The 72,089-nt window shown below is 39.7% G+C and overlaps 1 protein-coding gene across 7 annotated transcripts; it reads left to right on the forward strand.

The window, feature by feature from the left end:
* The first annotated feature begins 1,995 nt into the window (after nt 1-1,995).
* Nucleotides 1,996-27,076, forward strand: LOC149911616 (contactin-associated protein-like 2). 7 transcript variants are annotated; one of them, XR_016463104.1, is made up of 6 exons: nt 1,996-3,539; nt 3,685-3,775; nt 4,456-4,512; nt 4,828-4,904; nt 7,436-7,583; nt 26,480-27,076. XR_016463104.1 is itself a non-coding variant. In XM_090133560.1 (5 exons), coding segments are annotated over exons 2-5 (285 nt in total). In that variant the 5' UTR covers nt 1,996-3,539; nt 3,685-3,697; the 3' UTR covers nt 26,482-27,076. The 7 variants fall into 7 exon arrangements, 4 of the variants coding, with proteins under 4 accessions (XP_089989686.1, XP_089989684.1, XP_089989685.1 ...); XR_016463102.1 differs by lacking the exon at nt 26,480-27,076 and adding an exon at nt 16,949-19,920; XR_016463103.1 differs by lacking the exon at nt 26,480-27,076 and adding an exon at nt 7,854-9,009.
* Nucleotides 27,077-72,089: the final 45,013 nt, after the last annotated feature.

A 72,089-nucleotide genomic window follows, 5' to 3' on the forward strand; every position in this document is an offset into this window, starting at 1 on the left:
TGTTCCTGTCCTGAAGAAAACTCCCTCTGTCCCGAGGCCCCACCCACGGCCCGCCCCCTGCCGCGCTCCTCCCACCAACAGCGCAGCGCAACGCCGCACCGCCCCCGGGCTCTCATTGGTCAGGTGCCGGACCGTCCCGCCCCCGGGCTCTCATTGGTCAGGTGCCGGACCGTCCCAGCCCCGGGTTCTCATTGGTCAGGTGCCGGTCCGTCCCGCCCCCTGGCTCTCGCTGGGCACGTGCCGATCCGTTCCGCCCCCGGGCTCTCGTTGGTCAGCGGCAGCGGCGCCGGCTCCGATTGGCTGAGGCGCGGCGCGCGGGAACGGCCGTTGGCAGCTGGCTCAGAGCTCTTCACCCCTCAGACGGCGGCGCTCCCGCAGCCCGGGCCGCCCCGCACCGCCGCTGCGCGCCGGAGCTGTCCGGGCAGCACCGAGACGGAACTTGAGCTTCCCCTGAGACGTTCCCCAGCATGTCTCAGCAGGGAGACGGACGCAGTTCCCATCGCTGCTTTGCACGTGGAAAGGTTTTCGCCCCGAAGCCTGCCCAGGGCTCAAGGGGAACAAAAGGCGTCGTGCTGTCAATCTTGCTGTAGCACGGGCCTCTTTGGCAAGACTGTCTGCCCAGCCCCCCCGCGTCGGGCTTCGTCGGGTAACGAACTCAGCAGCAAAGCGCCGTGACTTCCTCTGCCTGCCCTGGAGCCGCAGCCCGAGAGCTTTCCGGCCCCCGGCCTCCCTCTCCCTGGTCAGCGCCAGCGCCGCCAGCTTTCTTCTCGGACAGACGTGAATACAGAAAACGGCAGTCGAGTCCTCCGCCTGCGGGGCAGCGGCTCAGCACGGCGCTGCTGACCGTTCGAGCCGAGCCGAGCCGGAACCGAAGGCGGCCGCCCGACTCTGCCGGGCTCGAACGCGTCTCGATCGGCGGGGTCGGTCCCTCTCTTTCGGGGCTGCCCGGCTCGGCCAGGAGCCGCTCCCGGACACCGGGCGTCCCGCCGCTCGCAGTCAGCCGCCGGTTCTCAGCCGGCGGCGCCCCGCCGCGACGCCGACTCCGGAGGACGGCTCCGTTCTGACGCGGGACGGACGGGGCCCCGAGGCGCGGGGCGGGCGGCGGCGGGGACGCGGGGCGGCGGAGCGCCGCTTTCCCGGCACGGAATCCCGCGGCCGCCATTGGCGGAGAGCCCGCGCTCGGCCCCGCCTCTCCCGCTCTCCTATTGGTCGGCCCGCGGAACGGGGCGGGCGCTCCCGGCGGGGTCGTTTGCGCCCGCGGTCGCGCCGTCATTGCGTCATCACCGCGCGCGTCCCGCGTGGCCCCGGCCCGGCTGCCCGCGGCGCTGCCCCGCGCCGCGCGCCCGCTCCGCTTCCGGGGACCCGGGGCCCGCGCCCCCGGATCCTTTTCCTCCGCGCGGCCTTCCAGCCGCTCTGCCCCCGGCCTGCAGAGATGCCTCGGGTCGTCGTGACCGAAGTGCGGGACCGGCGCGTGGCGGTGTTGAACGTCGTTCCGTTGGCATCAGCCGTCGGTCAGCCCGTCCAGAGCCCTGTGCGGGGCCTTCGTTTCCTCAGGCGGATAACGGGAGGATGCCGGAGCCGAGGGGCGGTGGGAGGGAGGCGGGGACGGGAGCATCCTGCCGTGCCGCCAGCAGCCCGGGGGCCGCGTGCTGTGGGTGCCGGCACGAAGCTCCGCCGTCCGTCAGCACGGGAGCTGCGGTTCTGGTGCAGCAGCAGGAGCTCAGCGCAGCCCTGCAGAGAGCGGTCCGGCAGCACGGGAGGAAGATGACGGCCTGGAGCGCGAGTGCCTCAGCAGTGTCTGCAGCCTGCGAGGAGCCGAGCCGGGCTGGGGAGAGGAAGGTGTGGGAGTCCCGGGGAGGGACGCGCGATGGCAGCGTTATTGGCAGGATCAGCTGCTTCCTCCACCGCTCCCGACGCCGAGCACTGGTTTCCTTTGAGAAGCAGCCCACTGTCACATCTGTGGGGTTCCACAGGACACACAGGCATGGGGTAAGTTTAGGTTGGATATCAGGACAAACTTCTGTGCGGAACTTCTACAGCCGTGGGTGGGATCCCCCTGAGCTCCCCTTCTCCAGGCTGAGCAGCCCCCTCTCTCTCAGCCTCTTGTCATGGCAGAGGTGTTCCAGTCCCTTCACCATCTTGGTAGCCCTGCGTTGGACTCTTTCCAGCATGTCCAGCTGTCTCCTGTACTGGGAGCCCAGAGCTGGACGCTGTTCTCCAGCTGCAGCCTCCCCAGTGCCGAGCAGAGCAAAAGGAATGGTGCAGAATACTGGTCCTTACCTGCTACAAGAGAAGTCAGGACTAGGGCTATGATGGGAGCGCATTGCTTTATGATTGACGTGGAGAACTGCTAGGAAGAAGGCCTGGTGGGCCTGAACACAGATGCCGGGTGGTCCAGCTTTTGTTTCACTGGAAACCAGGTACTCCGTGGGCAGCAATATGGAGATATGTTCTCCATGCAGTTGTGCCCCCGTGGCTTCTTTCTGATATGCTTGGGAAGTCCCACTAGAACAGGCTGCCGTGTGAGACAGAAGTGAGAGAGAAGCATCAGTTGTGTGGGTGGAGTTTTACTATCTCTGTGTTCACATCTTTCATGTTTGTCTTCTTTTTTTTTTCCAGTTCAACTCTGCGTGCGTCGGTCTGCCTTTGCTAAATCCTTTTCTTGTGGCCTTAGGCAACAATCGAGGGGGTCTCAAGTTTCAGCGCTGAGCAAGAAGCGCAGGCTCTCAGGAAGGCCATGAAGGGCTTTGCTAAGTTGATCTCCCTCCATGGTCAACTTTTATTTTTTCCCCAGCACTGCGAATGGCTGCTCTGGTGGTTTGATAGAGGGAAGCATAGCTGCTTGCACTGCTCTGCTGCACAACTGCCCTAAAAATTGTTGGAAAGTGGAAACAGAACTGCCCTTCGTGTCCCGAAATGCAGCTGCTCTGGTGGCGTGGGTCCTGGCAGCTTTGTGTGCATCGATGTAGTCCTGGAGCTGTTGAGAGCTGGCTGTGTGAGGGACTGGAGGTGGCACAAGACCAGAGGGCACTTCTGATCCTTGTGCAAGCATCCTGACTAGCTTCCATTTGTTTCTTGCAGGCACGGATGAAGATGCCATCACTGACGTCTTGACCAAACTAAATGTTTCCCAGCGTCAGCAAGTTCTGATCACCTCTAAGAGCACTACTGGCAGGGTGGGTGGTCTGCAGAGATGCATGAACGTGGTTGTGTCACTTGGGCGCAAAGTGAAAAACGACCCAATCTCTACAAGAGAAAGGTCGGCAGAGACTTCACCTGACCAAGGTTGTTTTGTTCTTGTTCAGTTCAGAGCAGTTGTTGATGCAAGGAGGGTTGGAGCCTGAAGAGGAGTGCTGAACAGCTCAGTTCCTCTGTCCTCAAAGGCCGTCCCTTCTGCCAACTCCTTTCTCCTCTTTGCCTTCTAGGATTTGATTGATGACTTGAAGTCGGAGCTGAGTGGGAATTTTGAGAGGGTGATCATTGGGGTGATGACTCCCACCACCATGTATGACGTGCACGAACTAAGGAGGGCTGTGAAGGTTTGGAAATCTTCCTTTTGTATTGCTTAAGTTCTGGCCAAGGACTTACTGCTTTGTTATGCATGTCTTCTCTCTCTTAAAGAAACCTGGTTGCACGTCACAAGCAGGTGCTGGTATCTTAAGTCTTGCCTTGGTGATTCCCTAGGGAGCAGGAGCAGATGAAGGTTGCCCAATGGAAATTCTGGCTTTTCGCACCAATGGAGAGATTTGTGGCATTAATGAGAACTACAAGCTTCGTAAGGAGTGCAAAAGGCTCTCTTGTCAGTTTCTTCCTGTCTGCGCTTCTTAATTGGAGGCTGTAGCAGTAATGATGATGGCTGGAGTGCTGCAGTGCTGCTGGGAGCCCTGGGCACAGTTCTGTACTTAGCTAGGTTACAGCTGGCAAATGTTGTGGGCAGCACCCAGGTGGTGGCCCTGCTCCTAACGGGTGCTGTGTGTGTGTTCTTGCTGGAATATGGCTGCTCCCTTGAGGATGGCATCGTATCTGACACATCTCCCATGTTTCGAAGGGTCCTCGTGTCCCTCGCAATGGTGAGCCAAGCTGAGGGGAGAAGGGGGTGAATGTTCAGAGCTGTGGGCACAGCTCTGCACTCAGTGGTGAGGAGCTCCAGGCTGGCTTTTTCTCACCCTGTGTGTCCCATGACCTCAAACCCAGCCTCTCCGGGGAGGGAACTCTGACTCTGGGTGTGCATGAGTGCTGTGGGCTCTTCTTTAAATGTCCCAGTAAAGTGGGTTGCTGCTCGTTTCAGAAGGAAGCCCAAAGTACATCTGAGCTGCATTTCATTTGTAAGCTAGTGTTCCCTTTGAAGGACTCCATTATCCATCCCCAGCAGCTTTTCATGAGTGGGGAATTCTCAGGAGTTGCTTCCAGTAGATGCTCTGGTGAACTGAGTCTTCTATCCTTGTGTCTTTGCAGGGAAACAGAGATGAAGGAATGTATGTGGATGATGCCCATGCTCAGCAAGATGCTCAGGTGCGTAGTAATGTGCTTCCCAATCTATTCTTGTGCAGGTGATGCGTGGTGAAGAGAAGCCAGCCTGTGAAATGGAAATAATGTTTTTAGCCTTGTTTGCAAGTCTCTAATGAGAGGTCTCTCGACAGGCTGGCTACTTGGCAGGGGCAATGAGATTTTGGCTGTGGGTTGCCGTGCCTGGTAGGTGCTTGTTGGAAAATATCCGTGATCTAGACAAGTACGTGCCAGCAGTGCTCTAGCTGCAAGGGATTTAAGATCTCCTGTACGCCCAGTCTTCTCCATGAGCCTTACTTTGTCACCCCTAATGTCTTGAAGTGCCTGTACGAAGCGGGGGAGAAGAAGTGGGGAACAGATGAGGTGCAGTTCCGTGTACAGAGGATGGACATAAACAGGTATCACCTAGTGAGAGGTAGGACCCCTGCACAGTGTCCTGGGTTTTTCTTTCCTTCCTTGTTTGTGTGTGATGCTTTTGTAGGAGCTCTGTAGCTGTCCAGTAGATGTGAACTCTTCTGAGGCAGCAGGTGTCCTAGAGAGAGCCCCATTGCATCCATTCCATTCTGGCTGTTTTATTCCCTCCTGAGACTGAAAGGGACTTGAGAAACCTAAGTCCAACTGGCTGCAGCTCCAGCATGGAAAGCAGAGATCATGAAGTGTGACTGCCATTGGGGCAGGGGGGAGAGGAGCTAAGAAACTTGATTGGCAGCACAAAGCAGCAGGTCTTGAAAATGGTACTAGCTGTGGTCGGCCAATTTGCAAGACTGTTAGCAGTGAAAATGAATTATTTCTGTGGGGCGATCCTGATTTAGCTGAGAGTGCTGCAGGGATGAAAGAATGTTCATGCAGTATACGAGGAGCTTGTTGCAAAGCGGTCCTTTGAATCTCTGTGACTTTCTGCCATAGTTTTTGATGGTACAGAGGCATTGCTAACAAGGACATAACAGCATTAAATCTGAGATGGTAGGCAGTTATTCAATAGATTGTTTAGTTCTTGTTCAGCCTGTGCTTTTTGTTGTTGTCTGTCTGCTATTCAGCTCAGAATACAGAACTATTGTATTTCTCATAAATGCTTAGCACTCAAATATGGAAGTGCTTCACAGGCATTAATTTTTGTACCTAACAAGTTTTACTATGAAGCCGCGAGTGTCTTCATCATTATTTAGCACAATAATTGCAGCAGTACAACAACCAACCTTATAAAAAATATTACATGCATTATTTTTTTTTAGCTCATCAAGGAAAGGGTTCTGTGAATCTTTACCTACACCTAGATCTACTGTGCAGTATACAAGATGGATACTCATCTGAAATATCTAGTGCTGTATCTATATGCAAAGTGTCAACCTAAATTTTTGGCTTTACAAAATTTTGATGACTATATTTTGCAGTAGATACATTTACAGCCTAGTTGTTTCTTCATTTCTTTTTATTTCCAGTACTTGAATGTATTATAGGATTCTATATGGGTTTATTTGTGTGGCAAAGATCACCTTTCTTTGTTTACTGCTCCAAGGTACTCGTTTTATTGAAAATTACTCATGAAGACTTATGATGTTTCTCTGAAAATGCTGAAAATAACTAAATGGCAATCTTCAACATTTACCATTAGAAAACAAATGGTTTGTGCATGAGATGAAAAGACAATAAAATCTGTTATGTTAACAGATAGATATCATTTACTTTTAAGCAGAGTACTATGAAATCTTTTACCAAGAGGTACAAAATTACAAAAGAAGCACTGAATTTACTTCAGTCATTTTTAAATTTTACTTGAGAGTCTGTCACGGAGTTATCTAGATCAACGTGTGCCCTCGACAGGGGGCAGCAAGCCCATAGGCCCCCTGGCCCAAAAACAGGACGGAAAAGGGGGAAGGGAAGGGAGATGGGAGCTGGGCCCAGAAACCAGAACAGCAGCAACAATCTAAGGAGGAAAACTTAATTTTACTAAACATGATATCGGAATGCAAGATAACACAATATAATATAATATAATTGAAATTGAGGCTAATAAATCAAATAAGAGAGAGAGAGTGTCCGAAACTAAAAGGCCTACTTTGAACTGAAGGCACACGGTTGGGGAGCAGACCCACACACTGCTAGGCAGTGAGCAAGAGAGCCAGAGAGCAAGATCCCATGACTCCCTCCCATGGCTTATCTTCCTCTCTGAACATGAAGTCCCCTGGGATGTGTAGTTCTTCCTTTCTTCTGAGAACCAGGCATCCAGAAAGATGTCAGTCCACGGAACTGGAGTATTAACTCTTTAATTACCCGTGCTTTACATGATGTTTGGTGTGGAATACCGATAACAAAATTATAAAACCATGACAGAGTACTGTGTTTTGTACTTTTTTGACTTCCAAAGTCAAAAAAGAGCTGATTTTGCTGTGGGAGGTAACTATGGTTAGGAGAGAAACTGTGTGCTCATTTTCCAGAAGGTAGTACATAAAAAATAAAGAAAGATCTTTGTATTCCTGGAAATTTGAGAAATTGGAGGGTCTGCTGTAGGAAATAGGATATATCAGTGTTTCTGTTTACAAGACAGTGACTGCTGTTTGTAATCTGTTAGAGGATGGGTATCTTGTCACAGAACAACCCTTTTGGACATCTTTATAAATGTTTTAGTAACTGAGCAATGGATCAGTGATGCAAAATACTTTCTTATCTAGCAGCAGCTCTTATCTGAATTTACTGTATCTATTGTGGAGAAAGCACGAGGTTCCAGTGCTACAGTGTTTGTGTTGTGAGCACTACAAAACTTTTTAAAACCACTGTTCATTTGCTCAGTATCAAAGAAAACATTTTAACCAAACTTAAGTGCTAACTAGTCACTCGGAGGTCTTCACTACCTAAAATTTTCCTTCATAACAGAATCTTTACAGTGTATGAGATAGAAATAATAAAATAATTTTCTTATTCTTTCCCTTAGGCATTTCCTGGAAACACAAACTCTGATAGTGTGGTCCGACATGATTTGCAACACCCAGTCATTGCTCGCTATGTACGTATAGTTCCTTTAGATTGGAATGGAGAAGGCCAAATTGGGTTAAGAATTGAGGTCTACGGTTGCTCCTACTGTAAGTTTTTCCATTATATTCCTTTAAAAAAAAAAAATGTAAATAGAAACTGTCTTTGAATTTCAGATTAAATCTGAATCTCAAGTGCTTTTTGCTAAAATGCATGAAGATATTCCAGGATTACTAATTGTAATAACTGGAGCTTAATTTAATATTTACTGTATCCTTTATTCTGAGTTTCTAGTTAGCTCTTCTATAGGAAATACAGCATTAGAATTAGTAAGAGTGCTTTGAAATCACTACTTTTGATCTTCAAAATTGTTTTTGCAGAAGACTTGAATAGACCAGTTGAGGAAAAGATAGCATTCAGATACATTTCATGCTGGGTCTTGAGAGGGAAACAAGACATAATTCATTGCCTGATGACAAAGATAAAAATAAAACAAGTAAAAATTCAATTGAAGAAGCTCATCTTGTCTAAATATGACATGTTTTTCAGAGATTTTTCCTTTAATATTTGAGTATAACTTTAGAATCTCTTCTAAAAAAAAAAACGAGATGAGCAATGGTGCAAGTGGTTAAGAGCACAACAGATCAAGTTTTAAGAAAAGCAAGTGTAGTTTCTAAATACCATTCCTTGAATTTGATCCTGTGGGTGCTTACGTGAAGTCCACATGCCTGCAAACTGTAAATGTCTGATGTCCTATTTCTATGCAAATTTAGTACAGTATTCTTGTAGGTGTTTTAGGGGAAATAAATACTTGAGATTTATCTTAAAAAAAAAAAAAAAAAAAAAAAAGTTAGAACAAGTTAAGAAGCACCTATCTTGAAGACTCTTCCATTGACATCAAGTGATTTAAGGCCTATTGAAACACTTTGTCATGGTAACTAGCAATTATGTTAATTAACTAGCAAAAATATCTTGTGATTTCTGTTGTTTTGACTTGGCTATGTGCTTTCATTAAACACTATTGAGAATCACATTCTGGTATTATTTTTCCTATTTCCATGCAAAGAATTAAAGCCTCATTTTAAAATTTAGATTAAACTTAGATAATTTTTTAACAGCTGAAATAACTTAGCTGAAAAATCAAATCAAACTTGCTGCGGTGTTGGTAGGGCTGTGCTGGGGGAATTCATGGGTGTTGGATACGTTTGTAAGAAAACACATTGTATGTGTTATCTGAGGAACTGTAGGTTATCCTACAACAAGTTGGTTCTTGTTCAAAAAGGTAGTGATCATCTGAAGTATTAGGTAGCACTGTGTACAAGGCTCTTAATGAACCAAATTTGCCATCACTCTATTAAAATATTTTATATGCTGTTTTAAGTGTAGCCAACACTATAACATGGTTGATTTCACATCATGATTACATTTTTTTACATTTAAGTATATCTACTTTGAATACAAATACAAGTATATGGAGACAGAAACCAACTTTTTTTTTTTAATCCAACACTTTTTTAAACAACAACAAAAAAAAGAAAATATTTTTAAGTTGTAGGTTTTTTTTTTTGTTTTTTTTTTAGCCAAAAATATTTACAAGCAAAAGGTTTTAGGTTTTTGTTTTGTTTCCTTTTTTTTTTTTTTTTAATTAAATTGATATCTAATGCACTGTAAGCACGTTACAAGATGAATTTGGAGTCTGAAACTAAATGTGAGGAAAAGCATAGTTGGCTAACAAAATGAAAAGTTGTCTGCTTGAAAGACTGCATATTTCTGGAGAAAAATAAAACACATCTATCAAGGAAATAATGAATCAACTAAAAAAATACTGATAAAATTTGTCTTCACAGACAACTGAAGTAAGAAACCTAACCTTTTGTTTTCCTCGAAGAGAAGCATTGAACTGCTAGTATTATAAGTTATTTCAGTATTTTGTTAATGACATTAATAATAATGTTTTACATTTATATGTCTATAGGAACTTTTTTTTTCTTTCTCCTCCCAAACAAACAAAACAAACAAAACAAAGAAACAAAAAAACCCTCTCCTAAAATACTGTTAGATTTTAGAAGCAGGAATCAGGCTGTCCTTGAGTCAGTATGCTGAAACCAGTAGACAGCAGCAGCGCAGTTGAGAAGAAAAGTTCACTGTCTTATGACTTCTTGGAAAAACAGAATAATGTTTGAGAGTTCCAAACTTGTTTTCAAATGCATTATTTGGAGCAACTTATGTAAAGTTACATTGTTCCATAGATATGGAATTCAGCAGGAGCAAAGTTTTTAGCCCTATAATTAGTATTGTATATTGAAGCATTGTCATTAACCAGTGAGATTTGCAGATTAATCCTGCTGTCAGTGAAGAAACTGACTGTATAGATAAGTAGCAATTTTTTAAGCCTGATTAAAACATGGGCATCTAATCCAATTTGTGAAAATTTTTGAAACATTACCTAAAGCAAAAGGTTGCTTAATACCTTACAATCATATATTTTTCTTCAAGTTTGTAGGTTTATATTGAATGCAGTCTTTTATTTAGAGAATATTTGAGAACATATTTCAGATGTAGAACTTGCACATTTTCTCATAGTAAAGGTTTAATTGGAAAGTCATAAACTTAGTGCTTAAGAAAAATATTTCATTGCACAATACAGCAATCTGGTTATTAGTCTCAGAGTATTAAGAACTCTCATTAAACCACATATTGAAATACGTGGTCATTAATTGCCATATTGATTTGTTCTTATTTTTCTTGAGTATGCTGATAAAATACACATTATTTTTTGTGTGTCAGAAATGGAAACTACATTCTTCCTTACACAGCAATGTGAATTAAAAAAAAGGTTCAACTTTAAAAGAGAATTAGAGATGACATCTATTCCCTAGAGAAGTTTGTAAAATTACAAAATATTTCCTTTCAAGGTGCTCTTATTCATTTAATTATTTGCTTGCCTTCTTGCTTTGAGATTTTTCTATGTTTGAAACTGCAGATGAGATCTGCGACGTTACTTTCTAATAGATCTCTCGGAAGTCACAAAAATTAATTAATTAATTAATTAATTAATTAAAGGCTCCCTCTACAGTAAGATTGAAAATGTTCTTTACATTTCTCTCTGTGAATAAGTGCTGATGTCAAATTTAGAAAAGATTTTAACTGTGTGGGAAGAGAAGCAAACAAAATATTTAACATTAAAAAAAAATATACTGTAGTCAACGGGAGTTGTAGCTTTCATTTTAAAATCATAGAATGACTTATGTTGGAAGGGATTTTAAATATCATGTAGTTCCAATGCCCTCACATGAACATAGTTATCAACCACTAGATCAGGTTGCCCAGGGCCTGATCCAGACTGGCACTGAATGCCTCTAGGGAAAAAGCATCTGCATCTTCTCTGGGCAACCTTTTCCAGTCCTTTACCACAGTGAATAAAAAATTTCCTCCTATCATCTAACCTAAATCTCCTTTCTTTTAATTTAAAACCATTCTTGCCCGTTCTCACTAATAGACCATGAAAAAAGTTGGTTTTCTGCCAGTTCATAAACTCCTCTGAAGTATTGGAAGGTCGCAATGAGGTCTCCCCAGAAAAACAATCCTCCTCTCCAGTATAAACAAGCCCAACTTCCTGAACCTCACGGGAGAGGTGCTCCAGCCCTCTGATCATCTTTGTGGCTGCCCTCTGGACTGATTCCAACAGCTCCACATCTTCATTGTCTTCAGGGCCTAAGACCTGGGCACAGTATTTCAGGTGTGACTTCACAAAAACAGAACTGAGGGGGACAACTTCTTCCTGTTACCCAGTTGGCTGCCCTTCTTTTGAGGCAGTCCAGTATACTGTTGGCCTTCCAAATTGCAAGTGCACAATGCTGGCTCACATCCAGCTCTTTATCCACTAGGACCCCCAAGTTCTACTTGACAGAGCTGCTCTCATTGAGTACTTCTCCCAGTCTGTTCACATATCTGAGATTGCTCCAACCCAAGTGGCAACACCTTACATTTTGGTTTGATGAATCTCATTTGATTTTACATGAGCCCGCTTTTCAAGCTGTTCCAGGCGATTACAGATATGGAGTGAAGCTGTGCAGAGAGAAAATTAGAAAAACCAAAGCCCAGTTAGAACTGAGCTTGGTCATTAAGATAAAAGACAACAACAAATATTTCTATAAATATATCAACAGCAAGAGGAGGGCTAGAGAGAACCTCCATGACTTGTTGGACACCGAGGGCAGCATGGTGACCAAGGATCAGGATAAAGCTGAGGTATTAAGTGCTTTCTTTGCCTCAGTCTTTAATAGTAAGACTTGTTACTCCCTGGGAACACAGCCTCCTGCACTGGTAGATAGGGATGGGGAACAGAATAGGCCCTGCATAATCCACGATGAGATGGTTTTGGACTTGCTCCAGAAGCTGAATGCTCAAAAGTCCATGGAGTCAGATGGATTGCATCTAGAGTGCTGAAGGAGTTAGTGGATGTGGTTTCCAAGCCACTCTTCATCATCCTTCAGCAGTCCTGGCTAACCGGGGATGTCACAGTGGACTGGAGACTGGCAAATGTGACACCCATCTTCAAAAAGGACGGAAAGATGATCCTGGTAGCTCCAGGTCTATCAGTCTCGCCTCAGTACCAGGGAAGATTATGGAACAGATAATCTCAGGAGACATAATGGACCAATTAAAAGTCAACCAAGGGATCAGGCCTAGTAAGTATGGGTTTACAAATGGTAGATCATGTTTGGCAAACCTGATTTCATTCTATGACAAGGTGAGCCATTTAGTGGATGAAGGTAAGGCTGTCGATGTGATCTACCCGGACTTCAGTAAAGACTTTGACACTGTCCCTCACAACATTCTCATGGAGAAGGTGGCTGCCCATAGCTTGAATGGATGTATGCTCTGCTGGGTGAAACACTGGCTGGATGGCCAAGCCCAAAGAATTGTGATCAATGGAGTTGAATGTAGTTGGCGGCTGGTCATGAGCAGTGTCCCCCAGGGTTCAGTACAGGGGCCGCTTCTATTTAACATCTTTATTAACAATCTTGATGAGGGGATTGAGTGCACCCTCAGTAAGTTTGCAGTCTACACCAAATTGAGAGGGAGTGTTGATCTGCCAGAGGGGAGAAAGGTGCTACAGAAGGTCCTGGATAAACTGGATTGATGGGCCAAGGTGAACCGTGTGAGATTCAATAGTGTCAAGTGTCAGGTCCTGCATTTTGGTCACAACAACCCCAGGCAACCCTATAGGCTTGAGAAGGAGTGGCTGAAAAGTTGCCTGTCAGAAAGGGACCCTGGTATATTGATGGACAGTCAGCTGAATACGAGCCAGCAGTGTGCCCGGGTGGCCAAGAAGGCCAGTGGCATCCTGGCTTGGATCAGGAATGGTGTGGTGAGCAGGACTAGGGAAGTAATTTGGCCCCTGTACTCAGCACTGGTGAGGCCTCACCTCGAGTACTGTGTTCAGTTTTGGGCACCTCAATACAGAAAGGACATGGGGTGCGAGCAGGTCCAAAGAAGGGCTGCAAGGCTTGTGAAGGGCTTGGAAAATGTGCCGTATGAGGAGCGACTGAAGGAATTGGGCTGTTTAGTCTGGGGAAAAGGAGTCTGAAGAGAGACCTTATTACTCTCTTCCAGTACCTGACAGGTGCTTACAGCAAGTGCAGGGTTGGTTTCTTCTCACTGGTGACAGGATGACGGAAAATGGTCTCAAGTTGTGCCAGAGTAAGTTTAAGCTGGATATCAGGAAAAGCTTCTTTACAGAAAGGGTTGTTAAGCACTGGAATAGGCTCCCCAGAGGCAGGGTTGAGTCACCTTTCCTGAATGTGTTTAAAAACCATTTGTTTACTGTGCTCAGAGACATTATTTAGCAGAGGGTTGTTAGAATTAGGGTAAGTTTGGTTAGGTTGTGGTTGGACTTGATGGTCTCTGAGGTCTTTTCCAACCTGAGCACTTCTATGGTCAGGCATAGTCTATCCTTGATGAAGCTGTGTTGGCATTCTTGAATCACCCCCCTCCCCTTTCTTGCACATGCCTTAGAGTAGATTCATGGAGGTTCTGCTCTGTGATCTTCCCTGGCACAGGTAAGGCTCACTGGTCGATAGTCTCCCAGATTTTCCTTTCTCCCTTTATTAAAAATGGGAGTGATGATTCCTTTTTCCACTTGCCAGGACCTTCACCTGACAGCCATGAATATTCAGAAATGATTTAGAGTAGCTTGGCAACCACATCAGTCAGTTAGTTCAGGACTCTGAGATACATGTTGTCCAGCTCCAGAGACTTGTCCATATTTAGTGTCATAAGGCAGTGTCAGACTTGCTCTTTTCTGACAGTATAGGAGGCATTTTGCCCCCCATCCCCTTTGTAGAGTTTCAGGTACATATAATATATTTAATACACTCAAAAGAGGGGAAAGGATCTTTACATTTGCAGTGACATAATTTAGCAGAAAGCAAGCCATAGGAAAAATTTATCAAAAAGCAAGTCATAGGAAAGAAAGTAATGTTACAGAAGGCAAAGTATCCACTGAATTCATTAATGCAAAGCTGATGGAATATTTATATTCAAGCTCTTTTTGAGACAGAGAGTAAAGAGACATGATAGATAGATGTCTCTCGTCATGTTCCCATTTATGAATTTTTTAGACAATCAGCAAATTCAAGGCATCTGGAGGCTATGACAACTACAATATATATTGTATTTTATCACTGATTTTTGAAGTTCATAATAAGCTCCTGCAGAATCATTGCCATACGAATAGTTCCTTCAATCACAATACTGCAGCAGATTAATGCATACAAAACAAACAAACAAACAAACAAACAACAACAACAAAAACAGTAGCATTCCTATTGAACAGTCTTTGACAGCACTTTTTAAGATAAGAAGGAGAGAAAAGAAGAAAAATAAACAAGTCAGACCTTATCGTTTTATGAAGAAATGAACATTTTTTATGGAGATTATTTACTCCTTAGATAGTACAGTGAACAAAATCTTGGTCATGTGAATATTTACAAGAGAAAAAAAAATTAGACTTGGAGGTGCTGTTAAGGCTTAAGCCATAAGTATTTGAAAGGAATATTTACAATAACTGTTTTGAAAATATTGAAGTGCTAAAAATTAGAGCTTGAACAGATTTTGACAAGTTAATCCTATTTGCCTGTAGTGACTTTAAGTGAAACCATTGTTCCTCTTCACTATTAATTCCACATTCATCAGCTGTATTCATCATTAGAAAAATTTCTGTGATACTTGTAATTTCCTTTGCCATTGTCATGCTATTGCTACCAACTATTCATATCTCCATCACTCTCTCCTATGGTTGCCATATGTACTTCACAGAAACTCCATTCTCTCCAAAACTATATATTACATCAAAATATCACAGGGAATATTTAAAGTAGATAAGAAAGCCACTATTTAACTTGTGTGGAACCTAACCAATTTTCTTTTGTCCAGTGCCACTAGATAGATATAGTGGACATTTTGTTTCATCAGCCTATGCTCACAAACAAACGATCAAAAAACTGATGAAGTGTCTTGATGGCCACTGGAACTCCTTATGCTGAATGAACTATATGTCCATATGTATGTAAACATATGAATACATATTTATTCTTTTACACTTTTTTTTTCCACCTAAATTGTGAAGATACTTATGTGGTCTCATAATCCATGTAAATGGTTCTTTGCCATCCTCTCATAATATTTTATTACTCATAATAATAATGTTCACTAAACTGTCTTAATGAAAAGATGGACTTCTATGACCATAGAAGTGATGGAACTGCATAAAAATATTAAATGATAGATAGGAAGAAACATTTTGAAGCATATGTTTTGTCTAATCATGTTCTCATATTTGTAGCAACTGTATTAAATCATTGTAATTAAAATTGTTTTTCATTTTGGAGAAAAAAAGAATCACAGATTTGAGAAAATTATCAGCAGTCACTGTAAACTTAGTAGCTTTGTTTGTGACAGTGAATAGAACACTTAAGAGTTATCCGAAGCATCCAACCCTCTTTTTCTCTGTTTCTCTTTAGATATTTTTATTCTGGATATTTCTACAATTTCTATGTAATTGATTTTCAGCCAGCATAGTCACAGTTCAACATCTGCAAGCATAGCTTGGTATTTACTTTTTCTGATATTACAGGTGCATGTCTCAGTACTTGTATTAAAACAGTGGAGAGTGAGGGAAATGAACTGTGAAAACATTTGAAGATCTCTTTGAAAACATGCTCTGTTTGAAAGCTTAATTCTTTTCTAATGTACTCTCTAGCATGTTTTTTTTTTTTTCTTTTTTTTTTTCTTATTTGTTTTTACATAGAGGGGACTTCTTATCTTGAAGATCATAAAAATTGGTGATTTTCCTCATTTGCTCCATGGTACTCCTCAAACAGTAGAGTTTTGCAGATTTAGGATCAAAAATAACTTTTTTTTTTTTTTTTATAAGTATTTAAAGTGTGGGTTGTTTACCTACTCCCCAGGAAGAAATAGTTGTGATTGTTTCTTTGCAAGTGTTTGTTATTCTGGTATGAAAGTAAGTGAGAACAGACTTCAGCTAATTTCTTATCTCTAGTGGTTAACAGTAATAGGTATGGGTCTATTTTGGTTCTGGCTGTGTCCAGCACAGGGCACCCCAGACACACACAGCAGCCCAGCAGGCCCTGTCATCAACTCAGCACCTAAGAATGGTACAATTTTTAAATGAAATATTAAAATTTAACATATATTTTTCATTCTTTTAACATATATTTAGTCTGATACAAAAAATGTTTTATTTTTGTATCAACTTCTTGAAACCACAGCAAATTGAGCAGTCCATTATTTTTAAATGTCTAGCTGTAGTGAAGTTACTGGTGGATATTCTCAGGCACCACAGGTTTGTGATCTGCAACAGCAATGTGTATCCCATACAAGTACATTTGTTATGCATCAGTGGATGCATAATCAAAGTCAGATTTAAAAAAAATCTATTTTACATGCATACATATCCCACCAAAATGTTCAGTTGCATACTCAAACATTTTTCAATTACACTTGAACACTTTTTTAAATCATTCAGCATTTCCTTTAGAAGAGTATGTATTGCTAGTTCATTTTTAAAAGATTTTTTAAGGTTTTTTGATGGAATACTGTATAATCAATGAATGTACAGATGTTATAACAGAATCACTGAATGGCCAGGGTTGGAAGGGACCTCAAGGATTGTGGATCGCCAACCTCCCTGCACATGCAGGGCCACCAACCTCCCCATTTAATGCTAGACCAGGCTACCCAGGGCCTCATAAAATCTGGCCTTGAACACATTCAGAGATGGGGCATCCACAACCCCTCTAGGCAGCTGTTCCAACACCTCACCACTCTCTCTGTAAAGAACTTCCCCCTGACATCCAACTTAAATCTTCCCTCCCTCAACTTCAAACCATTTCCCCTCGTCCTGCCATTATCTACCCTTTCAAAGAGTTGACTCCCCTCCTCTTTGTAGACTCTCTTTAGGTACCGGAATGCTGCTAAGAGGTCACCCTGCAGCCTTCTTTTCTCCAGGCTGAACAAGCCCAACTCCCTCAGCCTGTCCTCACAGGGGACGTGTTCCATCCCTCTGATCATCTTTGTGGCCCTCCTTCAGAAAAATTGATTTAGAAATACTAAATTTTTTTTTATGGGACACTTGGACTTTGTTTATCTTTTAGAAAGTCACAATAAATTAAATAAGATTTAAATACATTCCCTTAAATATTTTCTTTGCTCTGAAAGTAATGCTTCCCATTTATCAAATTGTATCATCATAATCTTATATAATATAGTTTCCATTTAAATAGAATAAGTTCTAAGCTACAGAAGATTATTTTTCAATGTAGTCACCATGACTAGCTATGCATTTTTGGTGGTGATTGAAGAAGGGCTTGTATGCTGCGCGTATTGTTTAAAAAAAAAAAAAAAAAAAAAAAAAAGCCTGGAGCAGCAGATTTGATCCACTATTACTGTCACCACTGCTGAAACACACCACCTAACACACTATGCTAACACTGACTGTTAAATCTCTGTGAATATTCATCAAGTATTGAAGAATGTCAATGGATGCTGTTTTTTCCACATGGAGGAATTCAGTTATATCTTTGTTTCATGTGCACTTCTGTGTCAGATATAATTTTCACAGACTGCCACTATGCTGCCATCATGGCAACAAAATCTAGTGGGATATTGGTGGGAACGTTCAATCTCTACTGTTATACTACTGATGTCTACCTCTGATATCATGGGCCAACAAAATAAAATAGAAGGCATTGCTTTCAGAGCAGCCTTTGCATGAGAAATCTATAAATCTTTCCTTTTCACATAAGTGCTTATGTAACTTCTAGATTAGAAAATTATTTTAATAAAGGAACCTCAAACTTTTAGAAGAATGTATGTAATTAGCGAGTTCTGAAAATAAATATATTTTTTTACATTATTAATTGTTTTCAGCATTTATTTTTCCAAACAGAACTTCATATTTCTGTATTGGTTGCTGGAAAAAGAATTATTGCTTAATTCCTTGCATGGTAACATCTCTATTTTTCTTTTTCAGAAACTTGAAGAGTGGATTTTTAATTCTTTCAATATAAACATGTTCTTACTTCCTTTCTTCCTTCGTTTTCTCTCTCCTTATTTTTCGTTATTTCTCATGGTACATAGTTGCCCTTTTGGTTCTAAGTATATTGAACAACTTGAGAGAATAACTTTATAAAACTATAGCTATAAAAAAGTTCTTTGTTACCTAAAAGATCGCATCCCTGGATGTGTTTAAAAACCATTTGGATGTGCTGCTCAGATAGATGATTTAGCAGAGGCTATTTAGGGTAGTCAGGTTAGGTCGTTGGACTCAATGATCTTTAATGTCTTTTCCAACCTGAGTGATTCTGTGATTCTATTTGTTTAGCCGCAGCTGGCATTTATGTAGCATGCTTTTATTTACGGATGCTCTTGCTTAGTGATGCATGTATAAGTGTGTCTGTCCCCCCATCACTTTACCCCTGTGTACATTCTCTTCAGGTAGAGAGAAAAGCGGTGATTCTGTTTCCTATGAAGACTAAATTGCAAACAATCATACAGACTGTTACTGAACTAAAGAAAACTGAGTTAGTTGTGTTGTTTTTGGTGACATCAGTGTTGCCATGGTACCAGAGGATCTCAACGCACCCCTTTTGCTTGGGTACTTCTTATATTTTTTTCTATGCCTTGTATAGATGCAGAAAATTGTACCATTGAACTGTCCACTGGACTAATGGGGTAAGTGGGACAGCTGTCCCTTCACCGCTGCTTCATAGCTTCTCTTCTTTGACTCGTTTCCTGAGGAAAGCCTCTGAACGGAATACAACTTGCAAGCATTGGTTGTTGGTTCTTTAGGTTAGATTCAGTGAAGCTTACTTATATCTGGTTAATCTGGGGAGGATTGAGATCCTCTGTATCTCTGTCACCTGTTCCACGTTTGAGCACCCTCACAGTGAGAGCCTTTTCATTCTACTAAGTGTCACCCTGGGTAGGGACACATTTCACTAGATGAGGTTACTCTAAAGTGCCATTTAACTGGACCTGGAGCTCTTCCACTGATGCATCCACAGCTTCTCTGGGCAGCTTGTTACACTGCCTCAACAGCCTCATAGTGACAGATTTCTACCTTAATTCTAATCTAAATATATCTTTGAATTTAAATTGTCCCCATTCTCCTGTCACTAGAGATCATCAGAAAAAGTCTTTCTCCATCTTTCTTAAGCCCACTGTATGTATCAAAAGGCTACAATAAATCATCTCCAAAGCCTTGTCCAAGCTAAAATCTCACAGCTTTTCTTCAGAGGAGGGGAGTTACATTCAGCTAGATTGAGTCAAGGTTAGATATCATGGGGAAGACAGAGACCCCCATGCTTTCTGGGAACGCATCCTCATGGGGACAGTCTTTTTCTCCCAGCTGGAAGATGTCCATGCTGCAGCATGTGTCTGGTGCTGCTTGTGCTCCTGTCACTGAGCACCTGTGAGAAAAGCCAGGCTTCATCATCTTCCACAATCCCAGTAAGCATCTGTAGGTAACACTCACTTTTTTTAATACTGATTGTAGGCAGTTCCCTCAGCCTTTGCTGCGACTGCTGGGTGCCCTGGACTCTCACCAGCCCTGGCTGAGCTCTTGCTCCATGTGGCAATGTCTTTTTCATACCAGGGTCACCAGGTAGGGACTTAAGAATCCCCATGCAGATTCTCAAGGTCCAAAAGGGGGGAAAAATAGAGAGAGAAATATGTGTTGTTTTTGTTGTTTTTGTGAGTTCGTTTTCTTAAGTATTACTCATTTTTTATTTATTGAATCAATTGTTCAATATGCCTCATCTTGAAAAGATGACCTTCATGCTGAACTTCAGGCTGCTTCATGTCAGAACCAAAGTCATCTTCTCCACATGAGTAGCCACTTCTGTAACTTGTTTGACACATTCTCAGGGCCCCAGTCAGCTCAGGTCCTTCTGCTGGATTCCTTCTGTTGTCCTGGCACAGCAGCTCAGAGAATGCTGGTCTCTGCCTTCCCCTATTCCTGAGGACTTGGGGAAGAAGAAATGACAGATTTTGGCAAGGGAAAAGGATGGAGATGCGAAGGATGGTCTCACAGGAGCTTTTGTTGTCAAAAGAATTACCAGGAATGGCCATGTGAGCCTGCAAGGTGGTACTGGAGTTGGGACTCCGCCAGCTAGTGGTAAACTTATGGGATGGATAGTTTGGTGCCAAGACAGAGGTGGCCATCTGGGGAGAGGTGGACAGGACCCTGCCTGGCCACCAGAGCACACAGCTAGTTTGAGCTGAAGGGGAAATACTTTGTCCAGTAAAGATCCCAGTAAATCCTGGGAAAGCATCCTTCAGGAATAATATTGCAATATTTTTTGGAATTTTGAATACTTCTTTCTTTCCAGACTTTTTCTGATAATTTGAAAATTTTACACCAATCTATATAAGTCGATAATTATTAAACTTGCTTTTAGCTTTTACATTATACAGTTTTTAATTTTTTACTTGTAAATTTACTTTCCCTCTTAAAAGCTCAAAACATATCCTGACTGTGTTTTATCAAAAAATATATAAACAGGTAATTTCTCTAAAATTAGAAATCTGTTACTCAATTTTCAGGCACATAAGAAGCTGGCTTATCTACAATGTATCTTTCAATTTTAATGGATGTTTGTGAGTCAAAGAATCAGTGGGATCGTATCTAAAGTATGCTTCTGCATAATCTTCACACATTAGCATTAAAAATAATCCTTATACATACCTAGGTGCAATTTTCCTTGATTTTTTTTTTTTTTTTTAAGAGAACAACAGTAGTTCACAGCTTGAAGCAAGCACAATATTAAAAATCATAAAATAAAATTACAATAGTTTTTCTTAACATTGTTTCTAATAAGTTGCATAACTCATCAGAAGATATAAAAATCTTCACGTGGAAGATACATTTATTCAGTATATTCTATCATTGCTGTTTCAAAGTGTATTAGTTACTGTAAGCTTTCAGGTATTATTTATTTTTTCCCCTCAAGATTTAGCTTTTTGACCTCAAACATTAGTGAAAGATGCAGTCAGGATTAGCAGGTTCTAAACTGTATTGACTTTCAGGGAAAAAAAAAAGCACTGAAGTTTCTGTTCAGATTCTATCTGAAGAGACTGCTGATCAGTTCTTTATTAGAAAAATTTCCATTTTTAGTGAACTTTTGTCATAGGAAATACAGACAAAAATAATAGCTATTTAATAATATATTACAAACTACCAAAATAAAAACATCAGAAGAAAGCTAGAAATTACTTCATCAAAACTTACTATAGGAAGTAGTGAAATTGAAGTAATTGAAATTAAAGTAATTGAAAAATTCCTTCTTCAAGTCCATACCTCTCCAATTTTGAGATAGGGATGTGATGAGGGACCATGTCAAAGGCTTTGAAGAAGTCGAGGTAAATGACATCGTCCTTCCTCTGTCCAGTGATACCGTCACTCCATTATAGAAGGCCATCAGATTGGTCAGGCAAGATCTGCCCTTTGTGATGCTGTGCTGGCTGTCTCTGATCACCTCTTTATCTTGTAGGTGCCTTCGCATGGTTCCTACTCTATGATCTTCCCAGGTACAGAGGTGAGGATCACCAGCATGTAGTTCCCTGGGAATTTTTCAATGGATTAAGAACTGGTTGGCTGGACATGATCTGTGGTTCTGTGTCAGGGTGAAGGCCGGTCACAAGTGGTGTCCCACAAGGGTCAGTCTTGGGAACGGGGCTCTTCAACATCTTTGTCAATGGTCTGGCCAATGGCATCAAATGCATCCTCAGCAAGTTAGCAGGTGACACGAAGCTGAGCAGTGCAGTTGATACATTGGAGGGAAGGGAAACCATCCAGAGGGACCAGAACAGGCTGGAGAAGTCAGCCCCTGAGAATCTAATGAGGTTGCACTTAGGCTGGGACAACTCCAGGTATTTATAAGGGCAGGAGGAAGACCACCTTGAGAGCAGCCTGCAGAGAAGGACTTGGGGGTACTGGCAGATGAGAAGCTAGACATGAACCATCAGTGTACATTTGCAGCCCAGAGGGCCAACTATGTTCTGGGCTGCATTAAAAGAGGAGTGTCTAGCAGGGAGAGAGAGGTGATTGTTCCCGTCTACTCAGCTCTTGTGAGGCCCCATCTGGAGTACTGCATCCACACCTAGGGCCCTCAGCACAAGAAAGACACAGAGCTCTTGGAACAGGTCCTGATAGGGCTGCTAAGATCAGAGGACCAGAGCACCTCTTGTATAAAGAAAGAAAGGCTGAAGGAATTGGGCTTGTTTAACTTGGAGAAGAGAAAGCTCCAGAAAGACCTCATTGTGGCCTCCAAATACTTGAAGGGAGCTTATAAACAGGAAGGGAAAGACTGTTTACATGGGTGTATAGTGATAGAACAAAGGGGGATGGTCTTAAACTGAAACAGAGGAGATTTAGGTTAGAGGTTAGGAGGAAGCTTTTCACTCAGATGGCGGTAACACACTTGAACAGGTTGCCCAAGGAGGTTGTGGATGCCCCATCCCTGGAGGCATTCAAGGCCAGGCTGAATGTGGCTCTGGGCAACCTGGTCTGCTGGTTGGCAAACCTACCCGTGACAGCAGGGTTGAAACTAGATGATCATTATGGTCCTTTCCAACCCAGGCCAGTCCATGATTATATGTAAGCAATGCTCACCTTTAATCACCAGTGCAACACAATATGAACTTCTAGGAAAAAATAAATAAATTCTATTCCCCCATTATCAGAGAAGGGATCCTGTTGCCCCTTCACTACAGCCAATTTTAGTGAGGTTTGAACAGTCCCTACTTTCAGCATTCTTTACTTCATTCTTCCCCCCCTCGTTCCCTTTTCAAGCTTTTCTCCCTTTTGATTTCTTTCTTTTCCACTTTCTTCTTAAGAGTTCTTCTTGCTTTCCTTTCCTCTTGGCCTTTAATAAAAAGAATTTTCCTATCTAGATGTTATCATGCTTTTTTTTTTTTCTCTCCATTAAGGTAGGAATAATCTTGTCTATAAATAGTGATAAGCATTTTCAGCATCACAGTGCATGTGTAGGCTTGTTCAGTCAAGAAATCAGACGATAGGACCAGCAGAATATATATTAACAGATAATTAATCTACTTCCTATAGTAAGTTTTGATGAAAACGCAGTTTTCTGCGTTCCCAGAAAGCATGGGGGTCTCTGTCTTCCCCATGATATCTAACCTTGACTCAATCTAGCTGAATGTAACTCCCCTCCTCTGAAGAAAAGCTCTGGGCAACATGTTCCAGTACTCTGTAACCCTCATTGTGAAGAAGTTCTTTCGCTTATTGGTTCGTAACTTCCTATGCTCAACTTTATGGCCATTTCCCCTTGTTCTGTCCCCATGGACTGCTGAAAAGAGGTTGGCCATGTCCCTTTGACTCCCACACTTAAGATATTTATAGACATTAATAAGATCCCCTCTCAGTCTTCTTTTCTCAAGGCTGAAAAGATTCAGGTTACCTAGCCTTTCCTCATAGGGGAGACTCTCCAGGTCACTTGTGGTCCTCTGCTGGACTATCTCCAGGAGATCCCTGCATTTTTTTGTACTGGGAAGCCCAGACCTGGATAGAGTACTCCAGGTGAGGCCTGACCAGAGCAGAGCAGAGGGGGAAGATCACCTCCCTGGACCTTCTGGCCATGCTCTTTTCAATGAACTCATTGGCCTTCTTGGTCATCAGAGCAGTATGTTCATAATATATTGTTTATGTGCTTAAATTTTCATAATGATATTTTGGTGCCCGTGATTAATAACAACAAGAAAATACTCTACATGTGTGGAATATGGTAGCCCAGCGAGAGGCTCTTTGATACATTTTACGTGTTTGAAAGATAGATGCTTTTAAAGGATAGATTCACGGTTAATGCTTTTTAGTCGTACAGAATTAGTATATGCATTAGTGCCCATACAGCAGCATAAGGCTCACATAATATGTTAAGAAAAGAATGCTGAAAGTGAAGATCCTCACTCTAAAAATGTTTTAATCTAAAAAGTATGTCAGATGAAATGGAGTTAATGTAAGTGAAAAAAGTGAGAAAAATTTCACCTAAGATTGCCAGCAATCATTAGTACAGAACCTTTATATTTTTAATCCCAGTGAAATGTTTTGTAAGAAGTGTGCAGAGTTGATCGTGTAGAAGCCATTGGCAATTTTGAAATATGTGTGAATGGTAAATTTCCTATGAATATTGTTGGCTTGATTTCAGATATATTCACAAGCATTTCTCTGGAAAGTACACTGCTATTCTGTCCAATGTAAATTCACTGACACCTGCTCTTAGCAGGAATTTTTTAGTAATTCAAGGCAGTAACGTTTATCAAAGTAGCTAAATTAGCTGTTATGAAATCACTGTTGAGTTTTTGTGAATGAGCACCTCTATGCACTATTCTACTTCTATTCTAGCACTTTTCAGACACTAACATAGGTAATAGACTAATGAGGCAGGGGAACCTGCGAATCCAAGCCCTGGGAAAAGGAAAAGGGGAAAAGGTAGGGAGATGGGTCTAAAAACAGCACAGTGGCAATGATCTGAGGAGAAACAAACTAATTTACTAAATAAGATATCAGAATGCAAGATAACATACTATAATGCAATATAATATAACGTAATTAGAATTGAAGCTAATAACTAAAGTGAGAGTGTCTGAAAAATAGAAGCCTTACTCTAATTAAGCTGAGGTGATATGGCTGGGAGCAGAGATGAGCCAGAAAATCAAAAAAGGGAAGTCAAGAGATCTACGAATGGTTTTTATCTTTCCCACTGAGCAGAAATGGTAACAGAACAGTGAGCAGTCCTCTGGGGGATATAGTTCTTCTTCTCTTCTAAAACAGGTACCCCGAAGTATCTACTATGCATGGAACAGGAGCATTAATGCTTTAACATGTACTACATGGTGTTATGATGTGGAATACTGAGAACAAAAATCTAAAACCATGACATATAGTTACACTTCCGTCACCAGAAAAAAGAGGAAATAGGGAAGTTCTGGAGTCTGAGTCTAATTCAAAATTGTTTGTAATTAATTAAATGAATTATTTTGGAATTCAAAAAGGAATCTCTTTTACAGATTTTGTTCACTGACCAAAATTTACAAAATTCTTCAAGTAGACACAAGTATAGGGCAAAAAATATCTGAACAAGCCTACCCAAGTCTAATAAGGTAATAAGACTGTGGGTGGTGACTTATTTTCCTTTGAGATTTGGAATTGGGGTCACTTTTGTCACCAGATTTTTTAACACCTTCTTCGAGATATTCTGATTTATTGTTCTTCAGAGGAAAACTGCTTAAATGTGGCATCACAGAAATATATTGGATTAAGGGCTAATACATTTTCCTAGCCAGATGAAAGTGGTGTTGTATTTTTAACATGTCAATAGTGCTTATCCATATCTCAGGAAATCCAACAGTGGAGAAATCAGGTTTAAAGTAATTAGATTTATATTTCTTATTTAAATGCATATATTTATTTTCAATATTGTCAGTTACTTTTTTCCTATCTTACCACGTTTTTGTCTCTCTTCCTCTTTTCCTGTCTCTCTCGTGCACTAATATATAAACAAATATATAAACATATATGTATACACTTATATACTGTCTCTTTCCTATTAATGGTAGTTAGTTTAGTGACTAAGGATGAAAAATATTGTATATTTACGCTTCAATTATAGGAACAATATGTTTTACTGTCTAAGTACCATTTCTTGTCATGGTTATTATCGTGATATTAAATAGCTGAGAGTCATTGTAGAAGGAACATAAGTCATTACCATCTTTCTATACATAATGACTCTTAAACATAATTGCTATGTAATCTTTAGGTGAATTATTATATTGAATTACTATATAGGCCAGTGCACATGCTGGTAGCTTAGCTAGGAATAAAAGAAAGCTACTCAATCAAAGATTAGTCCTGTTTCTTTTTTAATTGAATGATTTCAAAGCATAATATTCAGGGCCGTGTTTTAGAAATATGTGATACTTTTACTTGACTCTGTTAAAGTGTGTGATATTAATTTATGTAAATTGATAATGAAACGAACATAACTGCATGACTGAAAGACTGATCCAGGTATGAAAAGGATACTTGTATTTCATGAGCTACATATTGAGAACCCACAAACCCACAAAAATCTAGTCAAAGTCTTGATTAGAATGTGAGTCACATGCTTGACAGTCAAGGTAACTTATGCTGATGTTACAAAGAGATACCAGCTGATCTTAGGGGAAAGGTGATATGTTCTACATAGGGGACTTTACAAACAGCAGAAAATTAAATTCTTTCCTTTGACCTCCTTCATAGGATGCGAAGTCAATGCAGTATTTATTTCAAATATTCCTTTCATACGCATCAAAAAAGTACTACTGATTGATCCTCAGAGGCAGAATTACAATCTGTGACTGTCCTCAAACATGCTTATATGTCCTTCTACTTGAATGTGAAAGCTGTTCTCCTTCCTAGGAAAATGAAGACAGTTCTAAGCACCTGGTCTTAAGTAGCTTAAGAAAAAGAAAGAAAACAATATAATGAACATAAGATAATGGAAGGTAGGTTTATTTGTTTGTTTGTTTTAAAGTAAATAATCTGATTTCATGCTTCTGTTTCTTTTGAAGCTTTATTATTTCAGGAGGTTTTTGTTCCTTTGGAAGAGATACTATTCCTCTGTGATTTCCCTGTAGTTCTATTCATGTTTATATGAAACAAAGTACTCCAAAATTCAGAAAGTCTTCTAGGTCAAATGCCCCTGAATAGATCTTAGCATCTGAAATAGGAGGACTTCTGTATCTTAGCAAAATAGATTAAGATGTAAATATCATTTAATAACCAGAAAAAGAAAAGAGCAATAGAGAAGAATGACAAGATTTTGATAGAGTGATTTAAATACATCTTTTCCTTACAAAGAAAATGATTTAATCATTTACTGTTATATCATTGAAGCGAAGTGAGAGATTTCTAAAGACTGTTAGATGTTCTGGAACTAGAATCAGAATGAGCTACGTTCATTCCAGTAAAGATAATCTCTTCTTTGATATGTATTGTGTGGATGTTTCAAAGCATTCCTCTTTCCCTGTTCATAATGAAGTTGTTGTCCATGAAGTGCCTTCCTTTCATAAGCAATTCACTCTGCTTCTTTTTGATGTTCCTGTTCAATAAGAACTTGCTCTCTTTCAAAATGCTCTCATTCCATCCTTTCCCTCTAGATTTTACCTTTCTATTTCTAATTGCTCCCTTTCTCTTTGCAAGCATTCTTCTGGCTCATACATTATTTGTACACATTCTCTCTCATGACACTCCCTTTCAGCAATTTCTGTATTCTTTCAGAGTTCAAGAGCTCACTGTATTCTCTCCAGCAGAACCATGTGTTCTTGCAATCTCTTTTCCTTCATCTTTCCAAAAGACAAGATATCCTCTCTACTCATGTATTCTCTAAACTACACTTTATCTTGAATAATACACTCTTTGTTCCTCTACATCTGTGGTTTATTAAACCTTTCCCTTCTAACTGCCCTAGTGTGGCCTTGATTTCCTTTTGTTTAATCTAAAACTACAACTCAAGCTTTTACCACTTCAGGTTTTCTTCAGGTTTTCTTTTTTAGTTGTTTCTTGATTAGGACCATTATCACTCTTTCTCATCTTTACCCTCTGTTTTCTCGAGTTCTTAAGTTTGTTTTGTTTTATTTTTGTTTGTTGTTGTTGTGGTTGTTTTTCCAAATTTCCTGGATTGCTTCTATTTTGCTTGATGAAGTTTTTCAGGCTTTATCACTTGGTGCGGTTTGTTTATTCCCCATGCTTCTACCTGAAGCAGATTTCTCATCATTTTTCATCAGCTTCTTTTTGGAGGGGTCACCTTTGACTTTCTGAAAAGAAATTTACACTGATTTGGCTTTTTTTCATAAGAACTGGATTAGCTGTGAGAATAATTTCCGTTCATGTATTCATAAGTAAGGAACTGTAAATTAGTATGCAATATTGGTGATATTGCTGCTGAAATAATTCTTCAGTGTAGTTACCATACAGGAGTTTAAAATTACTGGTTTGTCCCTTAAAGAGAGTGATTCATACTTCTTGCTATTCTTCTGTGCAAATAAATTATCCAAGTGAACATAAACTGAAAAAGCTGCAGAAGTATTTTCAGCTCTTTGTTGAATATTGTCTCCTCAAAAGAAACCAGACTGGCTTTCTCTAGTAGAAAACTAGCACCAGCCTCTGAGGGACACCATTCATCACTTATATCCATCCAGACATTGAGGCATTGGCCATCACTCTTTGGACTCGATCCTGCAGCCAGTTCTTCGTCCGTCAAGCAGTCCACCCATCAAATCCATATCTTTCCAATTTGGAGGGAAGGAAGTTGTGGGGTACCATGTCAAAAGTCTTACTGAAGTCCACACAGACATTAATGACTCTTCCCTTATCCATTGACACAGGGACACTATCATAGAAGGCCAGTAGGTTGGTCAAGCGGGATTTGCCCTTGGTGAAGCCATGCTGGTTCTCCCGTATCACCTCTCTGTCTTCCATGTGCCCTAGCATATCTTCTGGAAGGATCTGTTCCACAACCTTCTCTGGCACACGAGAGATACTGACAGGTTGCTAGTTTCTGGTGTTGTCCTTTTTACTTTCTTAAAAATTGGTGTGATGTTGTCTTTTTCCCAGTATCCAGGGCATTCAGTTGACTGACATGGCTTTTCTAATATGTTTGATGCTTGGCAACTACATCAGCCAATTCCGTCAGGACTCTGGGATGCATCTCATCAGGACTCATAGTCTTGTGGATGTTCAGATTCCTCAGGTGATCCTGAACCTGATCTTTGTTTACAGCGGGAAGGATGTTTCTTCTCCAATCCCCTCACTGTGAACCAGTATTTTGAGGGCTGTGTGCTGTGCTGTGCACTCATCAGAACAGGCTGAGGTAAAAATTTTTTGAGTACCTCAGCCTTCTCCTTATCTGCTGTTACCATCTTGCCTGTGTCACTCTTTCGGGGGGGTACACCCTCTTGGACTCACCTTTTCTGGTTGAGATACCCGTAGAAGATTCATTTCAAATACATATTTTTATTTTTATTTTATTTTTATTTTTTGTGATTTATTTATTAAATTTATTGCTCCATGGCATTTATTCAGATTTAGCAAGGCCATCCAATGATTTCATGTAAAGCCAAACATTCTGAGAATTGTGCTTTCTTTTCAAATGAAGAAAAACCACTTACATGTACATGTAAAATTTGAGAGAACTAATCAGCAATACCACTTGTAGGTGAGGAAACAGTCTGATTAAAGCAGGGGAGCACACTGAAGAGATGTGAGACTAGGCACTTTAAAAATTTAGAATACAAATTTTTGCCAAATATTTAGTTAATAAAAAACCTCAGCACTGGGCGTGGAGTCTGGACATCCTCACTTCTAAACTTGTCTTAGCCACAGAACCTCTCTCTTTTGCCACTTCAAGCTTTACATTTTCTTGCTTTGCATTTCAAATGTTAAAATAATCAATATTTAAAATATAGTTTATATGATGGATCTGATCCCTAAAAATTGATTTCAAATAATCAATAAAAGCCAAATAGAACTTTGTCTCAGGTTTTGGAAATACATACAATGATAACATGGCTATCTAGATGCACAGAAACAGAACTGAGGAAAAAAAAGATATTACAAAACAACATTCTCTTTTTTAAAATGTTTTAACTAAAACTAAAACGTTTTAAGTAAACTATTCACTTAATTTGCAGAATTTTTAGACTAGCTTATTTAAAGCACTGCAGGTTATGTGGGGAATATATTCTGTCATAACACCGTAGCTCATAGTTTCCTAAATTTCCAAATTAAGTGAAAACCTGATGGCATAGAGATTACTTACAGATTGTGATCATGGTCAAAACGGATTTAGCTTGGGGAAAAGTAATTTGTTTCCAAACAAATAACATGAGATGGAGAGAAACAAACACAGAGAGCACAGAGCCTATGTTACTGCCTGCTTTTCAGGCCTACGCCACCCCTCCATTTCTGACCCTTCTAACTGTCTCAGAGCTGATCGTCTCTGCTGACCTTTCCTCCTCACACCTTTCCCTGCTCCAGCACAGGCTCTCCAGAACAGCACAATGAACTCTGCTGGATGCACCTCCTCCCCGAGCTACTTGCAGGATTGTTTCTCACTCTTTTCCTCTTAATGCCAGGCAGCATTTTGGATTTCCAAGCTTTCTTCATCCCAAGGCACTTGCCCATGGTTGAGGGGCCTGACTGCACCCTGTGGTGGGGTCAGTGGAGCCAGCTGAAACAGCTGTGTCTGGCACAAAGCAGCTACACCTCACTTCTCACAGCACTGTGGCAATCTGTGCTTGCTGCTTCCTCAGCACCTGAATTTGGTACACTCACTCAAAAGTATACTTGCTTTTCTAGGGCGTACATTATTCCCTCACCTAAAATCTAAGAAATGACTGTACTATGTTGTTATGTTGTTGCTAGCTTCTCCCCCACTCCAGCTCTCTCTCTCTCTTTTTTTTTTTAAAAAAAAAAACTAATAGATGGAAAACGATTCCTAAAAGATTCAAGTTTATTTGCAACAGAATTTTCCTAAACTTAATTTTACACTGTATTACAAATCTTAGAATATTTAACATTTAGTCAATTGGTAACTAGTTATTTACAAGTCATTTGTTAATTTATGCAGCATGAGGTATCTGATTTATCTGATTCTGGTATGTCTTTCTTCTTATTATTAATTTCGGCAGTCAGGATTTTTTAAAAAAGGAAGTGGTGATATTTTGAGTCTAGCTTTGCTTTGTATCAGGCTGCTAGTTGTATCAATGAGTTGAGATGATAGCCTTTATGGACTGAATAAAGGAAAATTTAGATACCAACAGAGTGCATCTCTGCTATTAATGGTTTCATGTTTTCTTACTGGTGTAGAAGCAGGCAACGGAAATTTTAATATACAAAGTTAAAGGCCCAATGTTTGTTTTACATCACCTACTTGCTAGTTAAAAGGATCTATAACAGCACAGAGGAGTGTGGTTTTCTTGCTATTCAAAGACCCAAATTCCCCAGGAAAGGATTGGTAAAAAATGGTGAATCTTGTGTATATTTTTCCATATATATAAAATGAATATTTCCCTTTTCCAGTAAGAACAGCTATTCTTATTATAACTAGCTTAATATTATAACTAGCTTAGTAATATGATCTTCACTATTAATACATTGCTATTCTTCAGTGAAGTTTATCCGTTCTGTTAGAATTAGTGTAAGAAAAACTAAAATAGAGCTTGAGAGTACTTTGAAACCATGTTTACAAATGTTCAGAATACCTGCAGGAAACATCTTTACAGCGGTTTGATAAAACTTTGTAAATACATGTAATGCAATGGTACAAGCACCGGAGCCAGGAATGGTGGTTGGAAGTTTTCATTTTGTTGCTCGCATACTGTTTGAATTTAGACCTAACAACTCAATGTCTATGAAACTCATTCTGTCTGTAAAAAGGAGATAATATCCATTATACCCTCAGAAGTCTGTTCTCAGTACAAATTTTTGTACTGATCCTTTAAAAATAAAAACAATAGATGCACTGTTTTTACATCTCTCTTAAAATATAAAATATAAATAATTACTATTTATTTATTTATTAAAAGAGAGACTCAGTGTCCAAATGAGAGCATTATGATAATCTAGTAAGAAGTAAGAAGTAATCTAGTAAGAAGTAAGACACAGAACAGACTCCTATGAAACAGTTCAGTTAATGAGTTCTCAGTCAGGGTCATAGTGAAACATTTAGAAGGTTATTCACTCTTAATTTCAAAACTTATAGTAATGGAAGACAGAATTGACAAACACCCTACAGAAGATCATCCAATAGTTAATAATGTTTACTCTTTAAAATAGGCTTTATTTTCACCTAGGCTATATCTGTTTTGATCCTCTAGGAATTGGATCTCATTGTGCCTTTTGCTTTGTATTAAGGAATAGTTCAATGTTATGCATGTCATCTCCTTTGCAAGTTCCTGGCAAATTATGATGAAACGGATACACTTGCAGAACATCAAAGTAATCACGTAATTAAGCCAAACTGGTGGTTTGTCTGGAACAGCTTGCAAAATGACAATGTGATCTAATTTGCAATATCTGTATAGGTTTGGTTTTAAACGTGCTGGCATATTTTTTAATTAGATCTTCTTCCTCTGTCACTGGTGTAAAAAATCAGACTTAAATAACAGTGTGGGTTTCTATTCTGTTTTTGTTTCCAATTATCAGTCTCATTAACTTATTATTATCTAGCTGGGATTGTATATTGTACAATAACAGAAAACTTCCTCACAGTCTTTGTACTTCATATAAAATCAGCTGTAACTTAATTCACAATGACATAAACAATGTGATAACACCATAGCTTATGCTTCCATTTAAAATTTATCATTTCTATTTTTGTAAAATAACATCAGTTCGTATAATCTGTGTACAATTCAGTCTGATTGCTTAGAATAACTTGTTACAAATGTTAAATAGCTGTCATGCTAATATATCATAAGACATGATGAATATGTAGTTTTTAGGAAGAGTGCCACAAGAGCTCAATCCATCTTTGAAGAGACACATTTTTTATAAGGAACCTATTTCATACTCATACATAAAGCACAGTTGTTTAGCTTTGTTTATCTTTGCAGAAGCTTGCTTATGAATAGAAATAACACATTTTATAGAAGAGAGAAAGGAAGGTAGAAAGAAAGTAGCAGTAGCACATCCTTCTTTTCATAAATTCTCTTAGAAAGTTAACTGAGTTTCACTGAAGGGAATGAATCAATGGTCCTTTATAAAGAAAAAATCAATTAGAAAGTCATTACATAAACGTTAGCATTCAAAAAATAAAATTATATATTAAAGCCAATTAGACTGTATGTCAGAACTACGGTGAATTGCACTTGCATTGATGTATGCAAAATCATTAACAACCTCCATGTCCAAGAAATGTAGAGAGTGAAAAAGAACACGTTTATAGACAACTGAATTTTCTTTTGCAAGCTATCTCAAGCAGCAGATGACTTCTCTGGGCTTTTTAAGAGGTTTACTTTGTCTATCTCAAGTGTTACTGTTGTTACTGAAATTAGAACACTTGAGGCAACACATAAGACAACAGCCACTCCTGTGGCATCCAGGAGGGCTATAGGAAGAACAGGAATCCCAGTAGAGTCTTTCTCCCAATAGCTTGCTGTAGTCCTGGTGTGATTTGTGTTTAATGCCACACTGGAGAGGCAGATGGTGTTAAACATTGAGAAGGAGCACTACTGAGCATCTCACAGAAGAGCTGAAGTCCCCTCCTGTGGATGCAATGGGACAGTCAATCTTATTTATTTCCTTAATGACAGCAAATAGGCTAGCTAACTTTTCGTGTTTGGGTCTGCATCACAGAAGATTAATGTATCTAACCCTGATGGGTTTGTTCTGAGCAATCAGAAGCAGAAGAAATCTCTCCCTGTAAGTCAGATGCTGTAGCTTGCAAAATTAAACATTCCGATACAGGTTGTCACATCATACAACCACTGCAAGGGATGGGGCATTTCAACTGTATCACAGTTTCAGGATTTTTGTAATTGGTATTTCACATCTTAACATCAGGTAGTGCACTGGGAGTTAAAGAGTTAATGCTGCAGTTCTGTGGATTGTTGATATTTCTAGGTATAGCTGTCTCAGAAGACAACTATATAGCCCAGAGGACTTTACGTTTTTATTTTCTGTTTGGATGGGAAAACAAAACTGTTTGCAAATCATGAGACATCTCCTTTTTCCTTTCCGCTCATCTCTACAGCGTGTGTGCTCCCTAGCCATCTCACCTTCAGCGTTAGAGTAAGGCCTTTGTTTTTTGGACACTCTCATTTTATTTGATTTCTTAGCTTCCATTTCGATTATATTATATTATATTGTGTTATCTTGCATTTCAATATCTCATTTAGTAAATCAACTTTTCTCCTCAGATCATTGTTGTTTCATTTTTAGGCCCATCTCTCTACCCTTTACCCTCTCTACCCCTTTTCCCCTTCCCCCTTTCCCAAGGTGTGGGTCTGTGGGTCCCCCTGACCCATTAGTCATGGAACCAGGCTGAACTGGCCTGTAAACCATTGACATACTGCATCTACCATTAGAGGTTCAATCCTAAACACAGTAGATAGAGAGAGAAGGAGACACAGAAGTCTGAATTCATTACATATGTTTCTGAACACATATTCAACATAATACACATTTTAGTTAGATATAACTGAAATGCAAATGGCATGCATTTCATTTCAGAAATGAGATGCATTTCTGAGCTGAGGTAAAAACTATGTTTAGTTAGAAAAGCTGAATTAGGGTACTTAGTGCCAGAGATGCTTAAGTAACAAAGACATCCCTATAGCTCTGTAGATGTGAAGGAGGTATGAGATGAGACAACAACTGCTGGACAGACAAAATGCCTGAGTGTGCCTCAGCTGGTGAAAGATACCTAAATTCAGAAACATAATTTGTCCTAGGTTCCTAAAACACTTCAGTATGAGATGTATACTGTCCTAACGCTATCCATTTATCTTCTAGCAATATGTACTTAGATTAGACAAGTTTGTATAAAAGTCTAATCAAATGTTCTGATAATGGTTATTTTTATATTTGAATTCAGGCATAATGGACCATAGGGTCATAAAGAGTAGATGGTGCATATACAAATTCATATCCACTTCATAATTTATAACAATTAGTAATTTTGATGACAGAATACTAGTTCTTGGGAACAAACATACCAAAAACTACACCCATTTGGTCTAGAATAGCAAACAATCACCAAAGTCAAATAACACAACTCAAAACACTTAGTACTCCACGAATAATTTCAAAGTTTAGCACAAAGGACATTATTTTAAAGACTTAATCTGGATATATGAACAATAAACAGAAAAATAGAAGAAAAAAAAAAAACATGAAAAAAAATGAAAGCAAATAATAAAGAAAGATTGTTAAAGAAAAAATGGTTATGACTGCTACTGGAGTACTGTGTTCAGGGAATCCAGAACAACCACATATTATATTCTTATTGTCCCTCGTTTAATCGTTGCTAGCAAAACCTATGCTTTAAATAAAATGCTTTTATACTAACTTTTCATACATTAAATTTGATTTCTAAATCAAAATATACCTAAGTCAGGTTTCAGTGTAAGATATTTATAAAGTAGCCAGTATTAAATAAATTGTTTGAATATTTATTTTACAACTTGAAGGTCTATTTTGCAACTGTAGCTCATTTTCTTTGGCTCTACTTCAAAAAAAAAAAATAATAATAATAATCCTTTTGTGTCTCACATGTCTTAAATCATCTTAAGACATCTTAAGTCACTGCATGTGTTTAGGAGCTGGTTGATCACATCTGAGAAGTGCTTGTAAAAGGAAGCAACTTTGTAGTATCTTTTATTCCAACAAGTTAATCAGTAAATCCTCTCTGCTTTCATTGCGCATCATCTGTAAACTGAAAAGCTGAAGGCTGACTTGCATATTTGCTAATGCACTAATGCAGTAAATGATAAGAATATGTAAGTGGTTGATTCTAATCACAGCCTTGTGAAGCTATATTGCAGAAAGCAGAATTAAATCCATAGGGCTACCCTGGACATCTGTTGTGTGGAGCTCTGACTTTGCAATTCCTATTGACAGCTACATCAAACATCCGAGTGCTTGAAATATTTGAGTGAGTGACCAGAACTCTTTAGGCTCAAATGAGATGCTGCATTACTGCATTAATAATTAGAGGAATGTTCATCAGTTCAGACATCTACAAGTTAGACTCTATATTTCTATCTAAACTCTGAATTTTAAATAGACATGTTTTCTTAGAATGTAAGAATATTTTACCATTGTGTGCATTGACACAGCTAATCATAGCAGCTAATCATAAATGAGCAGATTTGTAGAAAGATTCAAGCATTAAGCGTTATCTGGAGTATTATGTTCAGGTCTGGGGCCCCCAATACAAGAAGGAAAGGGAGTTGTTAAGGTCCAGAGGAGAGCCACAGAGATGATAGAGGGATGGAGCACCTCCCCTACAAAGACAGGCTAAGGGACATGGACTTGTTCAGCCTGGTTAAAAGAAGGCTACGGGGTGACCTCTTGGCAGCATGTGACATGGAGTATGGAGAGATCAACTTTTCACAGTCTCAGCAAAGATATATTATGCTTCAAATTATGATAGATTCAAAGAAAAACAGAGATTATGCATGGAAAAGGGATGACAATCTGTTAAGCTTATTACTAAAATGCTATCAATACTGAAGGCTTTTGTGGGGTTAAGAATGTAAACTGGGAAATAATATGTAAGAGCCATTTAAAGTTCAATAAATATGCAGTAGAACCACATGACTCAAGAAGTTTTTGAGCCAAAACTAATTCAAAAGTAGAAGAACACTGTCTGGAAGCAACATACCTATTTTTATTTTTTTTATATATACACTTCTTACCAGATCCCAAAGAGATGGCCTTTTCTTACATTTATATATATATAAAAAAAAAAAAAATATGGCCTTTTCCCTCTCAAGCATCTGTTTTCTCACCAATACCTGGCATTTTCTCCCAGAAATACCAGCTTTCTCACGGATACATGACCTTCTCCCCCCCACATCAGACATTTTCTCCCAGAAATATGTCATTTGAGCACAGAGATCAAGTCTCCCCGAAAAAGCACTTTTCTGAGAAATACCTGACATTTTCTCTCCAAAATACTACTTGACACTCCTCCAGTGGACATTTTCTCCCGTGTTTACCATATTTTCTCCCCGAGACCACTTGGCACACCAAAAATACCGCAGTTGCTCTCCTCTACAAGACAGTCTTTCCCACCGTTTCCCACGTTTCTCCCTCATTTATCTCATTTGCTCCCTGAAGTTCCAGCTTTCTCCTCCTTCGATGACATTTTCTCCCAGAAATTCCCGTTTTTCACCCAGAGGATGGCATCTTCTTCCAAAAAGAACACCTTAGCTCCCAGAAATACCAGCTTTCTCCAATCCAATGAGATTAGCTCCCAGAAATACTGCTTTTTGCCCAAACACACGATCTATTCCACCACAACTATCATGTTTTAATCCTCAAGAATACATTTTCTACCAGACCTATGCCATTTCCCCCCACAAATACCACCCTTCTCCCAAATACGTGGCATTTCCTCCCACAAGTACTACTCGGCCATCCAAAAGAGGACATTTCCTCCCCAAAGAAGGAGACTTGCTCCCTGAAAAAACAGCCTTCTCCCCAAACAGATGAAGTTTTCTACCTTAAATACAGCTTTTCTTAGATATGCTTCACGCTTCATCCACAAAATACTATATGACAATGCCAAAGGTGACTTTTTCCAACAAAAATACGATCTTTTCTCCCACAAATATCACCATTCTCCCAAACAGATGACATTTTCTACCACAAGTACTACTTCACACTCCACAGGATGAGACTTACCATCATACTTTTCTAGACTTCATATCACAGTTTCCTCCCAAATTAGATTTCCTTCCAGACATACCAGCATTCCCCGAAACAGAGGACATTTTCCCCCGGAAATACCATCTTTTCTCCCAGAAATGCCAGCTTTCTTACAAATACTTCACATTTCCTCCCATTTACACTACTTCACACTCCTAACAATCCTACGGCCGTTTCATCTCCCAAATGTGTTTCTGCCAGAAATACCAGTTGTCTCTTAAATATATGAAGCTTTCTTCTTATACAATCCTCAAGATGACATTTTCTCCAAACAGAGGACATTTTCTCTCAGAAATACCAGGACTCGTATGAATATTTCAATTTCCTCCCGAATATACAACATTACACTCCTCAAGAGGACAGTTTCATCCAGAAATGTGGCATTTTATCACACCTAGACCATTTTCATCCCCAATAGAACTCATTTTCCCCCACACATACCACTACTCCAAGAAATAGCTCCCATTCTCTACCAAAAATGCTGCTTTACTCTCCTCAAGATCACACTTACCCCCATCAAGATGGCAGTGTCAAAGAAATACCAGCTTCTGCCCCCCAAAATAGGACATTTTCTCCCCAAAACAAGACATTTTCTCTCAGAAATACCACTTCTCTTAGAAATACCTCCCATTTCATCCCAGGAATACTACTTGACACTCCTCAAGATCACACTGACTCCCATCACAATGGCCTTTTACTCCCACATACACCAGGTTTCTCAGAAATACACCACATTTACTCCTACATAGACCAGGTTTCTCCCAAAGATGGCATACATTCACCCAGAAATTCCTGCCTATTCTTCAAAATACGGCCTTTTTCCCCAAAAAAAAACCAGCTTTCTGACAAACACATGTCATTTTCCAACCAAGTCTGCTACTATCTCCCAGAAACAGCCGGTTTCCGAGAAATACCTGACGTTTGCTCTCCCAAATACTACTTGACACTCCTCCAGAGGACATTGTCTCCCCTATTTACCACGTTTTCTCCTCAAGAGACCACTTGGCACACCAAAAAGACCACCGTTGCTCTCCAATACAAGACATTCTTTCCCACCGGTTCCCACTTTTCTCCCCCAGCTATGTCATTTCCTCCCAGAAATGCCACTTTTCCCTTGGAAATTTCACCTTCTCTTCCAAAAAGAGGAGATTTGCTCCCAGAAATACCCCTTCTCTTACAACTGCCACACGCTTTCTCCCCAAAAAGCCTCCATGACAATGCCAAATGGGACACTTGCAGCCAAGAAGAGGACGCCTTCTCTCAGAAAGACCACTTTTCTCCCCAAGAGAGGAGATTTTCTCCCAATTGGATGACATTTGCTGTAAGAAATACCCGTTTTCTTCCCTCAAGAGGACATTGTCTTTCCCACTGAGGACATTTTCTCCCAGAAGTACCGCTACTCTTAGAAGCACCTCCATTTCCTCCCAAATCTACTCCATGACACGCCTCAGGATGACACTTACTCCCCGATTTGGGGCATTTTCTCCCAGAAATACCACTTCTCTCCCAAAGGGATGGCCTTTTCCCTCTCTAGCATCTGTTTCCTCACCAATACCGGGCATTTTCTCCCAGAAACACCAGCTTTCTCACACATACGTGACCTTCTCCCCCCATCAGATGTTCTCTCCCAGAAATATGGCATTTGATCACAGATATACTCTTTCCAGGGAATACCAGGTTTCATAAAAATACCTCATAATTTCTCCATGAAGTTCGTTAGCAAGATGACATTTTCACCCTAAATAGGAGATTTTCTCTCAGAAATGCATGCTTCCCCCTCACAGAACAGCATCTTCTCCCCAAATTAGGACATTATCTCCCCGAAATACCACATTTCTCCAATCCAATGACATTATCTCTACGGAGAGTTTGCAGTTGCTGCCCGTTAAATCGCTTTTCTCCCCGAATACCACGTTGTGCTTTCAGAGAGGACGTTACAGAAAGAAAAAAACCCCTGTTTTCAGGAAATGCAGTATTCTGAATTCGCACGTTCTCGGCATCGCAATTTCGCTAATTCGCTCTCGTGGGTCGACAGCGCCACTCTCTGTAAACCGCTTCGGAGAGTCTGCAGTTGCTGGCCGGGAAATCGCGGTTCTCCCCGAATGCCGCTTTCTGCCTTCAGCACCGGTCTCGTCTCTCTCGGATGCCGAGAAAGGTGCGACTTCAGCCGATTGCTTTTCATCAAGAAGCGGCTTCTTCTGCGCACATCGCATAGGAGCGGTTCTGACTTCTCCTTGTGTCCATGCATTCTGCACTACGCTTCTCTCTCATTCTTATGCCGTTCCTCTTATTCCTAGCGACATTTCGTTTTGGTGTGTTTATCCGATGCTACATTTCAGCATTCTGTGATGAACAGAGTAGATGGGAAAAGCCCCTCTAAACAGGCAGCTAGAAGTTCCAGGAGAGACACACGTTGTGCTTTCAGGGAGGACGTTAGAGAAAGTGGAGAGATGTGGATTCTATCCTCCGGAGAAAAAAAACCCTGTTTTCAGGAAATGCTGTATTCTGAAATCGCACGTTCTCTGCATAGCAATTTCGCTATTTCGCTCTCGTGGGTCGAAAGCAGCACTGTCGCTGTACCATTACGGAGAGTTTGCAATTGCTGGCCGAGAAATCGCGGTTCTCCCCGAATGCCGCTTTCTGCCTTCAGCAGCGGTCACGTCTCTCTCGGATGCCGAGAAAGGGCGACTTCAGCCGGATGCTTTTCTCGGACGAGAGGCTTCTTCTGCTCACATCCTAAAGGAGCGGTTCTGACTTCTCCTTGTGTCCATGCATTCTGCACTACGCTTCTCTCTCATTCTTATGTCTTTCCTCTTATTGCTAGCGACTTTTCGTTTTGGTGTGTTTATCCGATGCTGCACTTCAGCATTCTGTGACGAACAGAGTAGGAGGGAAAAGCCCCTCTAAACAGGCAGCTAGAAGTTCCAGGAGCGGCACACGTTGTGCTTTCAGAGACGACGTTACAGAAAGTGGAGAGATGTGGATTCTTTCCTCCGGAGAAAAAAAACCCTGTTTTCAGGAAATGCAGTGTGCTGAATTCCCACGTTCTCTGCATCGCAATTTCGCTATTTCGCTCTCGTGGGTCGAAAGCAGCACTGTCGCTGAACCACTACGGAGAGTTTGCAGTTGCTGCCCGTTAAATCGCTTTTCTCCCCGAATACCACGTTGTGCTTTCAGAGAGGACGTTACAGAAAGAAAAAAACCCCTGTTTTCAGGAAATGCAGTATTCTGAATTCGCACGTTCTCGGCATCGCAATTTCGCTAATTCGCTCTCGTGGGTCGACAGCGCCACTCTCTGTTAACCGCTTCGGAGAGTCTGCAGTTACTGGCCGAGAAATCGCGGTTCTCCCCGAATGCCGCTTTCTGCCTTCAGCAGCGGTCTCGTCTCCCTATGATGCCGAGAAAGGTGCGACTTCAGCCGATTGCTTTTCATCAAGAAGCGGCTTCTTCTGCGCACATCGCATAGGAGCGGTTCTGACTTCTCCTTGTGTCCATGCATTCTGCACTACGCTTCTATCTCATTCTTATGCCGTTCCTCTTATTCCTAGCGACATTTCGTTTTGGTGTGTTTATCCGATGCTACACTTCAGCATTCTGTGACGAACAGAGTAGAAGGGAAAAGCCCCTCTAAACAGGAAGCTAGAAGTTCCAGGAAAGACATACGTTGTGCTTTCAGGGAGGACGTTACAGAAAGTGGAGAGCTGTGAATTATTTCCTGCGAAGAAAAAACCCCCTGTTTTCAGGCAATGCATATACTGCTGAATTCGCACGTTCTCGGCATCGCAGTTTCGCTTGTTCTACTCGTTTCGTCACGGAATGCTGAAGTGTAGCATCGGATAAACAGAGAAAAACGAAATGTCGAAAGGAATCAAGGGAAAGACATAAGAATGAGAGAGAAACGTAGTGAAGAATGCATGGACACAAGGAGAAGACAGAACCGCTCCTATGCGATGTGCGCAGAAGAAGCCGCTTCTTGATGAAAAGCAATCGGCTGAAGTCGCACCTTTCTCGGCATCCGAGAGAGACGAGACCGGTGCTGAAGGCAGAAAGCGGCATTCGGGGAGAACCGCGATTTCCCGGCCAGCAACTGCAGACTCTCCGAAGCGGTTTACAGAGAGTGGCGCTGTCGACCCACGAGAGCGAATTAGCGAAATTGCGATGCCGAGAACGTGCGAATTCAGAATACTGCATTTCCTGAAAACAGGGGTTTTTTTCTTTCTGTAACGTCCTCTCTGAAAGCACAACGTGGTATTCGGGGAGAAAAGCGATTTAACGGGCAGCAACTGCAAACTCTCCGTAGTGGTTCAGCGACAGTGCTGCTTTCGACCCACGAGAGCGAAATAGCGAAATTGCGATGCAGAGAACGTGGGAATTCAGCACACTGCATTTCCTGAAAACAGGGTTTTTTTTCTCCGGAGGAAAGAATCCACATCTCTCCACTTTCTGTAACGTCGTCTCTGAAAGCACTACGTGTGCCTCTCCTGGAACTTCTAGCTGCCTGTTTAGAGGGGCTTTTCCCATCTACTCTGTTCATCACAGAATGCTGAAGTGCAGCATCGGATAAACACACCAAAACGAAAAGTCGCTAGCAATAAGAGGAAAGACATAAGAATGAGAGAGAAGCGTAGTGCAGAATGCATGGACACAAGGAGAAGTCAGAACCGCTCCTTTGGGATATGCGCAGAAGAAGCGGCTTCTTGATGAAAAGCAATCGGCTGACGTCGCACCTTTCTCGGCATCCGAGAGAGACGAGACCGCTGCTGAAGGCAGAAAGCGGCATTCGGGGAGAACCGCGATTTCTCGGCCAGTAACTGCAGACTCTCCGAAGCGGTTTACAGAGAGTGGCGCTGTCGACCCACGAGAGCGAATTAGCGAAATTGCGATGCCGAGAACGTGCGAATTCAGAATACTGCATTTCCTGAAAACAGGGGTTTTTTTCTTTCTGTAACGTCCTCTCTGAAAGCACAACGTGGTATTCGGGGAGAAAAGCGATTTAACGGGCAGCAACTGCAAACTCTCCGTAGAGATAATGTCATTGGATTGGAGAAATGTGGTATTTCGGGGAGATAATGTCCTAATTTGGGGAGAAGATGCTGTTCTGTGAGGGGGAAGCATGCATTTCTGAGAGAAAATCTCCTATTTAGGGTGAAAATGTCATCTTGCTAACGAACTTCATGGAGAAATTATGAGGTATTTTTATGAAACCTGGTATTCCCTGGAAAGAGTATATCTGTGATCAAATGCCATATTTCTGGGAGAGAACATCTGATGGGGGGAGAAGGTCACGTATGTGTGAGAAAGCTGGTGTTTCTGGGAGAAAATGCCCGGTATTGGTGAGGAAACAGATGCTAGAGAGGGAAAAGGCCATCCCTTTGGGAGAGAAGTGGTATTTCTGGGAGAAAATGCCCCAAATCGGGGAGTAAGTGTCATCCTGAGGCGTGTCATGGAGTAGATTTGGGAGGAAATGGAGGTGCTTCTAAGAGTAGCGGTACTTCTGGGAGAAAATGTCCTCAGTGGGAAAGACAATGTCCTCTGGAGGGAAGAAAACGGGTCTTTCTTACAGCAAATGTCATCCAATTGGGAGAAAATCTCCTCTCTTGGGGAGAAAAGTGGTCTTTCTGAGAGAAGGCGTCCTCTTCTTGGCTGCAAGTGTCCCATTTGGCATTGTCATGGAGGCTTTTTGGGGAGAAAGCGTGTGGCAGTTGTAAGAGAAGGGGTATTTCTGGGAGCAAATCTCCTCTTTTTGGAAGAGAAGGTGAAATTTCCAAGGGAAAAGTGGTATTTCTGGGAGGAAATGACATCGTTGAGGGAGAAAAGTGGGAACCGGTGGGAAAGAATGTCTTGTATTGGAGAGCAACGGTGGTCTTTTTGGTGTGCCAAGTGGTCTCTTGAGGAGAAAACGTGGTAAATAGGGGAGACAATGTCCTCTGGAGGAGTGTCAAGTAGTATTTGGGAGAGCAAACGTCAGGTATTTCTCGGAAACCGGCTGTTTCTGGGAGATAGTAGCAGACTTGGTTGGAAAATGACATGTGTTTGTCAGAAAGCTGGTTTTTTTTTGGGGAAAAAGGCCGTATTTTGAAGAATAGGCAGGAATTTCTGGGTGAATGTATGCCATCTTTGGGAGAAACCTGGTCTATGTAGGAGTAAATGTGGTGTATTTCTGAGAAACCTGGTGTATGTGGGAGTAAAAGGCCATTGTGATGGGAGTCAGTGTGATCTTGAGGAGTGTCAAGTAGTATTCCTGGGATGAAATGGGAGGTATTTCTAAGAGAAGTGGTATTTCTGGGAGAAAATGTCTTGTTTTGGGGAGAAAATGTCCTATTTTGGGGGGCAGAAGCTGGTATTTCTTTGACACTGCCATCTTGATGGGGGTAAGTGTGATCTTGAGGAGAGTAAAGCAGCATTTTTGGTAGAGAATGGGAGCTATTTCTTGGAGTAGTGGTATGTGTGGGGGAAAATGAGTTCTATTGGGGATGAAAATGGTCTAGGTGTGATAAAATGCCACATTTCTGGATGAAACTGTCCTCTTGAGGAGTGTAATGTTGTATATTCGGGAGGAAATTGAAATATTCATACGAGTCCTGGTATTTCTGAGAGAAAATGTCCTCTGTTTGGAGAAAATGTCATCTTGAGGATTGTATAAGAAGAAAGCTTCATATATTTAAGAGACAACTGGTATTTCTGGCAGAAACACATTTGGGAGATGAAACGGCCGTAGGATTGTTAGGAGTGTGAAGTAGTGTAAATGGGAGGAAATGTGAAGTATTTGTAAGAAAGCTGGCATTTCTGGGAGAAAAGATGGTATTTCCGGGGGAAAATGTCCTCTGTTTCGGGGAATGCTGGTATGTCTGGAAGGAAATCTAATTTGGGAGGAAACTGTGATATGAAGTCTAGAAAAGTATGATGGTAAGTCTCATCCTGTGGAGTGTGAAGTAGTACTTGTGGTAGAAAATGTCATCTGTTTGGGAGAATGGTGATATTTGTGGGAGAAAAGATCGTATTTTTGTTGGAAAAAGTCACCTTTGGCATTGTCATATAGTATTTTGTGGATGAAGCGTGAAGCATATCTAAGAAAAGCTGTATTTAAGGTAGAAAACTTCATCTGTTTGGGGAGAAGGCTGTTTTTTCAGGGAGCAAGTCTCCTTCTTTGGGGAGGAAATGTCCTCTTTTGGATGGCCGAGTAGTACTTGTGGGAGGAAATGCCACGTATTTGGGAGAAGGGTGGTATTTGTGGGGGGAAATGGCATAGGTCTGGTAGAAAATGTATTCTTGAGGATTAAAACATGATAGTTGTGGTGGAATAGATCGTGTGTTTGGGCAAAAAGCAGTATTTCTGGGAGCTAATCTCATTGGATTGGAGAAAGCTGGTATTTCTGGGAGCTAAGGTGTTCTTTTTGGAAGAAGATGCCATCCTCTGGGTGAAAAACGGGAATTTCTGGGAGAAAATGTCATCGAAGGAGGAGAAAGCTGGAACTTCAGGGAGCAAATGAGATAAATGAGGGAGAAACGTGGGAAACGGTGGGAAAGACTGTCTTGTAGAGGAGAGCAACTGCGGTATTTTTGGTGTGCCAAGTGGTCTCGGGGAGAAAATATGGTAAACACGGGAGAAAATGTCCACTGGAGGAGTGTCAAGTAGTATTTTGGAGAGAAAATGTCAGGTATTTCTCAGAAAAGTGCTTTTTCGGGGAGACTTGATCTCTGTGCTCAAATGACATATTTCTGGGAGAAAATGTCTGATGTGGGGGGGAGAAGGTCATGTATCCGTGAGAAAGCTGGTATTTCTGGGAGAAAATGCCAGGTATTGGTGAGAAAACAGATGCTTGAGAGGGAAAAGGCCATATTTTTTTTTTTTTTTATATATATATAAATGTAAGAAAAGGCCATCTCTTTGGGATCTGGTAAGAAGTGTATATATAAAAAAAATAAAAATAGGTATGTTGCTTCCAGACAGTGTTCTTCTACTTTTGAATTAGTTTTGGCTCAAAAACTTCTTGAGTCATGTGGTTCTACTGCATATTTATTGAACTTTAAATGGCTCTTACATATTATTTCCCAGTTTACATTCTTAACCCCACAAAAGCCTTCAGTATTGATAGCATTTTAGTAATAAGCTTAACAGATTGTCATCCCTTTTCCATGCATAATCTCTGTTTTTCTTTGAATCTATCATAATTTGAAGCATAATATATCTTTGCTGAGACTGTGAAAAGTTGATCTCTCCATACTCCATGTCACATGCTGCCAAGAGGTCACCCCGTAGCCTTCTTTTAACCAGGCTGAACAAGTCCATGTCCCTTAGCCTGTCTTTGTAGGGGAGGTGCTCCATCCCTCTATCATCTCTGTGGCTCTCCTCTGGACCTTAACAACTCCCTTTCCTTCTTGTATTGGGGGCCCCAGACCTGAACATAATACTCCAGATAACGCTTAATGCTTGAATCTTTCTACAAATCTGCTCATTTATGATTAGCTGCTATGATTAGCTGTGTCAATGCACACAATGGTAAAATATTCTTACATTCTAAGAAAACATGTCTATTTAAAATTCAGAGTTTAGATAGAAATATAGAGTCTAACTTGTAGATGTCTGAACTGATGAACATTCCTCTAATTATTAATGCAGTAATGCAGCATCTCATTTGAGCCTAAAGAGTTCTGGTCACTCACTCAAATATTTCAAGCACTCGGATGTTTGATGTAGCTGTCAATAGGAATTGCAAAGTCAGAGCTCCACACAACAGATGTCCAGGGTAGCCCTATGGATTTAATTCTGCTTTCTGCAATATAGCTTCACAAGGCTGTGATTAGAATCAACCACTTACATATTCTTATCATTTACTGCATTAGTGCATTAGCAAATATGCAAGTCAGCCTTCAGCTTTTCAGTTTACAGATGATGCGCAATGAAAGCAGAGAGGATTTACTGATTAACTTGTTGGAATAAAAGATACTACAAAGTTGCTTCCTTTTACAAGCACTTCTCAGATGTGATCAACCAGCTCCTAAACACATGCAGTGACTTAAGATGTCTTAAGATGATTTAAGACATGTGAGACACAAAAGGATTATTATTATTTTTTTTTTTTTTGAAGTAGAGCCAAAGAAAATGAGCTACAGTTGCAAAATAGACCTTCAAGTTGTAAAATAAATATTCAAACAATTTATTTAATACTGGCTACTTTATAAATATCTTACACTGAAACCTGACTTAGGTATATTTTGATTTAGAAATCAAATTTAATGTATGAAAAGTTAGTATAAAAGCATTTTATTTAAAGCATAGGTTTTGCTAGCAACGATTAAACGAGGGACAATAAGAATATAATATGTGGTTGTTCTGGATTCCCTGAACACAGTACTCCAGTAGCAGTCATAACCATTTTTTCTTTAACAATCTTTCTTTATTATTTGCTTTCATTTTTTTTCATGTTTTTTTTTTTTCTTCTATTTTTCTGTTTATTGTTCATATATCCAGATTAAGTCTTTAAAATAATGTCCTTTGTGCTAAACTTTGAAATTATTCGTGGAGTACTAAGTGTTTTGAGTTGTGTTATTTGACTTTGGTGATTGTTTGCTATTCTAGACCAAATGGGTGTAGTTTTTGGTATGTTTGTTCCCAAGAACTAGTATTCTGTCATCAAAATTACTAATTGTTATAAATTATGAAGTGGATATGAATTTGTATATGCACCATCTACTCTTTATGACCCTATGGTCCATTATGCCTGAATTCAAATATAAAAATAACCATTATCAGAACATTTGATTAGACTTTTATACAAACTTGTCTAATCTAAGTACATATTGCTAGAAGATAAATGGATAGCGTTAGGACAGTATACATCTCATACTGAAGTGTTTTAGGAACCTAGGACAAATTATGTTTCTGAATTTAGGTATCTTTCACCAGCTGAGGCACACTCAGGCATTTTGTCTGTCCAGCAGTTGTTGTCTCATCTCATACCTCCTTCACATCTACAGAGCTATAGGGATGTCTTTGTTACTTAAGCATCTCTGGCACTAAGTACCCTAATTCAGCTTTTCTAACTAAACATAGTTTTTACCTCAGCTCAGAAATGCATCTCATTTCTGAAATGAAATGCATGCCATTTGCATTTCAGTTATATCTAACTAAAATGTGTATTATGTTGAATATGTGTTCAGAAACATATGTAATGAATTCAGACTTCTGTGTCTCCTTCTCTCTCTATCTACTGTGTTTAGGATTGAACCTCTAATGGTAGATGCAGTATGTCAATGGTTTACAGGCCAGTTCAGCCTGGTTCCATGACTAATGGGTCAGGGGGACCCACAGACCCACACCTTGGGAAAGGGGGAAGGGGAAAAGGGGTAGAGAGGGTAAAGGGTAGAGAGATGGGCCTAAAAATGAAACAACAATGATCTGAGGAGAAAAGTTGATTTACTAAATGAGATATTGAAATGCAAGATAACACAATATAATATAATATAATCGAAATGGAAGCTAAGAAATCAAATAAAATGAGAGTGTCCAAAAAACAAAGGCCTTACTCTAACGCTGAAGGTGAGATGGCTAGGGAGCACACACGCTGTAGAGATGAGCGGAAAGGAAAAAGGAGATGTCTCATGATTTGCAAACAGTTTTGTTTTCCCATCCAAACAGAAAATAAAAACGTAAAGTCCTCTGGGCTATATAGTTGTCTTCTGAGACAGCTATACCTAGAAATATCAACAATCCACAGAACTGCAGCATTAACTCTTTAACTCCCAGTGCACTACCTGATGTTAAGATGTGAAATACCAATTACAAAAATCCTGAAACTGTGATACAGTTGAAATGCCCCATCCCTTGCAGTGGTTGTATGATGTGACAACCTGTATCGGAATGTTTAATTTTGCAAGCTACAGCATCTGACTTACAGGGAGAGATTTCTTCTGCTTCTGATTGCTCAGAACAAACCCATCAGGGTTAGATACATTAATCTTCTGTGATGCAGACCCAAACACGAAAAGTTAGCTAGCCTATTTGCTGTCATTAAGGAAATAAATAAGATTGACTGTCCCATTGCATCCACAGGAGGGGACTTCAGCTCTTCTGTGAGATGCTCAGTAGTGCTCCTTCTCAATGTTTAACACCATCTGCCTCTCCAGTGTGGCATTAAACACAAATCACACCAGGACTACAGCAAGCTATTGGGAGAAAGACTCTACTGGGATTCCTGTTCTTCCTATAGCCCTCCTGGATGCCACAGGAGTGGCTGTTGTCTTATGTGTTGCCTCAAGTGTTCTAATTTCAGTAACAACAGTAACACTTGAGATAGACAAAGTAAACCTCTTAAAAAGCCCAGAGAAGTCATCTGCTGCTTGAGATAGCTTGCAAAAGAAAATTCAGTTGTCTATAAACGTGTTCTTTTTCACTCTCTACATTTCTTGGACATGGAGGTTGTTAATGATTTTGCATACATCAATGCAAGTGCAATTCACCGTAGTTCTGACATACAGTCTAATTGGCTTTAATATATAATTTTATTTTTTGAATGCTAACGTTTATGTAATGACTTTCTAATTGATTTTTTCTTTATAAAGGACCATTGATTCATTCCCTTCAGTGAAACTCAGTTAACTTTCTAAGAGAATTTATGAAAAGAAGGATGTGCTACTGCTACTTTCTTTCTACCTTCCTTTCTCTCTTCTATAAAATGTGTTATTTCTATTCATAAGCAAGCTTCTGCAAAGATAAACAAAGCTAAACAACTGTGCTTTATGTATGAGTATGAAATAGGTTCCTTATAAAAAATGTGTCTCTTCAAAGATGGATTGAGCTCTTGTGGCACTCTTCCTAAAAACTTTTTTTTTATTCATCATGTCTTATGATATATTAGCATGACAGCTATTTAACATTTGTAACAAGTTATTCTAAGCAATCAGACTGAATTGTACACAGATTATACGAACTGATGTTATTTTACAAAAATAGAAATGATAAATTTTAAATGGAAGCATAAGCTATGGTGTTATCACATTGTTTATGTCATTGTGAATTAAGTTACAGCTGATTTTATATGAAGTACAAAGACTGTGAGGAAGTTTTCTGTTATTGTACAATATACAATCCCAGCTAGATAATAATAAGTTAATGAGACTGATAATTGGAAACAAAAACAGAATAGAAACCCACACTGTTATTTAAGTCTGATTTTTTACACCAGTGACAGAGGAAGAAGATCTAATTAAAAAATATGCCAGCACGTTTAAAACCAAACCTATACAGATATTGCAAATTAGATCACATTGTCATTTTGCAAGCTGTTCCAGACAAACCACCAGTTTGGCTTAATTACGTGATTACTTTGATGTTCTGCAAGTGTATCCGTTTCATCATAATTTGCCAGGAACTTGCAAAGGAGATGACATGCATAACATTGAACTATTCCTTAATACAAAGCAAAAGGCACAATGAGATCCAATTCCTAGAGGATCAAAACAGATATAGCCTAGGTGAAAATAAAGCCTATTTTAAAGAGTAAACATTATTAACTATTGGATGATCTTCTGTAGGGTGTTTGTCAATTCTGTCTTCCATTACTATAAGTTTTGAAATTAAGAGTGAATAACCTTCTAAATGTTTCACTATGACCCTGACTGAGAACTCATTAACTGAACTGTTTCATAGGAGTCTGTTCTGTGTCTTACTTCTTACTAGATTACTTCTTACTTCTTACTAGATTATCATAATGCTCTCATTTGGACACTGAGTCTCTCTTTTAATAAATAAATAAATAGTAATTATTTATATTTTATATTTTAAGAGAGATGTAAAAACAGTGCATCTATTGTTTTTATTTTTAAAGGATCAGTACAAAAATTTGTACTGAGAACAGACTTCTGAGGGTATAATGGATATTATCTCCTTTTTACAGACAGAATGAGTTTCATAGACATTGAGTTGTTAGGTCTAAATTCAAACAGTATGCGAGCAACAAAATGAAAACTTCCAACCACCATTCCTGGCTCCGGTGCTTGTACCATTGCATTACATGTATTTACAAAGTTTTATCAAACCGCTGTAAAGATGTTTCCTGCAGGTATTCTGAACATTTGTAAACATGGTTTCAAAGTACTCTCAAGCTCTATTTTAGTTTTTCTTACACTAATTCTAACAGAACGGATAAACTTCACTGAAGAATAGCAATGTATTAATAGTGAAGATCATATTACTAAGCTAGTTATAATATTAAGCTAGTTATAATAAGAATAGCTGTTCTTACTGGAAAAGGGAAATATTCATTTTATATATATGGAAAAATATACACAAGATTCACCATTTTTTACCAATCCTTTCCTGGGGAATTTGGGTCTTTGAATAGCAAGAAAACCACACTCCTCTGTGCTGTTATAGATCCTTTTAACTAGCAAGTAGGTGATGTAAAACAAACATTGGGCCTTTAACTTTGTATATTAAAATTTCCGTTGCCTGCTTCTACACCAGTAAGAAAACATGAAACCATTAATAGCAGAGATGCACTCTGTTGGTATCTAAATTTTCCTTTATTCAGTCCATAAAGGCTATCATCTCAACTCATTGATACAACTAGCAGCCTGATACAAAGCAAAGCTAGACTCAAAATATCACCACTTCCTTTTTTAAAAAATCCTGACTGCCGAAATTAATAATAAGAAGAAAGACATACCAGAATCAGATAAATCAGATACCTCATGCTGCATAAATTAACAAATGACTTGTAAATAACTAGTTACCAATTGACTAAATGTTAAATATTCTAAGATTTGTAATACAGTGTAAAATTAAGTTTAGGAAAATTCTGTTGCAAATAAACTTGAATCTTTTAGGAATCGTTTTCCATCTATTAGTTTTTTTTTAAAAAAAAAAAAGAGAGAGAGAGAGCTGGAGTGGGGGAGAAGCTAGCAACAACATAACAACATAGTACAGTCATTTCTTAGATTTTAGGTGAGGGAATAATGTACGCCCTAGAAAAGCAAGTATACTTTTGAGTGAGTGTACCAAATTCAGGTGCTGAGGAAGCAGCAAGCACAGATTGCCACAGTGCTGTGAGAAGTGAGGTGTAGCTGCTTTGTGCCAGACACAGCTGTTTCAGCTGGCTCCACTGACCCCACCACAGGGTGCAGTCAGGCCCCTCAACCATGGGCAAGTGCCTTGGGATGAAGAAAGCTTGGAAATCCAAAATGCTGCCTGGCATTAAGAGGAAAAGAGTGAGAAACAATCCTGCAAGTAGCTCGGGGAGGAGGTGCATCCAGCAGAGTTCATTGTGCTGTTCTGGAGAGCCTGTGCTGGAGCAGGGAAAGGTGTGAGGAGGAAAGGTCAGCAGAGACGATCAGCTCTGAGACAGTTAGAAGGGTCAGAAATGGAGGGGTGGCGTAGGCCTGAAAAGCAGGCAGTAACATAGGCTCTGTGCTCTCTGTGTTTGTTTCTCTCCATCTCATGTTATTTGTTTGGAAACAAATTACTTTTCCCCAAGCTAAATCCGTTTTGACCATGATCACAATCTGTAAGTAATCTCTATGCCATCAGGTTTTCACTTAATTTGGAAATTTAGGAAACTATGAGCTACGGTGTTATGACAGAATATATTCCCCACATAACCTGCAGTGCTTTAAATAAGCTAGTCTAAAAATTCTGCAAATTAAGTGAATAGTTTACTTAAAACGTTTTAGTTTTAGTTAAAACATTTTAAAAAAGAGAATGTTGTTTTGTAATATCTTTTTTTTCCTCAGTTCTGTTTCTGTGCATCTAGATAGCCATGTTATCATTGTATGTATTTCCAAAACCTGAGACAAAGTTCTATTTGGCTTTTATTGATTATTTGAAATCAATTTTTAGGGATCAGATCCATCATATAAACTATATTTTAAATATTGATTATTTTAACATTTGAAATGCAAAGCAAGAAAATGTAAAGCTTGAAGTGGCAAAAGAGAGAGGTTCTGTGGCTAAGACAAGTTTAGAAGTGAGGATGTCCAGACTCCACGCCCAGTGCTGAGGTTTTTTATTAACTAAATATTTGGCAAAAATTTGTATTCTAAATTTTTAAAGTGCCTAGTCTCACATCTCTTCAGTGTGCTCCCCTGCTTTAATCAGACTGTTTCCTCACCTACAAGTGGTATTGCTGATTAGTTCTCTCAAATTTTACATGTACATGTAAGTGGTTTTTCTTCATTTGAAAAGAAAGCACAATTCTCAGAATGTTTGGCTTTACATGAAATCATTGGATGGCCTTGCTAAATCTGAATAAATGCCATGGAGCAATAAATTTAATAAATAAATGACAAAAAATAAAAATAAAATAAAAATAAAAATATGTATTTGAAATGAATCTTCTACGGGTATCTCAACCAGAAAAGGTGAGTCCAAGAGGGTGTACCCCCCCGAAAGAGTGACACAGGCAAGATGGTAACAGCAGATAAGGAGAAGGCTGAGGTACTCAAAAAATTTTTACCTCAGCCTGTTCTGATGAGTGCACAGCACAGCACACAGCCCTCAAAATACTGGTTCACAGTGAGGGGATTGGAGAAGAAACATCCTTCCCGCTGTAAACAAAGATCAGGTTCAGGATCACCTGAGGAATCTGAACATCCACAAGACTATGAGTCCTGATGAGATGCATCCCAGAGTCCTGACGGAATTGGCTGATGTAGTTGCCAAGCATCAAACATATTAGAAAAGCCATGTCAGTCAACTGAATGCCCTGGATACTGGGAAAAAGACAACATCACACCAATTTTTAAGAAAGTAAAAAGGACAACACCAGAAACTAGCAACCTGTCAGTATCTCTCGTGTGCCAGAGAAGGTTGTGGAACAGATCCTTCCAGAAGATATGCTAGGGCACATGGAAGACAGAGAGGTGATACGGGAGAACCAGCATGGCTTCACCAAGGGCAAATCCCGCTTGACCAACCTACTGGCCTTCTATGATAGTGTCCCTGTGTCAATGGATAAGGGAAGAGTCATTAATGTCTGTGTGGACTTCAGTAAGACTTTTGACATGGTACCCCACAACTTCCTTCCCTCCAAATTGGAAAGATATGGATTTGATGGGTGGACTGCTTGACGGACGAAGAACTGGCTGCAGGATCGAGTCCAAAGAGTGATGGCCAATGCCTCAATGTCTGGATGGATATAAGTGATGAATGGTGTCCCTCAGAGGCTGGTGCTAGTTTTCTACTAGAGAAAGCCAGTCTGGTTTCTTTTGAGGAGACAATATTCAACAAAGAGCTGAAAATACTTCTGCAGCTTTTTCAGTTTATGTTCACTTGGATAATTTATTTGCACAGAAGAATAGCAAGAAGTATGAATCACTCTCTTTAAGGGACAAACCAGTAATTTTAAACTCCTGTATGGTAACTACACTGAAGAATTATTTCAGCAGCAATATCACCAATATTGCATACTAATTTACAGTTCCTTACTTATGAATACATGAACGGAAATTATTCTCACAGCTAATCCAGTTCTTATGAAAAAAAGCCAAATCAGTGTAAATTTCTTTTCAGAAAGTCAAAGGTGACCCCTCCAAAAAGAAGCTGATGAAAAATGATGAGAAATCTGCTTCAGGTAGAAGCATGGGGAATAAACAAACCGCACCAAGTGATAAAGCCTGAAAAACTTCATCAAGCAAAATAGAAGCAATCCAGGAAATTTGGAAAAACAACCACAACAACAACAAACAAAAATAAAACAAAACAAACTTAAGAACTCGAGAAAACAGAGGGTAAAGATGAGAAAGAGTGATAATGGTCCTAATCAAGAAACAACTAAAAAAGAAAACCTGAAGAAAACCTGAAGTGGTAAAAGCTTGAGTTGTAGTTTTAGATTAAACAAAAGGAAATCAAGGCCACACTAGGGCAGTTAGAAGGGAAAGGTTTAATAAACCACAGATGTAGAGGAACAAAGAGTGTATTATTCAAGATAAAGTGTAGTTTAGAGAATACATGAGTAGAGAGGATATCTTGTCTTTTGGAAAGATGAAGGAAAAGAGATTGCAAGAACACATGGTTCTGCTGGAGAGAATACAGTGAGCTCTTGAACTCTGAAAGAATACAGAAATTGCTGAAAGGGAGTGTCATGAGAGAGAATGTGTACAAATAATGTATGAGCCAGAAGAATGCTTGCAAAGAGAAAGGGAGCAATTAGAAATAGAAAGGTAAAATCTAGAGGGAAAGGATGGAATGAGAGCATTTTGAAAGAGAGCAAGTTCTTATTGAACAGGAACATCAAAAAGAAGCAGAGTGAATTGCTTATGAAAGGAAGGCACTTCATGGACAACAACTTCATTATGAACAGGGAAAGAGGAATGCTTTGAAACATCCACACAATACATATCAAAGAAGAGATTATCTTTACTGGAATGAACGTAGCTCATTCTGATTCTAGTTCCAGAACATCTAACAGTCTTTAGAAATCTCTCACTTCGCTTCAATGATATAACAGTAAATGATTAAATCATTTTCTTTGTAAGGAAAAGATGTATTTAAATCACTCTATCAAAATCTTGTCATTCTTCTCTATTGCTCTTTTCTTTTTCTGGTTATTAAATGATATTTACATCTTAATCTATTTTGCTAAGATACAGAAGTCCTCCTATTTCAGATGCTAAGATCTATTCAGGGGCATTTGACCTAGAAGACTTTCTGAATTTTGGAGTACTTTGTTTCATATAAACATGAATAGAACTACAGGGAAATCACAGAGGAATAGTATCTCTTCCAAAGGAACAAAAACCTCCTGAAATAATAAAGCTTCAAAAGAAACAGAAGCATGAAATCAGATTATTTACTTTAAAACAAACAAACAAATAAACCTACCTTCCATTATCTTATGTTCATTATATTGTTTTCTTTCTTTTTCTTAAGCTACTTAAGACCAGGTGCTTAGAACTGTCTTCATTTTCCTAGGAAGGAGAACAGCTTTCACATTCAAGTAGAAGGACATATAAGCATGTTTGAGGACAGTCACAGATTGTAATTCTGCCTCTGAGGATCAATCAGTAGTACTTTTTTGATGCGTATGAAAGGAATATTTGAAATAAATACTGCATTGACTTCGCATCCTATGAAGGAGGTCAAAGGAAAGAATTTAATTTTCTGCTGTTTGTAAAGTCCCCTATGTAGAACATATCACCTTTCCCCTAAGATCAGCTGGTATCTCTTTGTAACATCAGCATAAGTTACCTTGACTGTCAAGCATGTGACTCACATTCTAATCAAGACTTTGACTAGATTTTTGTGGGTTTGTGGGTTCTCAATATGTAGCTCATGAAATACAAGTATCCTTTTCATACCTGGATCAGTCTTTCAGTCATGCAGTTATGTTCGTTTCATTATCAATTTACATAAATTAATATCACACACTTTAACAGAGTCAAGTAAAAGTATCACATATTTCTAAAACACGGCCCTGAATATTATGCTTTGAAATCATTCAATTAAAAAAGAAACAGGACTAATCTTTGATTGAGTAGCTTTCTTTTATTCCTAGCTAAGCTACCAGCATGTGCACTGGCCTATATAGTAATTCAATATAATAATTCACCTAAAGATTACATAGCAATTATGTTTAAGAGTCATTATGTATAGAAAGATGGTAATGACTTATGTTCCTTCTACAATGACTCTCAGCTATTTAATATCACGATAATAACCATGACAAGAAATGGTACTTAGACAGTAAAACATATTGTTCCTATAATTGAAGCGTAAATATACAATATTTTTCATCCTTAGTCACTAAACTAACTACCATTAATAGGAAAGAGACAGTATATAAGTGTATACATATATGTTTATATATTTGTTTATATATTAGTGCACGAGAGAGACAGGAAAAGAGGAAGAGAGACAAAAACGTGGTAAGATAGGAAAAAAGTAACTGACAATATTGAAAATAAATATATGCATTTAAATAAGAAATATAAATCTAATTACTTTAAACCTGATTTCTCCACTGTTGGATTTCCTGAGATATGGATAAGCACTATTGACATGTTAAAAATACAACACCACTTTCATCTGGCTAGGAAAATGTATTAGCCCTTAATCCAATATATTTCTGTGATGCCACATTTAAGCAGTTTTCCTCTGAAGAACAATAAATCAGAATATCTCGAAGAAGGTGTTAAAAAATCTGGTGACAAAAGTGACCCCAATTCCAAATCTCAAAGGAAAATAAGTCACCACCCACAGTCTTATTACCTTATTAGACTTGGGTAGGCTTGTTCAGATATTTTTTGCCCTATACTTGTGTCTACTTGAAGAATTTTGTAAATTTTGGTCAGTGAACAAAATCTGTAAAAGAGATTCCTTTTTGAATTCCAAAATAATTCATTTAATTAATTACAAACAATTTTGAATTAGACTCAGACTCCAGAACTTCCCTATTTCCTCTTTTTTCTGGTGACGGAAGTGTAACTATATGTCATGGTTTTAGATTTTTGTTCTCAGTATTCCACATCATAACACCATGTAGTACATGTTAAAGCATTAATGCTCCTGTTCCATGCATAGTAGATACTTCGGGGTACCTGTTTTAGAAGAGAAGAAGAACTATATCCCCCAGAGGACTGCTCACTGTTCTGTTACCATTTCTGCTCAGTGGGAAAGATAAAAACCATTCGTAGATCTCTTGACTTCCCTTTTTTGATTTTCTGGCTCATCTCTGCTCCCAGCCATATCACCTCAGCTTAATTAGAGTAAGGCTTCTATTTTTCAGACACTCTCACTTTAGTTATTAGCTTCAATTCTAATTACGTTATATTATATTGCATTATAGTATGTTATCTTGCATTCTGATATCTTATTTAGTAAATTAGTTTGTTTCTCCTCAGATCATTGCCACTGTGCTGTTTTTAGACCCATCTCCCTACCTTTTCCCCTTTTCCTTTTCCCAGGGCTTGGATTCGCAGGTTCCCCTGCCTCATTAGTCTATTACCTATGTTAGTGTCTGAAAAGTGCTAGAATAGAAGTAGAATAGTGCATAGAGGTGCTCATTCACAAAAACTCAACAGTGATTTCATAACAGCTAATTTAGCTACTTTGATAAACGTTACTGCCTTGAATTACTAAAAAATTCCTGCTAAGAGCAGGTGTCAGTGAATTTACATTGGACAGAATAGCAGTGTACTTTCCAGAGAAATGCTTGTGAATATATCTGAAATCAAGCCAACAATATTCATAGGAAATTTACCATTCACACATATTTCAAAATTGCCAATGGCTTCTACACGATCAACTCTGCACACTTCTTACAAAACATTTCACTGGGATTAAAAATATAAAGGTTCTGTACTAATGATTGCTGGCAATCTTAGGTGAAATTTTTCTCACTTTTTTCACTTACATTAACTCCATTTCATCTGACATACTTTTTAGATTAAAACATTTTTAGAGTGAGGATCTTCACTTTCAGCATTCTTTTCTTAACATATTATGTGAGCCTTATGCTGCTGTATGGGCACTAATGCATATACTAATTCTGTACGACTAAAAAGCATTAACCGTGAATCTATCCTTTAAAAGCATCTATCTTTCAAACACGTAAAATGTATCAAAGAGCCTCTCGCTGGGCTACCATATTCCACACATGTAGAGTATTTTCTTGTTGTTATTAATCACGGGCACCAAAATATCATTATGAAAATTTAAGCACATAAACAATATATTATGAACATACTGCTCTGATGACCAAGAAGGCCAATGAGTTCATTGAAAAGAGCATGGCCAGAAGGTCCAGGGAGGTGATCTTCCCCCTCTGCTCTGCTCTGGTCAGGCCTCACCTGGAGTACTCTATCCAGGTCTGGGCTTCCCAGTACAAAAAAATGCAGGGATCTCCTGGAGATAGTCCAGCAGAGGACCACAAGTGACCTGGAGAGTCTCCCCTATGAGGAAAGGCTAGGTAACCTGAATCTTTTCAGCCTTGAGAAAAGAAGACTGAGAGGGGATCTTATTAATGTCTATAAATATCTTAAGTGTGGGAGTCAAAGGGACATGGCCAACCTCTTTTCAGCAGTCCATGGGGACAGAACAAGGGGAAATGGCCATAAAGTTGAGCATAGGAAGTTACGAACCAATAAGCGAAAGAACTTCTTCACAATGAGGGTTACAGAGTACTGGAACATGTTGCCCAGAGCTTTTCTTCAGAGGAGGGGAGTTACATTCAGCTAGATTGAGTCAAGGTTAGATATCATGGGGAAGACAGAGACCCCCATGCTTTCTGGGAACGCAGAAAACTGCGTTTTCATCAAAACTTACTATAGGAAGTAGATTAATTATCTGTTAATATATATTCTGCTGGTCCTATCGTCTGATTTCTTGACTGAACAAGCCTACACATGCACTGTGATGCTGAAAATGCTTATCACTATTTATAGACAAGATTATTCCTACCTTAATGGAGAAAAAAAAAAAAAAGCATGATAACATCTAGATAGGAAAATTCTTTTTATTAAAGGCCAAGAGGAAAGGAAAGCAAGAAGAACTCTTAAGAAGAAAGTGGAAAAGAAAGAAATCAAAAGGGAGAAAAGCTTGAAAAGGGAACGAGGGGGGGAAGAATGAAGTAAAGAATGCTGAAAGTAGGGACTGTTCAAACCTCACTAAAATTGGCTGTAGTGAAGGGGCAACAGGATCCCTTCTCTGATAATGGGGGAATAGAATTTATTTATTTTTTCCTAGAAGTTCATATTGTGTTGCACTGGTGATTAAAGGTGAGCATTGCTTACATATAATCATGGACTGGCCTGGGTTGGAAAGGACCATAATGATCATCTAGTTTCAACCCTGCTGTCACGGGTAGGTTTGCCAACCAGCAGACCAGGTTGCCCAGAGCCACATTCAGCCTGGCCTTGAATGCCTCCAGGGATGGGGCATCCACAACCTCCTTGGGCAACCTGTTCAAGTGTGTTACCGCCATCTGAGTGAAAAGCTTCCTCCTAACCTCTAACCTAAATCTCCTCTGTTTCAGTTTAAGACCATCCCCCTTTGTTCTATCACTATACACCCATGTAAACAGTCTTTCCCTTCCTGTTTATAAGCTCCCTTCAAGTATTTGGAGGCCACAATGAGGTCTTTCTGGAGCTTTCTCTTCTCCAAGTTAAACAAGCCCAATTCCTTCAGCCTTTCTTTCTTTATACAAGAGGTGCTCTGGTCCTCTGATCTTAGCAGCCCTATCAGGACCTGTTCCAAGAGCTCTGTGTCTTTCTTGTGCTGAGGGCCCTAGGTGTGGATGCAGTACTCCAGATGGGGCCTCACAAGAGCTGAGTAGACGGGAACAATCACCTCCCTCTCCCTGCTAGACACTCCTCTTTTAATGCAGCCCAGAACATAGTTGGCCCTCTGGGCTGCAAATGTACACTGATGGTTCATGTCTAGCTTCTCATCTGCCAGTACCCCCAAGTCCTTCTCTGCAGGCTGCTCTCAAGGTGGTCTTCCTCCTGCCCTTATAAATACCTGGAGTTGTCCCAGCCTAAGTGCAACCTCATTAGATTCTCAGGGGCTGACTTCTCCAGCCTGTTCTGGTCCCTCTGGATGGTTTCCCTTCCCTCCAATGTATCAACTGCACTGCTCAGCTTCGTGTCACCTGCTAACTTGCTGAGGATGCATTTGATGCCATTGGCCAGACCATTGACAAAGATGTTGAAGAGCCCCGTTCCCAAGACTGACCCTTGTGGGACACCACTTGTGACCGGCCTTCACCCTGACACAGAACCACAGATCATGTCCAGCCAACCAGTTCTTAATCCATTGAAAAATTCCCAGGGAACTACATGCTGGTGATCCTCACCTCTGTACCTGGGAAGATCATAGAGTAGGAACCATGCGAAGGCACCTACAAGATAAAGAGGTGATCAGAGACAGCCAGCACAGCATCACAAAGGGCAGATCTTGCCTGACCAATCTGATGGCCTTCTATAATGGAGTGACGGTATCACTGGACAGAGGAAGGACGATGTCATTTACCTCGACTTCTTCAAAGCCTTTGACATGGTCCCTCATCACATCCCTATCTCAAAATTGGAGAGGTATGGACTTGAAGAAGGAATTTTTCAATTACTTTAATTTCAATTACTTCAATTTCACTACCTCCTATAGTAAGTTTTGATGAAGTAATTTCTAGCTTTCTTCTGATGTTTTTATTTTGGTAGTTTGTAATATATTATTAAATAGCTATTATTTTTGTCTGTATTTCCTATGACAAAAGTTCACTAAAAATGGAAATTTTTCTAATAAAGAACTGATCAGCAGTCTCTTCAGATAGAATCTGAACAGAAACTTCTGTGCTTTTTTTTTTCCCTGAAAGTCAATACAGTTTAGAACCTGCTAATCCTGACTGCATCTTTCACTAATGTTTGAGGTCAAAAAGCTAAATCTTGAGGGGAAAAAATAAATAATACCTGAAAGCTTACAGTAACTAATACACTTTGAAACAGCAATGATAGAATATACTGAATAAATGTATCTTCCACGTGAAGATTTTTATATCTTCTGATGAGTTATGCAACTTATTAGAAACAATGTTAAGAAAAACTATTGTAATTTTATTTTATGATTTTTAATATTGTGCTTGCTTCAAGCTGTGAACTACTGTTGTTCTCTTAAAAAAAAAAAAAAAAAAAAAAAAAATCAAGGAAAATTGCACCTAGGTATGTATAAGGATTATTTTTAATGCTAATGTGTGAAGATTATGCAGAAGCATACTTTAGATACGATCCCACTGATTCTTTGACTCACAAACATCCATTAAAATTGAAAGATACATTGTAGATAAGCCAGCTTCTTATGTGCCTGAAAATTGAGTAACAGATTTCTAATTTTAGAGAAATTACCTGTTTATATATTTTTTGATAAAACACAGTCAGGATATGTTTTGAGCTTTTAAGAGGGAAAGTAAATTTACAAGTAAAAAATTAAAAACTGTATAATGTAAAAGCTAAAAGCAAGTTTAATAATTATCGACTTATATAGATTGGTGTAAAATTTTCAAATTATCAGAAAAAGTCTGGAAAGAAAGAAGTATTCAAAATTCCAAAAAATATTGCAATATTATTCCTGAAGGATGCTTTCCCAGGATTTACTGGGATCTTTACTGGACAAAGTATTTCCCCTTCAGCTCAAACTAGCTGTGTGCTCTGGTGGCCAGGCAGGGTCCTGTCCACCTCTCCCCAGATGGCCACCTCTGTCTTGGCACCAAACTATCCATCCCATAAGTTTACCACTAGCTGGCGGAGTCCCAACTCCAGTACCACCTTGCAGGCTCACATGGCCATTCCTGGTAATTCTTTTGACAACAAAAGCTCCTGTGAGACCATCCTTCGCATCTCCATCCTTTTCCCTTGCCAAAATCTGTCATTTCTTCTTCCCCAAGTCCTCAGGAATAGGGGAAGGCAGAGACCAGCATTCTCTGAGCTGCTGTGCCAGGACAACAGAAGGAATCCAGCAGAAGGACCTGAGCTGACTGGGGCCCTGAGAATGTGTCAAACAAGTTACAGAAGTGGCTACTCATGTGGAGAAGATGACTTTGGTTCTGACATGAAGCAGCCTGAAGTTCAGCATGAAGGTCATCTTTTCAAGATGAGGCATATTGAACAATTGATTCAATAAATAAAAAATGAGTAATACTTAAGAAAACGAACTCACAAAAACAACAAAAACAACACATATTTCTCTCTCTATTTTTTCCCCCCTTTTGGACCTTGAGAATCTGCATGGGGATTCTTAAGTCCCTACCTGGTGACCCTGGTATGAAAAAGACATTGCCACATGGAGCAAGAGCTCAGCCAGGGCTGGTGAGAGTCCAGGGCACCCAGCAGTCGCAGCAAAGGCTGAGGGAACTGCCTACAATCAGTATTAAAAAAAGTGAGTGTTACCTACAGATGCTTACTGGGATTGTGGAAGATCATGAAGCCTGGCTTTTCTCACAGGTGCTCAGTGACAGGAGCACAAGCGGCACCAGACACATGCTGCAGCATGGACATCTTCCAGCTGGGAGAAAAAGACTGTCCCCATGAGGATGCGTTCCCAGAAAGCATGGGGGTCTCTGTCTTCCCCATGATATCTAACCTTGACTCAATCTAGCTGAATGTAACTCCCCTCCTCTGAAGAAAAGCTGTGAGATTTTAGCTTGGACAAGGCTTTGGAGATGATTTATTGTAGCCTTTTGATACATACAGTGGGCTTAAGAAAGATGGAGAAAGACTTTTTCTGATGATCTCTAGTGACAGGAGAATGGGGACAATTTAAATTCAAAGATATATTTAGATTAGAATTAAGGTAGAAATCTGTCACTATGAGGCTGTTGAGGCAGTGTAACAAGCTGCCCAGAGAAGCTGTGGATGCATCAGTGGAAGAGCTCCAGGTCCAGTTAAATGGCACTTTAGAGTAACCTCATCTAGTGAAATGTGTCCCTACCCAGGGTGACACTTAGTAGAATGAAAAGGCTCTCACTGTGAGGGTGCTCAAACGTGGAACAGGTGACAGAGATACAGAGGATCTCAATCCTCCCCAGATTAACCAGATATAAGTAAGCTTCACTGAATCTAACCTAAAGAACCAACAACCAATGCTTGCAAGTTGTATTCCGTTCAGAGGCTTTCCTCAGGAAACGAGTCAAAGAAGAGAAGCTATGAAGCAGCGGTGAAGGGACAGCTGTCCCACTTACCCCATTAGTCCAGTGGACAGTTCAATGGTACAATTTTCTGCATCTATACAAGGCATAGAAAAAAATATAAGAAGTACCCAAGCAAAAGGGGTGCGTTGAGATCCTCTGGTACCATGGCAACACTGATGTCACCAAAAACAACACAACTAACTCAGTTTTCTTTAGTTCAGTAACAGTCTGTATGATTGTTTGCAATTTAGTCTTCATAGGAAACAGAATCACCGCTTTTCTCTCTACCTGAAGAGAATGTACACAGGGGTAAAGTGATGGGGGGACAGACACACTTATACATGCATCACTAAGCAAGAGCATCCGTAAATAAAAGCATGCTACATAAATGCCAGCTGCGGCTAAACAAATAGAATCACAGAATCACTCAGGTTGGAAAAGACATTAAAGATCATTGAGTCCAACGACCTAACCTGACTACCCTAAATAGCCTCTGCTAAATCATCTATCTGAGCAGCACATCCAAATGGTTTTTAAACACATCCAGGGATGCGATCTTTTAGGTAACAAAGAACTTTTTTATAGCTATAGTTTTATAAAGTTATTCTCTCAAGTTGTTCAATATACTTAGAACCAAAAGGGCAACTATGTACCATGAGAAATAACGAAAAATAAGGAGAGAGAAAACGAAGGAAGAAAGGAAGTAAGAACATGTTTATATTGAAAGAATTAAAAATCCACTCTTCAAGTTTCTGAAAAAGAAAAATAGAGATGTTACCATGCAAGGAATTAAGCAATAATTCTTTTTCCAGCAACCAATACAGAAATATGAAGTTCTGTTTGGAAAAATAAATGCTGAAAACAATTAATAATGTAAAAAAATATATTTATTTTCAGAACTCGCTAATTACATACATTCTTCTAAAAGTTTGAGGTTCCTTTATTAAAATAATTTTCTAATCTAGAAGTTACATAAGCACTTATGTGAAAAGGAAAGATTTATAGATTTCTCATGCAAAGGCTGCTCTGAAAGCAATGCCTTCTATTTTATTTTGTTGGCCCATGATATCAGAGGTAGACATCAGTAGTATAACAGTAGAGATTGAACGTTCCCACCAATATCCCACTAGATTTTGTTGCCATGATGGCAGCATAGTGGCAGTCTGTGAAAATTATATCTGACACAGAAGTGCACATGAAACAAAGATATAACTGAATTCCTCCATGTGGAAAAAACAGCATCCATTGACATTCTTCAATACTTGATGAATATTCACAGAGATTTAACAGTCAGTGTTAGCATAGTGTGTTAGGTGGTGTGTTTCAGCAGTGGTGACAGTAATAGTGGATCAAATCTGCTGCTCCAGGCTTTTTTTTTTTTTTTTTTTTAAACAATACGCGCAGCATACAAGCCCTTCTTCAATCACCACCAAAAATGCATAGCTAGTCATGGTGACTACATTGAAAAATAATCTTCTGTAGCTTAGAACTTATTCTATTTAAATGGAAACTATATTATATAAGATTATGATGATACAATTTGATAAATGGGAAGCATTACTTTCAGAGCAAAGAAAATATTTAAGGGAATGTATTTAAATCTTATTTAATTTATTGTGACTTTCTAAAAGATAAACAAAGTCCAAGTGTCCCATAAAAAAAAATTTAGTATTTCTAAATCAATTTTTCTGAAGGAGGGCCACAAAGATGATCAGAGGGATGGAACACGTCCCCTGTGAGGACAGGCTGAGGGAGTTGGGCTTGTTCAGCCTGGAGAAAAGAAGGCTGCAGGGTGACCTCTTAGCAGCATTCCGGTACCTAAAGAGAGTCTACAAAGAGGAGGGGAGTCAACTCTTTGAAAGGGTAGATAATGGCAGGACGAGGGGAAATGGTTTGAAGTTGAGGGAGGGAAGATTTAAGTTGGATGTCAGGGGGAAGTTCTTTACAGAGAGAGTGGTGAGGTGTTGGAACAGCTGCCTAGAGGGGTTGTGGATGCCCCATCTCTGAATGTGTTCAAGGCCAGATTTTATGAGGCCCTGGGTAGCCTGGTCTAGCATTAAATGGGGAGGTTGGTGGCCCTGCATGTGCAGGGAGGTTGGCGATCCACAATCCTTGAGGTCCCTTCCAACCCTGGCCATTCAGTGATTCTGTTATAACATCTGTACATTCATTGATTATACAGTATTCCATCAAAAAACCTTAAAAAATCTTTTAAAAATGAACTAGCAATACATACTCTTCTAAAGGAAATGCTGAATGATTTAAAAAAGTGTTCAAGTGTAATTGAAAAATGTTTGAGTATGCAACTGAACATTTTGGTGGGATATGTATGCATGTAAAATAGATTTTTTTAAAATCTGACTTTGATTATGCATCCACTGATGCATAACAAATGTACTTGTATGGGATACACATTGCTGTTGCAGATCACAAACCTGTGGTGCCTGAGAATATCCACCAGTAACTTCACTACAGCTAGACATTTAAAAATAATGGACTGCTCAATTTGCTGTGGTTTCAAGAAGTTGATACAAAAATAAAACATTTTTTGTATCAGACTAAATATATGTTAAAAGAATGAAAAATATATGTTAAATTTTAATATTTCATTTAAAAATTGTACCATTCTTAGGTGCTGAGTTGATGACAGGGCCTGCTGGGCTGCTGTGTGTGTCTGGGGTGCCCTGTGCTGGACACAGCCAGAACCAAAATAGACCCATACCTATTACTGTTAACCACTAGAGATAAGAAATTAGCTGAAGTCTGTTCTCACTTACTTTCATACCAGAATAACAAACACTTGCAAAGAAACAATCACAACTATTTCTTCCTGGGGAGTAGGTAAACAACCCACACTTTAAATACTTATAAAAAAAAAAAAAAAGTTATTTTTGATCCTAAATCTGCAAAACTCTACTGTTTGAGGAGTACCATGGAGCAAATGAGGAAAATCACCAATTTTTATGATCTTCAAGATAAGAAGTCCCCTCTATGTAAAAACAAATAAGAAAAAAAAAAAGAAAAAAAAAAAACATGCTAGAGAGTACATTAGAAAAGAATTAAGCTTTCAAACAGAGCATGTTTTCAAAGAGATCTTCAAATGTTTTCACAGTTCATTTCCCTCACTCTCCACTGTTTTAATACAAGTACTGAGACATGCACCTGTAATATCAGAAAAAGTAAATACCAAGCTATGCTTGCAGATGTTGAACTGTGACTATGCTGGCTGAAAATCAATTACATAGAAATTGTAGAAATATCCAGAATAAAAATATCTAAAGAGAAACAGAGAAAAAGAGGGTTGGATGCTTCGGATAACTCTTAAGTGTTCTATTCACTGTCACAAACAAAGCTACTAAGTTTACAGTGACTGCTGATAATTTTCTCAAATCTGTGATTCTTTTTTTCTCCAAAATGAAAAACAATTTTAATTACAATGATTTAATACAGTTGCTACAAATATGAGAACATGATTAGACAAAACATATGCTTCAAAATGTTTCTTCCTATCTATCATTTAATATTTTTATGCAGTTCCATCACTTCTATGGTCATAGAAGTCCATCTTTTCATTAAGACAGTTTAGTGAACATTATTATTATGAGTAATAAAATATTATGAGAGGTTGGCAAAGAACCATTTACATGGATTATGAGACCACATAAGTATCTTCACAATTTAGGTGGAAAAAAAAAGTGTAAAAGAATAAATATGTATTCATATGTTTACATACATATGGACATATAGTTCATTCAGCATAGGGAGTTCCAGTGGCCATCAAGACACTTCATCAGTTTTTTGATCGTTTGTTTGTGAGCATAGGCTGATGAAACAAAATGTCCACTATATCTATCTAGTGGCACTGGACAAAAGAAAATTGGTTAGGTTCCACACAAGTTAAATAGTGGCTTTCTTATCTACTTTAAATATTCCCTGTGATATTTTGATGTAATATATAGTTTTGGAGAGAATGGAGTTTCTGTGAAGTACATATGGCAACCATAGGAGAGAGTGATGGAGATATGAATAGTTGGTAGCAATAGCATGACAATGGCAAAGGAAATTACAAGTATCACAGAAATTTTTCTAATGATGAATACAGCTGATGAATGTGGAATTAATAGTGAAGAGGAACAATGGTTTCACTTAAAGTCACTACAGGCAAATAGGATTAACTTGTCAAAATCTGTTCAAGCTCTAATTTTTAGCACTTCAATATTTTCAAAACAGTTATTGTAAATATTCCTTTCAAATACTTATGGCTTAAGCCTTAACAGCACCTCCAAGTCTAATTTTTTTTTCTCTTGTAAATATTCACATGACCAAGATTTTGTTCACTGTACTATCTAAGGAGTAAATAATCTCCATAAAAAATGTTCATTTCTTCATAAAACGATAAGGTCTGACTTGTTTATTTTTCTTCTTTTCTCTCCTTCTTATCTTAAAAAGTGCTGTCAAAGACTGTTCAATAGGAATGCTACTGTTTTTTTTGTTGTTGTTTGTTTGTTTGTTTGTTTGTTTTGTATGCATTAATCTGCTGCAGTATTGTGATTGAAGGAACTATTCGTATGGCAATGATTCTGCAGGAGCTTATTATGAACTTCAAAAATCAGTGATAAAATACAATATATATTGTAGTTGTCATAGCCTCCAGATGCCTTGAATTTGCTGATTGTCTAAAAAATTCATAAATGGGAACATGACGAGAGACATCTATCTATCATGTCTCTTTACTCTCTGTCTCAAAAAGAGCTTGAATATAAATATTCCATCAGCTTTGCATTAATGAATTCAGTGGATACTTTGCCTTCTGTAACATTACTTTCTTTCCTATGACTTGCTTTTTGATAAATTTTTCCTATGGCTTGCTTTCTGCTAAATTATGTCACTGCAAATGTAAAGATCCTTTCCCCTCTTTTGAGTGTATTAAATATATTATATGTACCTGAAACTCTACAAAGGGGATGGGGGGCAAAATGCCTCCTATACTGTCAGAAAAGAGCAAGTCTGACACTGCCTTATGACACTAAATATGGACAAGTCTCTGGAGCTGGACAACATGTATCTCAGAGTCCTGAACTAACTGACTGATGTGGTTGCCAAGCTACTCTAAATCATTTCTGAATATTCATGGCTGTCAGGTGAAGGTCCTGGCAAGTGGAAAAAGGAATCATCACTCCCATTTTTAATAAAGGGAGAAAGGAAAATCTGGGAGACTATCGACCAGTGAGCCTTACCTGTGCCAGGGAAGATCACAGAGCAGAACCTCCATGAATCTACTCTAAGGCATGTGCAAGAAAGGGGAGGGGGGTGATTCAAGAATGCCAACACAGCTTCATCAAGGATAGACTATGCCTGACCATAGAAGTGCTCAGGTTGGAAAAGACCTCAGAGACCATCAAGTCCAACCACAACCTAACCAAACTTACCCTAATTCTAACAACCCTCTGCTAAATAATGTCTCTGAGCACAGTAAACAAATGGTTTTTAAACACATTCAGGAAAGGTGACTCAACCCTGCCTCTGGGGAGCCTATTCCAGTGCTTAACAACCCTTTCTGTAAAGAAGCTTTTCCTGATATCCAGCTTAAACTTACTCTGGCACAACTTGAGACCATTTTCCGTCATCCTGTCACCAGTGAGAAGAAACCAACCCTGCACTTGCTGTAAGCACCTGTCAGGTACTGGAAGAGAGTAATAAGGTCTCTCTTCAGACTCCTTTTCCCCAGACTAAACAGCCCAATTCCTTCAGTCGCTCCTCATACGGCACATTTTCCAAGCCCTTCACAAGCCTTGCAGCCCTTCTTTGGACCTGCTCGCACCCCATGTCCTTTCTGTATTGAGGTGCCCAAAACTGAACACAGTACTCGAGGTGAGGCCTCACCAGTGCTGAGTACAGGGGCCAAATTACTTCCCTAGTCCTGCTCACCACACCATTCCTGATCCAAGCCAGGATGCCACTGGCCTTCTTGGCCACCCGGGCACACTGCTGGCTCGTATTCAGCTGACTGTCCATCAATATACCAGGGTCCCTTTCTGACAGGCAACTTTTCAGCCACTCCTTCCCAAGCCTATAGGGTTGCCTGGGGTTGTTGTGACCAAAATGCAGGACCTGACACTTGACGCTATTGAATCTCACACGGTTCACCTTGGCCCATCAATCCAGTTTATCCAGGACCTTCTGTAGCACCTTTCTCCCCTCTGGCAGATCAACACTCCCTCTCAATTTGGTGTAGACTGCAAACTTACTGAGGGTGCACTCAATCCCCTCATCAAGATTGTTAATAAAGATGTTAAATAGAAGCGGCCCCTGTACTGAACCCTGGGGGACACTGCTCATGACCAGCCGCCAACTACATTCAACTCCATTGATCACAATTCTTTGGGCTTGGCCATCCAGCCAGTGTTTCACCCAGCAGAGCATACATCCATTCAAGCTATGGGCAGCCACCTTCTCCATGAGAATGTTGTGAGGGACAGTGTCAAAGTCTTTACTGAAGTCCGGGTAGATCACATCGACAGCCTTACCTTCATCCACTAAATGGCTCACCTTGTCATAGAATGAAATCAGGTTTGCCAAACATGATCTACCATTTGTAAACCCATACTTACTAGGCCTGATCCCTTGGTTGACTTTTAATTGGTCCATTATGTCTCCTGAGATTATCTGTTCCATAATCTTCCCTGGTACTGAGGCGAGACTGATAGACCTGGAGCTACCAGGATCATCTTTCCGTCCTTTTTGAAGATGGGTGTCACATTTGCCAGTCTCCAGTCCACTGTGACATCCCCGGTTAGCCAGGACTGCTGAAGGATGATGAAGAGTGGCTTGGAAACCACATCCACTAACTCCTTCAGCACTCTAGATGCAATCCATCTGACTCCATGGACTTTTGAGCATTCAGCTTCTGGAGCAAGTCCAAAACCATCTCATCGTGGATTATGCAGGGCCTATTCTGTTCCCCATCCCTATCTACCAGTGCAGGAGGCTGTGTTCCCAGGGAGTAACAAGTCTTACTATTAAAGACTGAGGCAAAGAAAGCACTTAATACCTCAGCTTTATCCTGATCCTTGGTCACCATGCTGCCCTCGGTGTCCAACAAGTCATGGAGGTTCTCTCTAGCCCTCCTCTTGCTGTTGATATATTTATAGAAATATTTGTTGTTGTCTTTTATCTTAATGACCAAGCTCAGTTCTAACTGGGCTTTGGTTTTTCTAATTTTCTCTCTGCACAGCTTCACTCCATATCTGTAATCGCCTGGAACAGCTTGAAAAGCGGGCTCATGTAAAATCAAATGAGATTCATCAAACCAAAATGTAAGGTGTTGCCACTTGGGTTGGAGCAATCTCAGATATGTGAACAGACTGGGAGAAGTACTCAATGAGAGCAGCTCTGTCAAGTAGAACTTGGGGGTCCTAGTGGATAAAGAGCTGGATGTGAGCCAGCATTGTGCACTTGCAATTTGGAAGGCCAACAGTATACTGGACTGCCTCAAAAGAAGGGCAGCCAACTGGGTAACAGGAAGAAGTTGTCCCCCTCAGTTCTGTTTTTGTGAAGTCACACCTGAAATACTGTGCCCAGGTCTTAGGCCCTGAAGACAGTGAAGATGTGGAGCTGTTGGAATCAGTCCAGAGGGCAGCCACAAAGATGATCAGAGGGCTGGAGCACCTCTCCCGTGAGGTTCAGGAAGTTGGGCTTGTTTATACTGGAGAGGAGGATTGTTTTTCTGGGGAGACCTCATTGCGACCTTCCAATACTTCAGAGGAGTTTATGAACTGGCAGAAAACCAACTTTTTTCATGGTCTATTAGTGAGAACGGGCAAGAATGGTTTTAAATTAAAAGAAAGGAGATTTAGGTTAGATGATAGGAGGAAATTTTTTATTCACTGTGGTAAAGGACTGGAAAAGGTTGCCCAGAGAAGATGCAGATGCTTTTTCCCTAGAGGCATTCAGTGCCAGTCTGGATCAGGCCCTGGGCAACCTGATCTAGTGGTTGATAACTATGTTCATGTGAGGGCATTGGAACTACATGATATTTAAAATCCCTTCCAACATAAGTCATTCTATGATTTTAAAATGAAAGCTACAACTCCCGTTGACTACAGTATATTTTTTTTTAATGTTAAATATTTTGTTTGCTTCTCTTCCCACACAGTTAAAATCTTTTCTAAATTTGACATCAGCACTTATTCACAGAGAGAAATGTAAAGAACATTTTCAATCTTACTGTAGAGGGAGCCTTTAATTAATTAATTAATTAATTAATTAATTTTTGTGACTTCCGAGAGATCTATTAGAAAGTAACGTCGCAGATCTCATCTGCAGTTTCAAACATAGAAAAATCTCAAAGCAAGAAGGCAAGCAAATAATTAAATGAATAAGAGCACCTTGAAAGGAAATATTTTGTAATTTTACAAACTTCTCTAGGGAATAGATGTCATCTCTAATTCTCTTTTAAAGTTGAACCTTTTTTTTAATTCACATTGCTGTGTAAGGAAGAATGTAGTTTCCATTTCTGACACACAAAAAATAATGTGTATTTTATCAGCATACTCAAGAAAAATAAGAACAAATCAATATGGCAATTAATGACCACGTATTTCAATATGTGGTTTAATGAGAGTTCTTAATACTCTGAGACTAATAACCAGATTGCTGTATTGTGCAATGAAATATTTTTCTTAAGCACTAAGTTTATGACTTTCCAATTAAACCTTTACTATGAGAAAATGTGCAAGTTCTACATCTGAAATATGTTCTCAAATATTCTCTAAATAAAAGACTGCATTCAATATAAACCTACAAACTTGAAGAAAAATATATGATTGTAAGGTATTAAGCAACCTTTTGCTTTAGGTAATGTTTCAAAAATTTTCACAAATTGGATTAGATGCCCATGTTTTAATCAGGCTTAAAAAATTGCTACTTATCTATACAGTCAGTTTCTTCACTGACAGCAGGATTAATCTGCAAATCTCACT

The sequence above is a fragment of the Phasianus colchicus genome, unplaced genomic scaffold, assembly GCF_987193195.1.
Source record: "Phasianus colchicus unplaced genomic scaffold, bPhaCol1.hap1.1 HAP1_SCAFFOLD_76, whole genome shotgun sequence".
Lineage (NCBI taxonomy): Eukaryota > Metazoa > Chordata > Aves > Galliformes > Phasianidae > Phasianus > Phasianus colchicus.

Bases quoted from the DNA above. Each gene is read 5' to 3' on its own strand.
- LOC149911616 (XM_090133558.1), top strand. From the start codon at position 3,698: ATGAAGGTTGCCCAATGGAAATTCTGGCTTTTCGCACCAATGGAGAGA. The intron at 3,776-4,455 runs GTAAGGAGTGCA...GTGTCTTTGCAG, and splicing joins TAATGAGAACTACAAGCTTC to GGAAACAGAGATGAAGGAAT. The intron at 4,513-7,435 runs GTGCGTAGTAAT...TCTTTCCCTTAG, and splicing joins ATGCTCAGCAAGATGCTCAG to GCATTTCCTGGAAACACAAA.